Below are 71112 nucleotides of genomic sequence, written 5' to 3' on the forward strand. Positions count from 1 at the left end.
AGGACTGCTCTGGGGAAGAGAAGCAGTGGGAAAGTGTGACTGAACCACTGCAGCGGTTTGTTGCCGGGCTTGCAAGGGTTGCAGGAGTGAAGAGATAGACGAGAATGTTGACTTCATGTTCAGAAGGCTTGATTTATTATTTTATGCTATATATTACATTATTACTATGCTAATAGGAATAGAGAGAAAAAGTCTCAGAAGCTTGCTAAGCTAAGAATAGAAAAGGAATCAATAACAAAGTTCTGTGTCCAGGCAGAAAGCAAGAACAGCTCTGCCGTGAGTGGACAGCAAATCCAAACATGAACAGAAGACCAATCCCGGATGCACCTGTTGCATTCCACAGCAGCAGATAACCATTGTTTACATCTCGTTGCTGAGGCCACAGCCTCCCAGAGAGGGGAAAAATCCTAAAGAAAGGATTTTTCACAAAAGATGTCCGTGACAGCGGTTCCCGACGGCAGCGTTGTCAATGTCCCCCTGTCCCCACCTGCACACCCAGGGCAGATGACACGGGGACACCGGAGGGCAGATGACCCACACAGGTTTACAAACGAGACTGCTGCAAGGGTGAGGTGACCTGGAGCTTTCTGGAGTGTCCCTTCCCCAAGATCCCTCAGGCACATCAGCATCCACCCTGTCCTGAGGCTGCATCCCTGTGCCTGCCCTGCCTGGCACTGCTGCCACCTGCCAATGTCCCTTTCCCTGCGTGAGAACCAAAGGGAGAAGGATGCTCACCAGCCAGAAAAGCACCATGTAAGTAGAAATGGAAGATTTCCAGCTCCTAAAGAGCTACCAGCGAGCATTTTCAAAGCGGCGTTAAAGAGCACTTTGAAGTACAGCTCGTGAGCTTTAAAAAAAATGCATTTGGGGGGATAAATCCACGTCTCATTCCAAAGAAACAAACCAAGCTGCATTTTACTAAATATAGGCACGTAAAGCACAGCAAAACTCATCAAAACTCCCAATCACATCTCCCAAAGAGATGTGTTGTGACAGGAAACCAGCAACACCATGAGAATGAGGGCTCGGTATCCCAGCGCTTACACGCACGAGTTACCTCCGTGGTGTGAGCAAAGCCACTGCATCAAACATTCTCAGGATTGCACCCCTCACAGCTCCCACCAGCTCCCTTTGTCCCCAGAGGGTGGCCCAGGCTCCCAGCCCTCTCTCTGTGCCCACAGTGAGCGTCCAGAGCTCTGCTTTTCCCTCATCGCGGATCGAGCAGAAAAGCAACGCTGAACAAAAAAAAAAAAAAAATAATAAAAGTAAAAAAAAGCTTTATTGATTGGGTTATAAGAAATGATCCCCTCTGCAGCACAGTTTACACTAAGCCTCCAAATCTGACGTCTCTTTGAAAGCTCTCTTGATATACCCAATTATAGATTTTCAGCAACTTTGTGGAATGTCGGCTTTCCCGGCGGCTGACCCCGGAAAACACCATTGAAACCAGGAGGGATTTTGCTATTGAGCTCAGTGGGGGAGGATCAGGTCCTACATAATTTTATTGTCAGCAACGATGACCTCTCTTCACAAATGAAGAATGCCCATCCTGAACCGTGGCCCTCGGAACGTAAACCATTTATTTTTATAGCTGGATCCTTCCCCAAGTGGGATATTTTGTGCATGGTTAACTTATCCCAGGGCTTTAAATGCTTGCCAAGTGGCTTTAATAGCAGGATGTTGTTTAAAAAGATTGGGAAGGATTGTGGGCAGTAATAGAGATAATTGCCAAGGAGAGATAAATGAATCTTCAATCTCAAACCAACTTGGCTTTATCACTGGGTCAGGAGGGAAGATCCAGAAAAATCCCCTGTCTAAGACAAAATGTGTAATGATAGTTTGGGATTTAGGGAAGTTGGCAGCCATCGAGATTTTTTGATAAAAACATCTTTGGAGGCTTTAATACAGGTTTGCTGTTCCATATAAAGGCATGAAATCCCTTTTTCTCTCTGGGGATTTGGCGCTGTGAAGTAAAAAATAAGCTGGAGGTGAATTTGTGGGAGAGGAGCAGACAGGCAGTGACATCCTGAACAAGGAGCCTGGCAGGTGGCACCAGGGCAGGGGAGCAGCCCCTGAAGGGGCTGAGCACACATCCAGGCAGGTCAGGAGTGTTTTGTCACCTGCAAGGGGTACCGGTGTCCCCTGGATGTCCCTCAGTGCCACCCCACAGCCACCCGGTGCTGCATGCCAGACCCAGAGCTTCCCTCTCTGCTTGGGAAAGAGCAGAGGAAGCACACCCAGGACACATTTGGGTGTGTTTGTTTATTTATTTATTCATTCACCAGGGTTGGAAGCCAACCATTTTAATGAGGAATTATCCTACCTCACCATGTAGAATAAGGCGCTGCGTGACGCAGCAGCTTTTCAGCTCAACCTTTTTTAAAAACGAGTTGCCAAATAAAGAGCATGGAACAGGGAAAAAACAAGGCCTGACTTCAGGCAGGTCTCTCCTGTTGGGATTTGGGAGCTTTGAGTGGAGTGCCAGCTTTTCTCCCTCTGTGACTTCCTCTCTTCCCCTGCCTGCTGTGGGACCCTTGCTGCTCCCTGCGGCCCAGGCTACCCAAGGTGACTCCTGCAAACACTCACAGAGCTTTTAAAAACACGGGGAAAAGCATTTTAGAGAGAGAATACTTATTTTTAAGCAAAGGCCTTACCCAACCTGCAAGCAAGGGGGACTTCTGGGATGTAATCAGTCCATGTGGAGCACTCATGGGGCTTTCATGAGAGTGGAGAAGGCTTTTTAGTGAATTATAACTTATTTTTCAGCAAAGACCTTTTCCAGCTCCAGGCTTTTCCCAGTGATCCCCTTACCAGTCTGCTTTTTTCCTTTCCAAAGCCTGTATTCCCAGCTATGAGAAATAACATGGAGGAAACCCAGCAGGATTGTACCAGGAGAAGCCTGACAAAAAGATTTCTCTCCTTATGATCTGAACAGGAAACAGTGACCCGATTTTTTTTCCAAAAGCAATATTTTAAAAAGGCAGAGCGATGTGACACGAGCGATGCAAAATGGGACGGGTTTGGATTTCGCTGTTTCAAACCACCCAGCTACTTCCCACATTTCGAATGGGAAATAAGAGTTGGGTAAAAGCTGTGGAAGAGGTGGATGGTTTGTTATGACAAATTTTACTGTGTAAGTGAGGTCCAGGAGGAGTGTTGTTCTTGTGAGACTCACAAAAAAATATATTTATAAAAAAAGGAAAAAAGGAAAAGAAGAAAAGAGGAAAAAAGGAAAAAAGGAAAAAAGGAAGAGGAAGAGGAAGAGGAAGAGGAAGAGGAAGAGGAAGAGGAAGAGGAAGAGGAAGAGAGGGAGGGAGGGAGGGAGGGAAGGAAGGAAGGAAGGAAGGAAGGAAGGAAGGAAGGAAGGAAGGAAGGAAGGAAGGAAGGAAGGAAGGAAGGAAGGGAAAGAAAGAGAAAGAAGGAGAGAGAGAAAGAGAGAAAGAGAGAAAGAGAGAGAGAAAGAGAGAAAGAGAGAGAGAGAAAGAAAGAAAGAAAGAAAGAAAGAAAGAAAGAAAGAAAGAAAGAGAAAGAAAGAATGAAAGAAAGAAAGAAAGAAAGAAAGAAAGAAAGAAAGAGAAAGAAAGAATGAAAGAAAGAAAGAAAGAAAGAAAGAAAGAAAGAAAGAAAGAAAGAAAGAGAAAGAAAGAAAGAAAGAAAGAAAGAAAGAAAGAAAGAAAGAAAGAAAGAAAGAAAGAAAGAAAGAAAGTTCCAAACCAGTTCAAACACAAGACACAAAATAAAACTGGGGCACAGCCACCCCAAACCATGAAAACCAAATCCCCAGCTGCGTTACCCCAAGGAGAACCTCCTTGCTGGTGTGGGAATTGCAGCCTGGAATTCCCAGCTCAGGGATTTGCATTTCCAGGCTCTCAGCCCTTGTCTGGGGAAGGGGTGCAGCCTCCCCAGCCTCCCCAGGCCCTCAGCTAAACTCGCCACTGCCTGGGGCTCCTGTTCACAGCCCGCTTGCCTTTACCCTGGACATGCTCACACTTGGCGGCATTATTCGGAGCTCTGGCTCTGATGATCCCATTTTTTTATATGGCTGACACCCAGACCTGCTTGCCTATTCCTGTGGATTCCCGTGAAGTGCTGTCATGGCTTATTACCTGTCTATCTGCCTTCAAGCCTGGGTGACTTTTAATTTTTTTTGAAGCTTAATGCTGGGAAAACAGAATCGTTTCAGGTTGGTTCGGTTCGCCTCCTTGGATGTGGGGATTTATGGTGTATCATGCTGCAGCTTAGGAGCTCGTTTCACAGCAAGGCTCTTAAAAATGGGCTTATTTTATCTGAAATAAACCTTTCCAGGAGGTGAAAAGGTATCAGCAAGGGGGGAGAAGAGAGAATATCCTCACGGGATTTCGGAAACTTCCGCAGCCTCTGCTCCGTGTTGTTTTCCAGGCTGAGCAGCCCTTGTTCATGCCTCAGTCTAATCCAGAGTTGTGTATTGGAGCTCGGTGATAATTGGAAACTCTTCTCACTCCAGCATTTTCAGCTGTTGTAAAAGTCTGCAGCTAATGTCATAACAAGAATTAAACTGTCTCATCATATTACGCCCGTCTTGGCTGACTTCGCTGGCTATTAAGGTGACAGCGCATTGATTTAAAATTTGTGTTAATTGTTTACCCCTTCTTGCAGAGGCTTTCTTGGGGGTTTTGTAGCAACCTGCAGGCCTAGCTGTAGCTGGAGATTATCTTTGTGTTCAGCATTAGATGGACTTAGAAAAATGTCCTTTGTCTGGATCACACCACCTAATACCCCAGCCCGTGGATTTCTTTGGCATTATATTCCCTGCATGGGCCACTTTTAAAAATAAGGTGGTCAGGAGAGCATGGCTGGCCTTGATCTTACTTTAAGAGGATTTTTTCCCCTTCTCTGATATTTATTTATACTTGGTTGTTTTCCATTTTTATCCATTTTCCTGCCTACTTATAGAAAGGCTGTTTTTTTTTTTTGTTTTAGGATAAAGGTATCGCTCTGCCTGCAAAACTTTTCACCTTATTTTAATAGAGAAACCACTACCCACCAAAACAACCCATCACCCTCAAGCCTCCACTTTTGGGTTGAATAAATCAATCCCCATGTAAGCCCGAGGTAACAAACTTTTTATCCAGAGCTGGGAATGAAATTTGCTTTGTGCCATGCGCCGTCACTCTGGCACAAAATGAGCACCACCTCAGATGGAATTTGGTATGCTCTGGGAAATAGGAGACATTCTCTTTCTTTTCTATGATCTTCCAATCTGCAATCAGTGTATTCCTCCACAGATATTTGTAAAAGAGTCATCTTTATTTTCCTCCAAGACTGTGGGGTGAAAAAACAGTCACTGCAGGCTGAAACATTTTGGAATTTCTGTTCCCCTTTGTTGTGTTTTCTGTCGCTGGACTGGAGCAGCTGCTGAATGGGAAATGGGAAGATCTAAACTTGCCTTAAGAGAAAACAAAAAAAAAATCTTATTTAAGGGGAAAAGTAATTGAGTAAATAACAAATATTTTGTTCTGAGATCAAAATGCCACTGACATCACCAATTGGTTTTTGTCCCAGGTGCCAGGCACTTTGGAGCAGACCTCGGGCTCCTTCTTGGAACGTGGCTTTAGCTAATGGACATCTTCCTAAGGAGACCCATTCTGCCTTCCCCTGCCAAAAAGTGCTAACCTCAGAACCAGCCCTGCCCTCACCCCATCTCCCACTAGGTCTTTTTGTGCTTTTTAGTCAAAAAAAAAAAAAGAAAAATAAAAAGAAAAAAAGACAGAAAAAAAAGGGCTTGTGCATGAGCCGCAACCAGAATTCACCATTCTCCCGGGGCCGGCGCATTTTGCACGGTTCGTACCTTATTAACACAACCGCGAGTTGCAAAACTATTCCCGGTTATCTGAGTTCCCGGCGTTTATTCCTGGGGAAAACCGAAGCCCTCGCAGCTGCCATTAGCCAGCCCTTCATTAGCGAGCAGCATTCAGTATTTATATTCCGCTGCCATGAATAAAGGATGCGCTCTGCCGGGATGCGAGCGGGGCAGGGATGCGCTCCAGCATCTCCCGCAACAAGTGCGGGCTCGGAGCAGCCTCAGCGGGCTGGGATGTGCCCACCGCCAACCTCTCCGCCCCAGCCTCCAAAGCCCTTTGTTTCACCCCTGTTTTGATGAACTTCTCTCCCTTTTGATGTTCATCGGGAGTTTAACTGCGATAAAAGGCACACAATGGCGAGATTGTGGAAGGGGGAAAGGTGCTGCGAGAGCACAATGCGGTGCATTATCCCCCTGGCTCCCCTGCGCCGCTGGCTTGGCAGGCGGCAGCGGGAGCGAGCCAGGGTGACAGCCTGGGCTCTGTCCCGGGCCAGGGCGACAGCCTGGGCTCTGTCCTGGATCAGGGTGACAGCCTGGGCTCCATTCTATATCAGGGTGACAGCCTGGGCTCTGTCCCGGGCCAGGGTGACAGCCTGGGCTCCATTCTGGATCAGAGTGACACCCTGGGCTCCATTCTGGGCCAGGGTGACAGTCTGGGCTATATCCTGGGCCAGGGTGACAACCTGAGCTCCATTCTGTATCAGGGTGACAGCCTAGGCTCCATTCTGGGCCAGGGTGACAGCCTGGGCTCCATTCTGGATCAGGGTGATGTCCTGGGCTCTATCTCGGGTCAGGGTGACAGCCTGGGCTCCATTCTCGATCAGGGTGACAGCCTGGGCTCTATCCTGGGTCAGGGTGACAGCCTGGGGCTCTGTCCCAGGACAGGGTGACAGCCTGGGCTCTGTCCCCCAGCATCTTCCCAAGGGGCAGGTGATGCTCGCTGCACTTTGGGGTCTGGCTCTTCTGTGGGCTTTCCTTCAGACATCCATTTCCAGTGCATCCTGCTGGAAAGGAAACCCCCAAAAGTGGGCACAGAGGGAACCCCTAAATGTGCTATTTTTCCTGGCTTTCCACAATTTTATGAAGGGCACAGGTGAACCCATTTCAAGAAGGCAGGATGGGGCAGCAGGGCCAGCACTTGTGGCAGTGTCATGTCCCCAGGCCAGTGCCCATTTCCCCCTGCCCTTTTCTCCCTGCCCATTTCCCCCTGCCCATTTCCCCCTGCCCATTTCCCCCTGCCCTTTTCTCCCTGCCCATTTCCCCCTGCCCATTTCCCCCTGCCCTTTTCTCCCTGCCCATTTCTCCCTGCCCATTTCCCCCTGCCCATTTCCCCCTGCCCAGACCCTCTGCCCGTTTCCATCAGCAGCCCCACCGCCTAAGCCTCCTTACAAATTTTCTGTGCACATCGACTCCTGGCACCACCCTCTTGTTCCCCAGCCGGTGCCACCTGCTCAGATGTCACCTTGCAGCGCCCAGGAACCCCCAGGGAAAGTTCCAGGCTGCACCCCTGCGGGGGCTGGCAGGCTAAGGTGACGGGGACGCCTCGATGGCTCTGGGGACACCTGGGTGGCTCTGGGGACACCTGGGTGGCTCTGGTGTGGCTCCTTCCCCCTGCCAGCCCCAGCCCTGCCCCTGGGCAGCTCCTGCTGCTCCCAGCCCTGCCATGGCACATGCCAGCCCTGGGCACACCCTGTCCCCGAGGCTGTGGCTTCGGTCCCCTCCCAGGCTGGGCACATCCCCAGGGCCCACCTTGCACCCCACAGCCCACCTCGGTTGCCCTGACTTTGGGATTTTTGGGATCTTTCTGTGCAGCACCAGCGCAGAAAACCCCTTTTTGTGAAGCCCCATCCTGAACCCTTTTCCCGGGATGCTGTCCAAGAGCAGATCTGCAGCTCAGGGTGGATTCCGAGGACAGGCGTCTGTCCTGCCCGAGCTGTCCCTCTGTCTGCACACCTCTGCAAAAACAGCACAGGGTCCTGCTGAACCCATGTGCAATCTCATTTCTCCTCAGACTGCCTCTGCCACCAGTAGAGTCCCTGAGTTGGTGTTTTGTAGAGAAAATTGTACACAGGTCTTCTGAAAATATCATTTCTCACCTGAAAACTTGTTTGAGGTGTTTTTTTATATCTTTTGAGTTGCTGAGTTTGGGGATAGCTCATTCCCTGTATTTTTGCTCAGATTTTTAACCATGTCTTATGTCATCTGCATTCACTGCTGGTCTGACCTACTTAGGGAAGTCAAAGATCTTGGAGATTAAGCTGAACAATCCACTTCAATGCATACTTATCATCTCAGGGTCCTGCCAGAATACATTAGTTTCTAACAATAATTTCTTGTTGTTCAAACACTAGTTGGAAATTTGCAATAAAAACAAAAAACCCTTCTCTGCAAAATAAAATATTTTTTCTTGCCTGAGAAAGCAAAATCTGCGAGCTCAGATAACAAAACTGCACCTGAAATGTGCAAAAGGATTTTTAACAGCACTGCTTATTCACCCACACTAAAATCTACCGGTGTGTACCACGGTGTGCCAGCCCCTCTAAAATTTAGTTTAACTGCAGTGAAAAAAAATTATTTTTCAAAGAATGCTTTGCACTGCATCCCCATTTCAAACCCAGAAAGCAAACAAGTTGTAGCAGACTTTCTCTTGCAAAATGAATTTGTCAAGCTCTCTGCATTTTGCTGGAGTGTAAGAAACTCAAATAAAAGTGATCCTAAAGTTAAGAACCTGATTTCAGGGCAGAGACTGGTGGGGATTTATGTGCTTACATCGACCCTTCCTGGAGTTGGAAGTGTGGGTAGATTTTCTTGTTGTCAGAGGAAATTATGAATCCAAGATCTCAAAGACTGATTCCCTCTCTGTTGTGCAGTGCAGCTCATATTTTGATAACATTCTGCAGATACAAGTGGAAATAGGAAATCACTTGCAATTTTCAGACAGCACTTGGGCTCTTCCTTTTCTCCATTACATTTTTATAAATGTTTTATATGTATATATATATAAATATATATTTTTATATAAAAATATATTTTATATAAAAATATATTTTTATATATTTTATAACTATAACTATATAACTATAACTATAACTATAACTATAACTATAAATATAAATATAAATATAAATATAAATATAAATATAAATATAAATATAAATATATATTAATAAATAAAAATATGTCAAGCTTTCACAGCAAATGAAAATTGCCAGTGCTTAGCAGCTTGCAAGAGCAAGCAGACCCTGACCCAGAGCCTCTTCCCATGCTGCCACAGAAAATCTCTGAAAATTTGGCACGAGAATTCCAAGCAGCTCCTGGATACTGAATATTTACAAACACCTTCTTGCCTTGATTTTAAAAAAAAAAAAAAAGAAAAAGAAAAAGCTTGGAGTGTAATGTTGTATTTTCCTGTGTTTGATGCCTTGGTGTGTGCTTGGGAGAGTACAGCTGTGCTGTTTAACACTGCATTTTTCCAGCTTTTAACCCATATTTTGAAGCCACAGCCAAAGAGCCTCTCAGAACCACTGTGGCCGTGATGTTAATGGCTGGGAAGCAGCTGCTGCCAGAGGAATGTTTTTCTGTATTTTTGACCATTTATGCACGAGCTGGAAGAGGTTTTTTGCTCTGAAGCAGCCTGAATGAACTGCTGTTATCACCCAGCTTCTGCCTGCACGTCCAGTTCCAGTGACCCACAGGTGCAGACCTGCTCTGCCACCTCACCAGCTCTCAATATCCCTGAGGATATCTCTGGATATGCCTTGCTGGGCAATAAAATGCAATTAAAAATGTGCAAAATGAGTGGGGTTTGCAGTGTTTTATTCCTGCAGGTAAAACCCACTTAGCAAAACTTCGGTGTTCTACAGTGTGCGAGCTTTGTGCTCAGAAATGCATTTCTGCAGTTTTTTTTCAATGAATTTCCTCAGGTGATTGATTTAGAGGTGGCTGAATAGTGGTAAAATACAGAGTGCACACAATCAACACAAATCACTAGTATTAAGCAAATGCCAGATACTCAGAGAATCTTTATTGCGTTGGAGTATCTCATATCAGTAAAATAAAATTGTTTTGTGCAACACAAGACCAAAACCATTTGCGAAACAGCATGTCAGCCCTAACCAACTTAGGTTAGGCCAATTTAGATTATGTCCAATTTATTTCTAAGCTCTCTAACGCAAGGGCTGTGTTGCTCTGTTATTGCCATAACCATATATTCATTAGTTTTTTCCTTAATCAAAAATCAGTTCCACTCCTGGATGTTGCTTTAAAATTAAGCCCAGACCCTTGGGGCTGCAAAGATCCAGGGGGACCCTCAGCAGGGAAATGCAGAACCTCAGGAAATCCCTTGCAGAAGCAGAAGAGGAATATTTCTAGGAGCAGAATTTGTTGAAGGCCCCCTCAAGGACCATGGGCACACTCCAGGAACACTGTCTGCACCAGGGACAAACCACAAAAGAAACGGCCCTAAAGCCTGGCTGGGCCGTCCTTGAAAACTGGGGGTTTGGTGCCACAACCTGAGGCAATCAGAAGGAGCCAATCTGGATTTTGGGATCCCTGAGGAAATTCCAGTCTGGAGGGCTGATCGTGGCTCAGAGCTCTGCTTTTGTCCCCTCTGTGTCCTTCCCCCTCAAGGATTTGGGGCTCTGGAAAGTTTTCCACATTTCAGAGAGCTTCCCTTGCCCTGTAGGGAAGGGCAGATCGCACAAAGTGGAGCTGGCTCCTGTGGCTGCTCCCTCCTGCTAAACAGCATATTTCTGTCTGCGTTGGACTGCGTTTTTCTAGCCCATCTCCTTCTGCTCTACATGATCTGTCAATATTGGGTTTCTTCTCATTACACTTTACTCTCCCTTAACGTCTATTCTTCCTCACTGATGGTTCCTCCCTCCACCACGGCTTTTTCCACTGCTTTGACTCAAAGTGAAACAGCCAGAGTGGTATTTAAAAGTAGTTCATTTGGTTCTGTCTGTTTGCTATGAAGCACATTATCTGTATCAGCTTCACTCTTTGGGTATTTTTAAGGAGAATGCAATATTCCCTTAACTTTAACTCCTTTTTTTTTAATCTTGCTTCAGGCACAGGCTCCAAGAGATGTGCACGCAGCACAGATGCTTCATTTACTCCTCCAAATATGCAAAGAACATGGCTATGTGCAGCAAACATCACTAAGAGTATGGCTGAAGATCAGGGGAACAAAAACCAATAAAACCGCTGTAAATTCCTTATTATCTAAGAATTTCAGCACCTACTGATACATCTGGTCTTCCACTGCACCCTCATGAATTTAACACACCTATTTATGGATGCAAGCTGTGTGTGTGTGCACAAACAGTGCAGCAGATTCTGAAACAACCATCTGAGGATGTTATGGCTGTTAGTCAAAATCAGGCAGCAAAAGGGAGATTTTTGTTTGAATAGGGGGATTCAGAATGTGACTCATGGACAAATCACGCGGGATGCAGGGACTTCATGAAAAAAAAAAAAATAAAAAACCTTAGAAAAACACACTATTGTCTGCAAAACCTGGACGTGCAAGTGCAGAATCTACAATATCTGAGTGCTGTCTCTCCCCTGTTACCTGCAGCCTGTGGGTGGAAGAAGTGACATCTGCAGAAAAGCAGCGGATGGGAAAGGGAAGGGCAGTGGGTAAACTTCCATTGGCCTCGGGGACACTGAGCTTTCTCCTGCTCGTCTTTGGTCTCTGATTTCCACATCTAGGGGTAAATCTGGCTTCAAGTTTTATGTAACTCCACTTCTGCCAGACACGGTCAGTAATAATCACACATTATTAAATCAATACAGCTGTGTGCTTGATGCGTGTAGCTCTGCATCCTCTAACTCTCTGTAATTAACAATATTAGATATACAAGAAATTTACACACGGGTCACAACCACTTTTCTACCAACCTCCCACTATTACTGGTAAGGTGCTACAGCTCATAAAATGTAGCACAAAATATTGCAGTTCTGATTTTTTATTGTCCTAATAGTGCCACTAATCTGACTATTCAGGGGGTTTTTCACATCGTGCTGTTTAGTAATAGCTGGGGATGTGTACCTGGAGATTTTAGGTGGTATAAAAGCAGCACCAAAGACTTGAAATGCACATCTCCAGGGAAGACCATCTCCCTGTCTCCACACACACACACACACACGCTGTCTCTCACATATGTACACGTCCCTGCATGCCAGTGCTTGAATCAGCAATGCATTGTGGCTATTGCAAAAATGTGGAGCACAGCAATATTGTAATCAAATGTATGCTCAGACATGTGCCAGGAGGCAGCAGCAATTCACAGCCCATCAAATGCCTTGGCTTTGCCTTCCTTAAGAAGCTGTTTCTCACACCAGAAAATGCAATTACTGCTCCACTGTGCCTCCCCACATGGAGATCCAAAATGCTTCAGGAAATGAAGCAACCTATCAATACTTTATCTATTGCAGATGAGACATCTACAGATAAGGATCAGGGTAATCCAGGCATTGATTTTAGGATTGTCAATCCTCCAAGGACTGTGGCCAATCTATACATTGTCCCTGAGTGGCAGGGTTTGCTTTTGGATTTGTGATTTCATCGGGGAAGCTGCGTAAGAGTCGATGCTGCCCAGCTGGGCAGGCTCAGCTCCATGTGTGGGTCCTTCCAAACCCAACTGTGGTGCACACCACTAATTAGCAGCCAGACAATTGCAGACACACCAACATTTTCGTTTATTTTTTTTCCCTAAGACAAGAAAAGGCAAACAGTTTCAATATTTGCCAGCTTTGCTCCAAACTTTCCTTGTTTTGGAATCCACTTGCATTGCTCCTGGTGGGGCTTGGTGACCTGGGGACGTGAAGGAAGCATTTGGCTCTCAGTGCCAATCAGGAAATCTTGTTTGTAAGAATGGACATACAGAAAAATTCCTGTCCTGGTGGATCTTTATCTGGAATTCACATGTGTGCCTTATCCCTTTGACATGCTCGCCCCAGAGCAGGTTATAAACAGATAAATGTGCCCTTGTAACAAAAAGGGAAATTCTGTTTCTGAGAGAGACAGAAAGCTGAGGGGCCATGGCCGTAGGTGCGTGAATGCACACATTTAGGGTCCTGCAAATGCTGCAGTGTTTTGTGTAATTCTACTTCAATGCACTGCTAATGTTTACCAGCAAAGGTTTGCCACTCACTGGCTAAGAACAACTGGGTTATTTGCTAAAGAAAATAGGGATAAATTCCTAATAATAATTCCAACTTCTCAATTTTTAACCAGTCAGGAGGAAAAAAAATTAGGAGAACAAAGAAATGTTTATATTTCATCTAGTCTATAAGGTTTAATGCACCCACAGACCAGGGAGGTATTTGGGTATTACATGGAAAACCATGTAATAGATATGACCTGGTACTACTGGGAATTCCCAGAAAAACCCTGAATATTGTCATCAGGGGCTATTTCTGCCATCCCAAATGACACAGCAGCTTCAAACTTTCCCCACTTATTGTAAGAAGAATGAATCAGTATATATTCTTCTTTTACCCAAGCTTTACCCACTCACTGTAAGAAGACTGTATCAGCATATATTCTTCTTTTACCTAAGCTTTCCCATTTATTGTAAGAAGACTGTATCAGCATATATTCTTCTTTTACCCAAATTTTCATCTGTTCCCAAACCCAGCTGGGAATAACCTGCTGGTAGAGGTGCAGAACGGGCAGATTTCCAGTCTCCAAGTAAAGCCTGTGGAATCTGAGCCACCACTGATGAATCTGCTACCACGGAGCAAGTTATGCCCTGAACACAATTGTGACTTCCTTGAACATCTAACAGGGGCTGAACTACAAAATATTACACCTTAAAAACGTGGCATCACCATGCCCAGGAAAGTAATTGTCAGTGCTTTTTGGAAGTGTTAAATTTGCTTCTGTTCTGCTTGGAGTGAGTGTTTTCTCACCCTTTGTTTGCAAGGACAATATGTAATAGAGACAGTCTGCCTCTAAAACCGGAGAAAAACCACAACATTCCATCCAGACACATTTTGAAAACGTGGCTTCATGTGGCAGCCTTACAGGAGGATTTTCTGGTCCCTTAGACCGACCCGCAGGACTGGGCTTGGCTGCTGAGACTCACACAGACATTCCCAACTCATGACCCTCCACAGGCAGCATCAGCTCAGAGAAACTCTGAGAAATAAGCTCCAAAAACATGATTGCATCTACTCCACACCTCTGGAGCTGTGAGTTTATGCTCCATCAGTGCTGCATGAGACAGGATTCTCACGTGGGTAGCGAGAGGCGCTGTTAAAGACACAGAACCCTCACACACTTCAGCTGCTCTCTGCTTCCAGCCCCTACCCAATGCACCAGAAACACGGCATTAATTCAGCAAACTGCACATTCTCTGCACCAAACACCCATAAGGACTCTCATTTCTCAAGAAATATTTTAGGCCATAACAGGGAGGAAAATGTGCTTCGTCCAGATGGCAAAAGAAGAGCAGGAAGCAAACCCGTGGTGTTCAGTTGTTGACACAAACATCACCATGCACTGTGAGAGCTGTGGTTTCAGCCACAGCACGTGGACCTGGGAATTTGTCCATGCCATCAGCAAGCCTTGGATCAGACCTGTGAAAGCCAGGGCTGGATGTATGGCTTTAGCTTTAGACCTGGCAAGCCTGGCAGCTCAGGGTAAAGCACGCCTCACTTGCTCGCTCGCTGTGTAAACAAGTGCAGACCACGTCACCAAAAAGGCTCTGAGATTTACCCAGCAGATCAGGGAAACATCTGTAGTCTTTCACATATTTCACAAAGAAACATTTGTTTGGTAACATGTTGCATCCTTTCTGAATGGAGACACATGGGGCCGTGGGCAGAGCGGTTAAATCCCACAGAAATTATTACCAAAAAAATCTAGATTCTGTTTTTTGCACTGTCTATAGAGCATATAAATATGTTCTGGATTTAGGTTTATATATATATGATATATTATATGTATAATGTATAATGTATAATGTATAATGTATAATGTATAATATATAATATATAATATATAATATATTATATATTATATATTATATATTATATATTATATATTATATATTATATATAATGTATACTGTATGATGTATAATGTATTATATATTATATATTATATTATATTATATATTATATATTATTATATTATATTATATTATATTATATTATATTATATTATATTTTATATTATATATTGTATATTGTATATTGTATATTATATATAGCATATTATATTTTATTTTTTATATTTTACATTTTATATTTTATATTTTATATTTTATATTTTACATTTTACATTTTACATTTTATATATATGTGATATTAATATCTTTAAATAAATCTATATCCCATATTGCATCTGATCTAAAAGCACTATTGCAATTCGGGGCAGAAGGGGTTTTGGTTATGTGTAAATATGTTCCAAAAGTTCTATATAAATAAGCATTAAGAGCTTTCAGGAGTATCCGTAGTCTTACATTCACCAATTACCTTGTAGACACAGGTTTTCCTGGACAACATATGGGATTTTTAAACCTGAAATTATTCTCTTTTCAAATAATGGGATTTGGTCATTGGGGTCACTTGCAGGAAGTGGGAAGTGATAGCAAAGCACGGGGCTAAAATTACAGATAGAGGAGGGTTATGTTTGCTCATTTTGAAATGAAATGAGAGTGTAGGAGCTGCCACGTGCTGCCCAGGGCCTCGCGGTGTGGCCATACCCACTGACCCTGGGCAATCCTAAATCCCAGCAGCCTTACTGGGAGCCCTGAGCCAGCTGCTTGAGGGGCATTCAGAGAACTCTGCCTGAATAATTCCCTTCCTGACACCACGGGGATGTGCTCCCTTTCCTGCACCCCACACAGGAGGAAATCCAGCAATGGGTGGGGAGATGGGTTAGACATCCATGGGGCTGGCTGCCTCGGGAGGAACGCGATGTGGCCCTCTGTGAGCAGAGGGTGTGGGTGCACTGCTCTGTCTTTGGGCTGGGCACAGGCACACTGGAGAGCGAGGAAGAGCATCCCTCTGGTGCCTGTGTGTGAGAGGGAGGGCAGAGATGTGCTACACCCCCTAGTGTGCTCGGCCTGACCTTTGGGGTGCCCCCGTGGTCACTGGGGTCACTGGGAGCCCCCCAGCCTCACCCCCAAGGCCTCCCGTGTCCAGTGTCACCTTGAAGGGACACTGAAGGTGTCTTACTTGAAGGGGAGACACTCCCCACGTTCAGGAGCTGCCTGGATTTTTTTTATTGCGCTTTTTCCACAGAGGCGGAGCTGGGAGAGGGGGAGGCGAACCGTCCCAACTTAATTTCTCTTTAATTTCCCTTCAATGGTCTGATGGAGCGTCTGACATGTGAATCCTCACTGTCCCTGCTCCCCAGCCCGACTTCAATGACTGCTTTCAACAAACAGCCTCCCCCCAGACAGGGAAATTCTGTTACTTTGCCCAAACCTGCTCAAATACTTTGAGCTCCCAGTTCCACATTTAGCACAGGATTTTGGCAAAACGCAAGAGAGGCGCATCCTTTGAACTGGATGCAGACTTAAAAACAGCCTCTTGATCATCAGTGATGTCTTTATCCACTGAACCAGAACTGGGCTGGTGAAAAACCCGGCCTCTTGATCTCCTCCCAGCGCGCCAGCCAGGTCATTTTAAGGGTTCCTACTCCTGTATCCCTGCAGCCCCACAAGATGCATTTTGAGCAGCACATCCAGAGCCATCGGTGACCACAGATTAGCAGGGCCATATTCCCCCTGGGAATCTTTGAGCCTGCGCTGCCTTCCCTCATTACAGAGGCTATCAGCCCTGCATTGCTTTGCATAAACCCCGCTCGGGCTCTGGGAGCTCTGCCCCGAGCGGATCCCGGGCACAGCACGATGCTCATTCCCAGCCCTGGCGGTGCCCCGAGCTGCCCAGGGCAGGGTGGGCTCCAGCCCGGGGCACAGGGGGCTCTGCTCCGTGAGACTGCACCAGTCCTGACTGGGAATTAAATTCCCGTCCCCTCTCGGTCTTCAGGGGTGAATTTCAGACGCCCCAAAGCTCGATAATTAACAAGTTCTGTCGCTCCCCTTGCTGTTGCACTGGCTGTGGTATTTTTAAAGCTTTTTATTAAAAATTAATTTCTTTATTTTGTTGGAGACCCATCACTCAGTCACGTGGCTCCCTGTCATGTTTCTATCCTTCCTACTCATATTCGAGTTATGCCATCAAGCTAATATATTGTGACTGCTCTTCTCTCTTGTGACAAAGCCTTGCAGCTGCCTCCAAATCAATAGATGTCAAAGAAATATGAAAACAATCATGACAGAGAACTTAAATCCTGGCTAGAGTCTGCATAATAAAAAATGTGCTTCTGTTCTCAAGGCAGCGGATTAATTTATCCTAAAGTTTAGTCAAATTTTATTCGGGTACCTTTTTCCCAGCAGATAGAGCTACATCTGTTGGGTTTGTAATGTAATTTGTAATTACTGCCCTTCATGTGGTCCAATGCCTTGAACCATCTTTAATTAAAAGCATAATTAAGGGAAGATCTAAAGGAAGACAATTACCAGATGGTCTTTTTTTTAGAAACAGTTAGTTGCATTGAGGATGCACCCTGCTCCATCCCTGGCTCGGATTAAAAGGCAGGGCTGCCTCCTGCTCAATCTGCGAGGTGAGAGGCTGCGAGGGGGCTCAGGCATCCCGGGCAGCAACTGCCACAGGGGCTGGGGACACCCTTGGGGACACTGGGGCACAGGGTGGCCCTGGCCCCGTCCCATTTCCCTGCGTGGATGAGCCCTGGTGCCCTCCTCCAGCTCACAGCTCCGGCACCAAACACCTCAGTCAAACCCCCGGCATCACTGGGACACCCTGCAGCCTCTGGGAAATGCTTTTTTTCTGGTGAAAATAGCAAGAAAACGCAATAATAATAATAATAGTAATAATAATAATAATAATAACCGTGATATCAAAATGCTAGCAAAATAAATAATAATAACAATAACAGCGACAATATAATAATAATAATAATAATAATAATAATAATAATAATAATAATAATAATTTTAAAAGCCAACAGGGACTGGGTCCCAGGACGGTTTCCAAAAATGAATTATCCCTGCTGTCCCGGGTGAGACAGAGCACGGTGCCTGCCCAGCCCCTGCTCATCATCCCCGGAGGTGGCTGTGGGAGGGGGACTTGGCCAAAATCTCCTCTCAGGCTGCAGCACCCACTCCCCACGGCCTGGCTGGACTCGGTTTGGGGATTCCTGCCCAGCCTGTCGGGATAGCTCCTTCCAGAAGATTCCCCGCGCCCACATCTGGAAGTTGCCGAGGCCGTTACTAAAGGAAAAGGGTGGGAGGAGATGGGAAATTACCCCGAAAATATGAATAATGCAGCAAAGTGCAGAATTATGTGCGAGCACAAAATTTCTAGGGGACGCTAGGCGTAAGAAAAGGGGGGAGAGAAAAAGAAAAAAGGGAAACCTCGAGCAGCGGTGCAATGGAAATTAAATTTTTGCTGTATTACTAAGATTTCATTATTTGACCGTCCCCGCTCAAAGTAAGGCAGAGATGAATCGTAATCATTTCAATTATCTTCAAGATACTTTCTTTAGGACACAAGTTGTCAGAGATTAAAAAAAAAAAAAAAAGTCCATTCTTGCTGCTCCCTGGCTCCATTTTCCAGACGGTTTGTCCTTCTTGCTGCATGATTTAGCCGGGGCTCTTTTGCATACCGCGGCTCTCCCGCGCTGCCCTCCCTCCCTCCCTCCCTGCGCGGAGCTCCGCGCCCGCGGAGCCGCCGGGCTCAGCCTGCCCCAGCCCCGCCGCCATCCTCTCGCATTAACTTCACTCGGGAGGCTTTGGCTTGGACGGCTCGGCCGCTTCTCCCCTCTCGATTTTCGCGTCTCTCTCTCCCCTCGCCTCGCTCTGCAGTATTTCCCGAGCCACTCGTCTGAATAAAGCAATAAACGCCCCGCACCTCGCCTGGCCGCGGGGCGGGATCCCTCCCCATCCCTATCCCCATCCTCATCCTCATCCCCATCCCCATCATCCCCATCCCCATCCTCATCCTCATCCCAATCTCCATCCTCATCCTCATCCCAATCTCCATCCCCATCCCATCCCCATCCCCATCCCCATCCTCACTCCATATCCCTCCCCATCCCTATCCCCATCCTCATCCTCATCCCCATCCCCATCATCCCCATCCCCATCCTCATCCTCATCCCAATCTCCATCCCCATCCCCATCCCCACTCCATCTCCATCCCAATCATCCCCATCCCCATCCTCATCCCAATCTCCATCCCCATCCCAATCTCCATCCCTATCCCATCCCCATCCCATCCCCATGTCCATCCCCATCCCATCCCCATCCTCATCCTCATCCCCATCCCCCTCCCAATCCCCATCTCCATCCCCATCCCATCCCCATCCCCATCCCCATCCCCATCCCAATCATCCCCATCCCCATCCTAATCCTCATCCCCATCCCAATCCCCATCCCCTTCCCCTGTTTTTCTGCCTGCTCATGCTGCTTTGCAACTGAGAGCTGCTCTGCGCTCAGGTTCTCTTTAAGCGCAAACCAAATAACATTTAAATGCCTTTTTACTGCCGGGGCATTATTTATTTAAGTGGCCGTCGGAAATCACGGCAACGCCGGCCCCGTTCCTCCCGGAATATTGTGCTCGCCGGTTTATTAGGGCGAGTGCTTTAAAAGAGGCTCTCTCGGAATAAAAGGGCGCGTTTCTCCCCATTATCCATATCTAGGGAGTCCCAGGCCTTCAGTACATTAAAAAAGCTTCAAAAGGACAATTCGCCATCCGCAGATATTATATTTGTGAAATGTCCTTTTGTCGAAGCTTTTAACACCTTCTTATAAGGAATCATTTGTTCTTTTCTCTTTAATTTTGATAGACAATTAGCCATCAAATATACACCAGTTGACTGTAACCGAGCATTAAACTAGCCTTTATTTAACGCTAATTTAGCATAGCTGCTTTGTTTGACTTTGCCATACAAGAACCAGGTTTTGTAGCAAAAAAAAAAAAAAAAATAGGTGTAATTTTATGTGGGGCTTCATTTCTTTTGGCCCTCCACACAGCAAGCCCTCTCCTCTTTGTAACCCATTCTGCTGGGCAGAAACACCATTTCGGAGTGCCTAGCACCTGGAGTCTGGAAAAAAAAAATTAGCATTGATATAGATTTAGTTGAAATGTAATCTCTTAAATCTGTCCAAGATTCAGGGAGATAATTACACTTTCACTGAATTGACAGAGGTCAGCGTCTCTGTGGACCTGAGGAGTTGATTTACTAACAATAGTGTTACATAAAAAATGGTGTTTGAGATTATAATGTTAATAGATGCAGTCACTGGGGAAAGCAGGCAGGCTACAACTAATTCGATGGAACTTGGGTTCTGCGTTACGAGGATTCAAATCACTTGCAGCATTTAATTTAGAGGAATGAGTTTGGCAGTAATTACAGCAAACGGAAAGGTCGCCTTGCAATAGTAGTTATTTTTTCCCCAAGTTGCGACTCGGGGTTTTGGGGGGAAAAGTCCTTTTTCTGCGTGCCCTGACATGGCCGGGAAAGCCGCGGCGCTACATCCCCTGCCCTTCTACTGTCGGTCCCCTCGGACCCGGCAAAATCCCGCTCAGAACAAAGAAACGGGGCTGGAAAATATTCCTCTAAGAGTCGGAGTCGCCCCTCGAGTGGGACCCGACGGCTTTCAGCGAGAGCCGGGGCCAGGTCAGCATCTCCTCGGAGAAAGCGCACCACGACACGGGGGAAACGCCCCGCAGTTCCGTTTGCATTTTGGGGGGTCCCCACAGGAGCGGGGGCAGTGCTCAGGTGAGCCCGCTCCCACCTCTCTGGTTTTTCACCTGGCGGGCACCAGACGGCCCAAACCCGAGCAGAGCCCCAGCGGGTGACGCTGGCACAGCCGGCCCGGCCGCCAGTCCCTGCGCCACGCTGTGCCCCGTGTGTCGCGCCTCCTCACCCGGCACCATCCCGCAGGGCACCGTGCCCACCTCGGCGGGACCTCAGCTTTGTTCCCGGCCCTGCCGCGGCCACAGGGACCCCTCGGGGCAGCGCTGCCGGGTGCGGGTCTCTGCCCCTGCTCTCGGGAGGTGCCTTCCATCCCCACACCCGACGGGCGCGGAGATGCCGCCTGCCCCGCATCCATCGGAGCCGGGAGTGCCGAGCGCTGCCCTGCAGGACACAGCGCTGCCGCCGCTGCATCCCGGCCCGATGGACGGCGCTCCATCCCCGTGCGGGGATGCGCTCCCTGCGCCGGGGCTCGGCCCCGCTGCCCCGGCAGAGCCGTGCCCGAGGGCAGCGGCGGCTCCCGGGGCTCCGCCGCCCTCCGTCCCTGCCCTGTTTGTGTTTTAAATCCGCCGCGATCTTATATGTAACAGCAATATATATGTTAATTGAAAACTTCTGAATTTAAAAAGGTTGTGACAAGTTATAATTTGTCTTGTCAATGTCTGGAATCCTTGTTTAGCTCTTTAGTTGTGTCTGCTGTTCGTGGCTGTCAGATAACAGCTTGCCTAACACGCTGCCTTCCTCTCTTATGGCACGGAAATGACAAATGTGCTGTTTTATCCATACAATTTATTTCATTATTGTTGCCAGCACGAAGCATCACAATCAATCATAAGGAAGTCCAGTTGGCAGGTGTCAATCTTGGTATGTTTTTGTACGTCTCAGTCCATATTTAATCCAATTACAAGGGTCATGGAGTAAGTGCAAATCCCCTTGTTACAACTCACATCTTATTCAAGATTTAAAGTAAAAAGTCAATTTGATCACATGGGCGCTTTGGGGGTCCTCCGATACCTTTTGATATGTGGTCCCCCCCCCTCCCAAATTATGCGGAGATAGCGTTTTATCAAAGAGTTATCGCGGGTCGGTTGGGGTTTGGGGATTCTTTTTTTTCCCTGAGTGTTTGTGTGCAAATGAAGTATCTTGTTATTTTGCTAAAGAAGAGGGAGGTTTTAATGATGGGAGATCTTTCCGCTCATTGCCCTTTCAAATACAATTGTAGATCGAACTCAGCCTTGTCACGTTGAGGAAAAGTGAATTTCTAACATCCAGGACGTGCCTGTCGACTTTCAGCGAATTGCATCCAATCACCCCCAGGGAATTCAGCTAATGTCTCAGTCTAAACCGGGATGAGGGGAGAAAAACAAATCAAACATTGTCCGGAGTCACGCTTATTATGAAAATGTTTTAAAGGATAGAGAAGGGAAATAATTCGAGACAGCCCAGAATAAAGTTTTCGACAAATTAATAGCATTAGGAATCTTCGGGGGGGAAAAAAAAAAAAAATAGGAGAGAGAGGGAGAGGGGAGAAAACCCAGCTACAAAGTTAAGGTATAAAGAAATTATTTATAGCTATACGTTTCTCTTTTTTAAAGCGAGAAGCGTCTTTTTAACCTTGATTTTTTTTTTTTTTTTTGAGGTTTTCCGGATGAGAAGCAAGGCTACGGCACAGAAAACAACAATCTTATCACACAGCCTGCTACAGCGGGGCTCTTCGCGAGGGGGAAATGTTATCCTCCTGCTAAATTTCTGCCTTTAGGACTCTCCAGCTCACAGGAGTTTCTTGCAGCATCTTTACTCGGAGACCCCAAACCCGCACGGATCCCGCTGGTTCCAGCGAGTTCCGAGCTGGCCGGGGGTTTCCGGAGCGAGGTGCCAGTGCCAGCCGGCTCAGCGCTCCCGACAAGGGACAAGGGTGGGTGCCACCGTTTACCAGGGCGCAGGAGAAGCCTCGCAGGCTGCCAGCCGAAAGCTCTCCCAACTTTGCGTGGCAGCGCACAAAAAGCCATTTCAGTGATAACTCAGGTGTTTTTTATTCGAAGAGATGGAGCTGTTCAGTTTCTATCAAACTGCGAGAGGGCTGAGCCGACAGGACGAGAGAATATGAAAAAAAAACCAAACAAAAACACCCAACCAACCAACAATACAAAACAAGAGCAAAATTACATTTCTGCACCGAGTTTTAAACGCAATCCTGGGGGCAAAAGAGAAATGTTAGACAAGCAAAGAAACGTGTGGGGGAAATAAAAAGAAAGTATTTAAAAACACATACCTTGGACAAGGGCAAAATATCCGAGCTACAGTGCTAGTCAAGTATCTCTTGCCTTGAAAGCCAAAACCACGTTTCTATCACGATATTTTTCCTGTTCTAGGGCTTTTCCTTTGGTTTTTACCGTTTATTGTAGCTAGTCTTGGACCCTGCAGCCTGTGCAATGCCACAGTAAACAAATTGTTCTGATGTGCTTATTATTATTGCTCAAGTTCTGCTTGGATAGAGAATTAAAGCTCATTATTACAGTGTGTGTTGAGAATTGCTCAATCTATGTGAACACGGGGGTTTGGGGCATCCTCAGGAAAAAAAAAAAAAAAAAAAAGAGAAGAAAAGAAAAGAAAAGGAGAAAAGGAAAAGCCCACAACTTCGGAACGCAGTGTAAATCAAATATGTATAACGCTTATAAATTTGTAACACGTTGCCGTGCCCCTGCTGCTATCCCGCACCGATCCGCGCTGCTCCGCGGCTCAGCAAAGGTCGCGGACCCGACCGCGGCAGGAGCAACAATCAGCGGGGACACCCGCACACACACAGGGATGCGGGGCAGACACTTTTTGTCCCCCCGTTTCGGCGGCCCCGCTGCCCGCCCGGTGCGCGGCGGGGCGCGGAGGCTCCGCACGGCTGCGCGGGGCGCGGCCGCTGCCCCGGCCACCCCCGCCCGCTCCGCGCTGACCCCGCGCCCCCGCCCGCCTCCCCGCGCAGCCTTTGCAGGGCTTTTTACACACCCCCCCATCCTTTATTATTATAATTTAATTTTTTTATTTTTATTTTTAAGCGACCTCTCGGCCAAACGCGGACTCTGCTCCCAGCGCTCCCCCACCTTCCTGCCTCGCTTCCCTTTTTCTGTCTCTATTTTTTTTTAAATTTTTTTTTTTTTTTTTTAGGAGATAAAAAGGCAAACAGAGCGCTCTGGCGCTGGCGAGGGGCTGTTTGCCTGCCTCCGCCGAGGCCTGGCCAAGCAGACTTGGCTTCACGCCTGAGCAGTTTCTGGAGAGCGGCGCGCTGGAGAGCAGGGGAGGCAGCACCTGGCCCTGCTTTAGGAGCCATCTCCTTTTATTGACAGCCAGATAAGCAGGCGGGAGCCGTGGTGTTTCCAACGCTTCCCTGGAGGACCCTGCCGGGTTGCAGGGAGCCGCAAGCCCCTTAATGGCAGCGGCTCCAAAGGCGCCGCGAAACCCCTTCCTGGCAGCGCCCGCGGCGCCGTCGCTACCTGCCACCAGCGCGGGACTTGCGCGGCCGCCCAAGGGACAGCATCCCTGCCCCGGGCGGCTCCCGAGCCGCGGAACCGGAGCAGCGCCCCGCACAGCGCTGTGCCCCCTAATGGAGCCCAGCCCGGCCCGGGCGGGGGCAGCTTCATGAAACATTTAAGTGCAGCTCAATAAAACTATCGGCGGCCGGCGGGGCGGGCGCGGGGGGGCTCTTTGCCCGATGAATTATTTACCCTGACAAGTGTGTGCAAATAAGGGCCTCTCCCTGGCGCTCTAATGGGAGCGGGAGCGCACGGGGAGCCCGCCGAGGTGCCAGGGCAGGGGCAGGACGCGACTCCGCGGCCGTCCGTCCGTCCGTCCCTCTGGCAGCACTGAGGGCTCGGGGGCCGCGGCATCCCCGAGGAGCCACGGGGCTGAGACAGGTTTTGGGGGCAAGAGGAGAAGAAGGCAAAGCTCAGCCTAGAGCTCGGCCTGGGAAAATCCCGGCCGGGCGGGGGCGAGCCGTCGGGCCGGGCGGCAGCGGGAAGATGCAGCGACCCCGAGGGTGCCCCGGTCCAAGGGAGCCCCGTCCCGCGGCCGAGCCCCGGGTGGGGCGGGGCCGGGCCGGGCCGGGCCGTGCCGAGCCGTGCCCGCCGACGGGGCGGGCGGTGTCCGGGCTGGCTCTCGTGTCGCCTAAAATGTCTCATTAGCTAACTACTGTCCGCCTGACGTCACCGGGGCGGCCCAGCCAATGGGGGAGGCGCTGGCGTGGATATTAAGGGAAAGTTAGTGCAAAGGCAGCACCCCTCTTTTGCTGTCATTGACATTTAAACTGTGTGGCAGGTTCTCGCGTGGAAATTGGCCACCGGAGCCGCCAGGTGCCTCCTCCCTGCCGGCCGCGGCACCGACCGGAGCCTCCGCTCCCGCTGACAGGTAACGAGCCCGCACGGCCCCGGCCACGACGGGAGGGGTCGGGGTGCCCGGCACCCCCTCCCCGCGGGGGGAAGGCGAGGGGAGCGGGCCGGAGCCCCGCACAACAGGTGGGGGTGGGAGGGAGCGGCTCCGGCCGCTGCCCGCCCGTCGGAGGGGGCGCCGCGGGGCCGAGGGGGCGGCCGGAGCCGCTTGCCCGAGTTCCCCCTCCCCTTGCCCCCGCCCCGCTGCCTCGCCGTGACCCGGCTCGGGTGGCGGGGGCAGCCGCGGTTACCGCGCCCCTCGCACGGACGGGACGGGAGCGGCGCACGGAGGGCCCGGCCCGCACGGCCCCGCCGAGGGGCTGCGGGAACAGCCCCAGGTGGGTCCCCGAGCCTCGGAGCTGCCGTCGGGGGCCGCGTCCCAGCCGCTCGCTGCTCACCCGGGATGCTCGGTTGCCCCGCTCCGGCCGCCCAGAGGCGATCGCCCCTCGGCCCCTTCCCAGCCCTGCGTGCTCCTGCTAAATCAGGGCGTCGGTGGGAAACAGAGGTACCCTAGGAAGGCCGTTCTTGCTGCGAAATAACGCTAAACAAAATAACCTCTTACCTGTCTTTGAGCATCTCCAAATAGTCCTCGCGGTGCGTTAGCGGGAACGCTCCCTGTGATGCTCCGCTATAATATACCGGTAAATGGACATTCTCCTTCAGTAATAAATCAAACACCATCTATCTCAGATCCTCCTCCCTAATTAGAGATGTTTATTGGAGATGGTGTTTATCCAGCTGTCATGCCGAGAAAAAGCTGTGACATAATTACCTCTGACCAGATAGTCTTTTATATGCATATCTCGCTGACATATAAAGGAATCGGATTGCATTAAAAAAAATGACAAGATCAAATGTTGATTTTAGCCGATATAACAGTATTTCTGGCCATTAAATTAATTGAAATCCAACTTTTAGGCTCTCCAAATTACGAATCTCGCTGTTTAAACTTTTAATTTTTTTTTTTTAACGATTAAATAAGAGGTTCTACCAAAAGGATGGGCAGAGGGAAATACGCCCTGCAAACTTGCCCGCAATAAATCAAATACGCCAGCTAAAAGAAAAAAAGAACCCTCGACCCCCTCAGCCTAATAACACAATTGACGTGGATACGAGGAGTTTCTCCATCGGTTCCGGAGGTTTTGCTGCTGTTTTGGGAGGCCAGGAGGGTCCGGGATGGGAGAGAGGAGAGAGCGGGACACCTCCCCAAGGCTTTCTCCTGAATCCCCGCACCCGGCGCGGTGCTGCTCCCTTCGCTCCCGGGGCTTTGGCAGCGCCTGCGGAGCCATCTGCGCGGGGCTGCGAGCGAGCCCTGATAAGCCCCGAATTACTGTGTAATTGAAAATATATTTTTTGGGGAAAGGCTGGTTTTACAAATATCAGGGGTGTGTAGGCTTTTGATCCTTTCTGCCGCCTGTGTTCTCCGGTTGCTAATAAAACTCGCATTGAGCTCCTTAGTGGCTTGATTAACAGGCAGATTAACTGTTACTGGGGTTTTGAACAGCTTGTCCCAATCAATAGCGTTTAAAAAGCCCGTCAGGATGCGCTAAGCTTTCACCCCCCCCGTTCTTTTCTGAAGGCTTTTCGAGCGGCTCTGGTTGCATGACACTTTTCCCATATTTATAATCAAAGCCTTTCTCGTACGGAGAGATGTGTGTCCGTCTTCCAGTTTCAGAGCGACTTCGGCGAGGTCCAAAAAGGCTTTTTTTTTTTTTTTATTTATTTATTTTTTTTTATCCTGCCATGCCTCGTGCAAAAGGCCAACGTAAAAGAGGTTAAATCGATTCCAAACTTTTTTTGCGGATTGTTTATAAACTAGAAAAGCTCCACTTAACTCAGTGTCCTGCGCATTATAGGTTTCAAACACTGTCTCTACATATACAAATAGGCATTAAGTGTCCTGGAGGCAAAAGCATTGTAGTCTAAGACGTCAGGATTTGTGTATCTCTTCAGTTTTAGACCGGACTGGACAAGAGGACTTTAAGCATTTTTCTGGGTATTAAAAAAGGTAGTTTGCAGCCCAGATATTAATACAACGAGACGATACCGGAGTTTCTAACTCAGCACTTTCTGCTTTCGACACCTAACAAAATACGAAAGGGAAGCGGACGCTGCTGTTTGATATAAATCAATAGCCAGGCACAAGATTATATTTAAAAAGTGAAAATTATTTTAATTAGGAAAAAAACCCAAAAAGGCGCGTCTTGCCACGTATAATAGTTACTTACCTTTGGTTTTTAAACCATTTTTATATTACGCCCATTTTTTTTTTCTTTTTGTTTAGAATAGTTAAGGAAAAAAAAAAAAAAAGAAGAAGTGGAGGGAGGAAAAAAATAACGCGAACCAAATCAGACGCAGAAAAAAAATGCTAGTTACATTAATCCCGTGCGGATTTTAAAGTAGAAATCTTCAAAGAGTGCCTAAGTCCGTGCCGAGAGCCAGGGCCGGGGCCGCGGGGTCCCACGGCCGAGGGGTCCCACGGCGCAGTCCTCGCCCCGGAAAAGAGGAAAAGGGAAAGGGGAAAAGAGGAAAAGGGAAAGGGGAAAAAAGGGAAAGAGGAAAAGGGGGAAAAGAAAAAAGGGGGGCGGTCTGCGCCTGCAGGAGGGCAGGGCTTTGGGGCGAGGGGAACGCCGAGCACCTCACAGCGCTGCTGCTCCTCTCCCCCAGTTACAAAGGCCAGCGGAGTCAGTTTAGAAGTGGAAAATTCACTTCAAAAAAAAAAAAAAAAACAAAAAGAAAGAAAGAAAAAGAAGGGGAGGGGGGAGAGAAAAGGAAGAAAAGAAATTAAAAAAGGAAAAAAAGGAAAAGCAGGGCGGCCGGGCAGGGAGGGAGAGCGGCGAGTGGCAAACTGCTAGATGGAAAAAGGAAAAAGCAGAAGCACAGCGTTTCCTCTGGAGGTATCCAGGCCCGGCAGGCCCGGCAGTCCCAGCAGGACCGGGCCCGGAGCGGGGCAGGGGCGGGAGCGGGGCAGGTCCCTCACGGCCCCTCACGGCGGGCGGAGGCAAAATGGCGGCGCGGAGCCGGCCAGGCCCGTGGGGCTCCGCGCCGGGACAGCCCCGGCACTGCGGGACGCGACGGGGCGGCCCCGCTGTCGGGCCGGCCCGGCCCGGCCCGGCTCGGCTCGGCTTGGCTCGGCCTGGCCCGCCTCGGTTTAGCCCGGCCCGGCCCGGCCCGCTGCTCTTTGCTGCTCCAACTTTGGCTCGGGGCTCCCCCGCCTGCACACCGCCGTGACGTCACCGCCTCACCCCTGCCCTCCCCTCCCTGCACAGGGAGGGATTTTTTTCTTTTTCTTTTTTTTCCCCCCGCTTTTTCTTTTTCTTTTTTTCAGATGGGTAGGGGCGTTAAAAGTTTTTTTGGGGAGGAGGGAACACAAAGCTCGCGGCGCCCGAGGGGGAAATAGCAACAAGATTACGGCTGCTTTATTCTGGAGAGGAGGCGTAAGAAGGTGCTAATCCAAGGGATGGCTAATTGAGAGCTTGTAAAAATGATATTTGCCGGCAATTTCGGACAAAGTGGTTTTTCTCTTTTCCCTCTTTAACGCCCTGTGGACAAGAGTAAAAAAAAAAATCTCTTATTTGCTAGAGAGGGAGTGCAACAGGGAAAAAAAACCCCCTGCAACAACAACACCAACAGAAAGAGGAGGATAAAAAAAAAAAATCAAAAGCCACGGACACGACTGACTTCACTCCAGAAAAAGGACTAGATCCCAGCTTTTAACATCCCTTTGGATCCTCCGAGATTGGTGCGAGCTGACAAACCGCAGCCTCTTTCTCTCGCCCGCAGGATGCGTGCGGAGGGACGCCCGGCCTCGGCCAGCGGCAACTAGGAGGGGACGGGGACGGCTCGCCGGGACCCAGCCACCCACCCTGGAGGGCAGGCACACGGGGCACAGGTTCGTACTTCACTCTGCACTTCGCTCCTCTTCTCTTTTGCCTCTCTGATTTTTTTTCCTCGGCACCCCTGTTAGGATGTCCGGCCGCGGGCAGGTTAACTTGGTGGCGGATGTTACTTTGGAAAGTTTTGGCGAAGAGGAGAGGAGCTGGGGGCTGCCGGCTGAGGGAGATGCTTGGTGTCGGCAGAGCCCCCCTCGGGCTGCCCTTACCTTCAGGGTGGGGGGAATCCCGTCACACCCAAACGCTGCCGTGCGTCCATCGCGATATTCGGCTCCATTGCCATCAAAACGCGCGGCTCGGGGCCAGACTCGAAAGGAAACAAACCCCGCGGGCTGCCCTAGGCCTGAGCTGCAGGTGGGGCCGGCTGCATCCCGGGCCGGGAGGGCGGCCGCTCTCCCTTCCCCGCATCCTCCCAGGAAAGGCTTGGCTTGGGTCGCTCCCGGGATGGGGGAAAAGCCGGGAGTCGGTGCCCAGCGCAGCCCGGGCCTCCCGGGATGGAGAAAGGGCCGGGGGCCGGTGCCCAGCGCAGTCCGGGCGGTGAGCCGTGGGCACCCCGGCCTCGGGGGCAGGGTAGGGAAGGGAAGGGAGCGGAGCAGGGACGGGCAGCAGTCTCTTAAGAGCCCATTTTGTGCTATTAGGGAGCGGTGGCAGCTTCTCGGCGGGACAGGGGATGACAGTGCATGACGGCCGAGCAGCCCATTATCCCGCTCCCATTGAGGCGCCCTTTCACTCACATGCAAACTCCTTGGCAGAGTCGTTTGTCTCCTCATTGTACTTTATTTAAGAATGCAATGGTTGTCAGGGCTCTTATTCAATTTCAAGATACTTTATTGATGAGCTTTGACTTTTAGCACTTTTCACATGTCAAGAGAAGTCAAGTGTATGCGGCTACGACTTCATTTTATGCTTTGCGCGTTCATACTCTCCACTTTCCGCGGTGGCTCTTGGAATTTCTTTTTCCTGTCTCTTCTCCTTCTTCCCTTTCTTTTCCCCGAGCCCTTTTTTTTTTCTTTCTTTCTTTTTTTATTGTTTTTCTCGATGCAGACCCCCCTTCCCCCTCCCCGCGGCCCACTCGCCATAACCGATTGGGACACCCTGAGCTCGGACTGGTGCTCCCAGTGTAACCTTAAATGCATGCGCTGAGGGGTTGCTTTAGAGTTTACTGAGGTGTGTCTTAATAGTCCGGCATTCAACAAATGTACTTGTGGTGTGTGGTCAGAGCAGCAAAGTCATTTACTTACTTTCCCCCTCGAGTTTCTGGCAGCCAGTGAAGGGGGTTCCTTGCAAAAGGAGAGGGAAGGAGAGGGGAAGCCTCTTCGGACGGGCACAAAGCGGCAGCACTGCCCAGCGCCCGGCTCTGCCCTGCTCCAACTCCGCCGTGTGATCTTTCTTTAAAAAAAAAAAAAAAAAAAAAAAAAAAAAAATCAGCCCGGCAGCCCTTTAGTCAACAAATGGCACGTGGGAGAAGTTGGTGAGTGTTTGGTAAAGGACTCTTCAGGGCCTTTCACAAGAGCCCTCAATACACAAAGTAAATGGTGTATTTGCTCTGCTCTTTCCCGGCCGGGCTGAGCCTCCCTCTCCCGGCGCCGGGAGCCGCGCAAGGAGCGCCGCGGCCTCGGCCAGCCCCGCGCCCAAAACGTTTATACCTTTACCATTTCACTGCTAAAGGTACAAACACCCCTTATCTCCCACCGCCGGACTGGAGATGTCGGAACTGTTTAAATGCAAATTGATCTCATCTCCCCCCCCCAACCCTTCCCTCCCCACCGCCTCTCCTCCGCCATCAGCACCGCGGCCCCATCCCCCAGCCCGACCTGAGGACGCGGCTGGGAGCGGAGCGGAGCGGGAACGGCGGAGCGGAGCGGAGCGCGGCCGCTGGAGCGGAGCGGAGCGGGGCTGGCGGAGCGGGCCCGGGGAGCGGCGCGGGCTGCGGGCGGCGGCGGCGGCGCCGGGCCCTGCGCATTCATATTCAAACGCCTGGGCCAATTGGGCCGGGGCGGGCGGCGGCGGCCAATGGGCGGCGGGGAGGCGCTGGCGGCGCTTTGCATACGGCGATATTCGGGTGGGAGCGGGCGGGCGGCGTTTGCACGGTGCCGAGTGATTAGTGGGTTTGAACCGCCGGCCCCGGCTCCGCCGCATTTCCCGCTCGGGTCCCGGCGCAGGGAGGAAGTGTTTTGCTGGAAGATGATGACAGAGGTCAGGCTTCACTAATGGGCCAGTGAAGAGCAGTGGAGGCGAGGCAGAGACCAAGGCACACGCACATTAATACACTTGAACCATCACCAATCAGCATAGGTGTGCTCTGCCTCTCTCTCCCCACTTCACTCACACACTCTTTTATCTCTCGCTCTCCAGTCACTGACAGCCCATTTTATTGTCAATCTCTGTCTCCTTCCCAGGAATTCAAGATCACACAACCAGCAGCTTCAGTGGAGAAAAACTATTTTGCTGGCAACTCTTTTTAAAGCACCATCATTTCAAATCAGTGCGCTCTTAAACTATTGACAGGAGCTTTGACAACAAGACAGGATGCCTCATAAAGGTGAGTCTGTTCGTTTATTCTCCCAACTTCTCCTTCCTCGCATTTTAATATTTAGGCAGGGCTGTCTCCCTCACCCCTCCTCTCTCTCTCTCTCTCTCGCTCATATTCCCATTTGCATTCCGGAGAGCTTCCCAGGGAACTTTCCAGCCCAGGAGCTCACAAACTTTCTGCCTTTCACATAAGCCCGTGTCCTCTGGAAAAGCTAAAGCATCTGACTCGGGAAACCAATGCCAACACCAGCAGCAGCAATTCATTCCCACGCAGCGCTTGCTGCTCAGGGAAACCAGCAGCGCCGGTGTCTGCGGTGCCGCTGCTGCCCGTGCCCGGCTGCTCGGGAGCCGGGCTGGGCTCCGGCCCCACGCCACGCAGCGTGGGAGGGAGGGAGAGAGGGACAGAGAGGGAGAGGAGGGAGGGAAGCGGCGCCTCGCTGCCCCCGGGGCGGCCCCGACTTCTGCTTTGTGCTCTGCGTTAGGGAAGGCTCGCTCCTGACGGTGGAGAAAAACACAGGGAGAGCGGCCGGGAGAGTTGCGTGGGGAGGGAAAAACAAAAAACAACAAAAAAAAATTAAAAAAAGGAACCCATATCCTAGGCCAAGTCAGCTCCCAGGCGCGGTACAGGCGGGGAGCTGAGCGGAGCTGAAGGGCTGTCAGCTTTAATCAGCCACCCGGGGATCTTCCCAACTTGTCCCCAGTGCCGGCAACTTTCCCAGCTCCGGCGCGGAGAGCCCGCACCGAGCCCCGCCGGGCGCCCCGTCCTGCCCCGCACCGGGCTCGCCCTGCTCCCGCTCTGGGGAATTATTTTTGCTCCCTTTTTCAATCCAAATGCTTTAATTTATTGTTATTTTTTAAATTAAAAAAACCCATAACACCTTTTATTTCTACAAAACCCTCTTTGATCCAATCCCTCTCTACAGCAAAGCTTTTTTTTTTTAAACTTTCAAGAATTTATAAACTCTTCCCCATGCAAGAAAAAAAAAATAATTGCTCCAGCGAAGCGCAGCAATAAACTTGATTCTATTTTCCCTCACAAGTGCAATTGCAAAAAAAAAAAAAAAAAAAAAATCTGAGTTTGAATTTAACCTTGCAACTCTTTGCATGGAGGGGTTACATGGGCACGCAGAGCAGGAATAAATTCTGGAAAGTTTAAAAACAAACTTTCTCGAATGATTCAATGTACCTGGCAGAGGTTGTTTTGGAAAACGACAACCACGTACTAGAGAAGAAAAGTGAGTGCATCTTCCCCATCTTAGGAGCATAAAATAATAAAAGTGGCCCTTGACAATAAATGTTTATAGCTGCTGACCTTCACCAGCAACTCACCGCAAACCGATTCGTTTTTACCTCTTTCGCGTTTGCCCCGGGAAGGCGAAACTTTGCCCTTAACGCCTGGACGCGGTTTCACCGGGAGAGAGGGGGGGAAAAAATGCTCTCTGCCATGAGATTACGCCAAGATTTCCAGATTAAACTCCGAGCTGCGGATGAGGCCCGGCCTATTAGGACGCGGCAAATCGCACCGGGGCTCCGGGGGTGCCGCGGGAGGAGCCGGTGCCTCGCTGGCCGTGCGGGGCCTGCCCGGGGCCGCTGCTGAGCACACACGCAGCTCCTCGCCCCTCTCACCTTGCTGCAGACCTCGGTTACCCTCTCCTTTTATTCTAAACCTCTCTCGGCTGTGTTTGGGTTTGTTTTGTTCCGCGGCCTTTTTATTTTTGTCTCCCCCCGGTTCTTTCCTCTCAAACCCTCTCGGTGTCACTGGCGAGGTGCGTGCGGGCAGGGCTGGGTTAGCTGCAAGTTTTGCCGCTGCCTTTTGGGACGGCTCCTCCGGCCCCGTAGGCCCCGTGTTTGGGATTTTTGCGTGAAATGCGGGAGGAAATGGTGTGTGGGGCGGTGGGCTCGCCGCTCGGTGCGTGCCCGTGCAGACGTGTTCGGTGTGTTAAAGGGATGGCTCCGCGCTCAGCTCGGCCGAAGGAGACATCCCCGCGTCTCCTTTGGAGTGAGCAGCGAAGCTTGCTCCGCTGCTAATCAGGTAGCTCTCCAAAGAGCAGTAAATATTTACCAGCTAAAGTCTTCACGCTGCGAGAAAGTGCTTGTTTGATGTTTATTTTTATGGATTTGAGATTACTAAAAGCTACTTAATAAATTATACCGTGGCTGGTCCTGAATGGGGAAACGTGCCTCTTTGATTTCTCCATCATATGCAGGAAGAGTAAAATTAATATTCATTATAGGCGCAAAAGAAAGAGAATGAGTATTTTTAGGCGAAAAAAAAAAGGGAGAGAAAATGAAGGCTGCGACTATTTCATTATTTTACCTCCTTTTTTTTTTAGCAGCCCCCTTGAATGGGCTCTTTATTGTAATTGTCCCTCCCCAATTGAGCACCCCACTGAGCTGTTGTATCTTTTTACAACCCCTAACAACTCGCACCAGTAACACAATTACCGCCAGATATTTATAACGAGAAATTACTTTTCCATTTTCACCCGCGACGATTTCAAATAAATACGCGGGGACGCATAAATAAATAAATAAGTGGGCCGGGGGCTGGCGGCGGGAGGGGGTGGGAGAGGGAAGGAGGGAGGGAGGGAAGGAAGAAGGAAGGTGGCGAGAGGAGGAGAGAGGGAGCAGTGGAAGGAGGGAGGGAGCGGGGGGGAAGGCGCTGGGGACTGTCCAGGCGCTGGGTCAAGGCAGGCACTAATGAAGGGAGAAGGGGCTTGTTTCTCTGCTCTTTGTAAGTTGGAGGGTTGTTGGTCCGTTGAGTTGGGAAGCTGCGCGGCCGGTTAAGGAGCCCGGGTTTCTGCACTCGGGGTTTGGGTAGAGGAGCAGAATGGAGGCCATTGTTCGCTTTCTGTAGGCTTTGTTTAACAGTTCTCACCCCCTCCTGTTCTTACTTTTTAAGGCAGTGAGGCGAGGTAGACAGCGTGTGTCACAGTACAGTGAAAAAGGGGAAGATCTAAAGACCAAAAAAGAAGTTAATCACAAGACGGGGGGTTTGGGGCAGAAAAAGTTGCGAGCGCCGCGCGGAAAGGGGGAGAGAAAAAAAAAAAACAACAAAAAAAACAAACCACAAAACAAAAACAAAACAAAGCAAAAATTCCAAAAAAACCAAAACAAAACAACCAAACTCGAGGGAATACCCGGAGGTGAAAATGGAGCCCCGCTCGCAGCACGCAGGGCAGCGGCGGAAGGTTCCCCCCGCCGTGTCCCCCCCGCGCAGCGCCCGCGCAGCACCCGCGCAGCGCCCGCGCACCTTGCCGGGGCCGCTGCACGCTTCTTAATGTACTTCTTCTGCTTTGTCCTAGAGGGAAGACTTTAACTAGTGACACGCAGATGTGCGAGTCCCTAAATTGTATGAGAGGACAGTCCACCCCGCTTTCAGGCAAGTTTTAAAACATGACTTCGGACTCTCTTTGTGATTGTTGTCGCTCCACTTAATACACCACCTCAGCGAAGAGCACTAACGACGAGGCAGCACGCCACCTGCATGCAATTAAAACGAGAAACCACTTGGCGGGCTGCTTTTCTTAAATTTTTTTCCCCCTGCGAGTTAGGGATACATATGAACTTTTTTTTTTCTTTTTTTTTTCTTTTTTTTTTTTCTTATTTTGCCTTGAGGTATTAAAGCCCTCAAATCCTTAAACGAACCGGGGGCGGGAGGGGGAAGATGCCTAAGGATAACAAAGTTATCCTGTGCGATATTAGCCTCTCTGCAGCTTAACCCGCGTGCATTGCCTGCCCTGATTAACGCCTATTTTGTCACTGCTAGACTGCTATAGGCGACCCCCGTGGGATTCTGCTCTCTCAGCCCACCATGCAGAACAGTAAGTGCCTGCGGGCAGCGCAGCGGGCGGAGGGCTCCGGCCGGGCCGGGTTGGGAGGCGGCTCCGCGGGCAGCGGGGCCCTGCGCGCCCGCCCCGTCGGGGCTCGGGTACCCCGGGGACGGCGGGGCCGGGCCCGGCAGCGCTGGCACGGCTCTGGGGCCGCCGCGCCAGGCCCAGCACCTGCCCGCATCCCTGCCTTGGCTGCCCTGCGAGCTGGGCAGGAAAAAGCCGCTCCGCGTTAGGTGCGGCTCCTCGCCACCTTTGGGTTTGCGCGCTTCCCGATGTCTCCGTGGCTTGTTAATTTTTGGGGTTTTTTTGGGGGGTGGGGGCTTTTTGTGTTGTTGTTGTGGTTGCTGTTGCTGTTTAGGACCTCGTGGGTAGGCCTGTGTGCCTCTCGGAGGGGACAGGGTGAGAGAACGCGGGCGCCGAGCCGGGTGTGGCGGCCGGGAGAAGCGGCCGCTCCTTGCGCCCCGGAGGAAGGGGCTGCGCGGGGCTCGGAGGGGCTGCCGGGCAGGTCCCAGCCGCTCCGGGCTAGGCCTCGTCTCCTCGGGGCGCGGATCCTCCGCGGGGTGGGCTCCGCGCCCCGCGGGCCCTCTGGTTCTGCCCGCGCAGCGGCGGCGAGGGGCGCAGGTCGGGCTGCGCGGCCCTTGCGCGGGGCGCGGAGCTCCTCTGGACCCTGACAGGGGACGCGCGGCTCCGGGACCCCTTCATCATCCCACCCTGAACCCATTAATAAGTTGTGCATCCGGAAAAGCAGAGGGTTTAGGGATTTCTCAGACATCCCTTGAGTGAAGCGCTTTTTTTTCTCTTTTCCCTTTATTTATCTTTTTTTTTTTTTTTTTTTTTTTTTTAATATGGTTTGCTTCGATGTTACTTTGTGGCGGTTTTGCCCTTATTTATCTGCCGGGGCTGCTGCGTGCGGGTGCGTGCGATGCAATTTCATTTATCCCGAGCCAAAACGGAGCCCGGGCAGCCCGGGAGGGTTTTACCTGCGCCTCGCAAGGACGGCGGCCGCTGCCCTTGGCCGTGGCGTGCCGAGGGTTTATGGTAATGGGGGATGCCTTCACTTGGCCGTTTGGGATCGCCACTGCAAAACGCAGAAAAGATATCATTCGGGTGAAGCCTTTATTTTGTTTAAAGGTCGCGGCGGGCTCTTCAGGCTTTGTGTTAATAACTCCTGGGTGTATATGGTGCAGAGCATCCAAATTGACACCATATGTTTTCCTATTAGATGACTAGCAATAGAATACAAGGCGCATAATCATTGCCACTGGGCGAGATCTACACCGCTCTCCAGGGAAATTATATAATGATTAAGGCTTAACCTTTTAAGTGAAACTTTGATTTTGCTTTCCCCGCTGCCATTTTTTTTTTTTTTTTTTTTTGATGTCGGCGAGGGTCTCCCCCGCACGAATTCGCGGGGATCAGGGGCTGAGGAGCAGGGAAGGGGGGGAGCGGCCGCGGGACTGCGCCCCCGGGCGCGCATCATCCCGCCCCGGGAGAGAGGGAGGGAGGGATGGAGGGATGGATGCGGGATGCTGGGAAGCGCAGGTCGCAGCTCCGGCCGCGCTGCTGGGCCGGGGCGGCAAATTCCCCAGCCCCGATGTCACTTCGAATCCATTGCGCGGGGAGCGCGCCCCCTCGGTGTGTCCGCGCAGAGCCCCCGGCTACCGCGAACCGCAGCCTCCCTCGGAGGGAGAGCGAGTAGAGTTCAATCTAGTCTGAGTGATATCCAAATGCGGACAGAAAGGGTCGTTTTATCATGCTACTATTTGTCGTGACGATGCAATTTTCAAAAGCAGAGTACTGTCATAAAGTGACACGCCTGCCACAAGTGCTCCAACTGATCTTTTCAATTAGCCTTCCATGCATGATCCGGGGCGACTTCCGCCTATTTCCAGAAATTAAGCTCAAACTTGACGTGCAGCTAGTTTTATTTTAAAGACAAATGTCAGAGAGGCTCATCATATTTTCCCCCTCTTCTATATTTGGAGCTTATTTATTGCTAAGAAGCCTGGGCTCTTGGAGTCAATTTATCAGGAGGCTCCAAAGAGAGGAGAGCGGAGAGCGCGTAGAGCAGAGCTTCTCCAGGGAGACCCTCAAAGCCTGGAGCTTCAGGTTGGGCACTGGCGAGGCAGCCTCTCGCTTTGCTTTTGGCGAAGCGAGCTGCGGCTGTGCGGATGCAGGCAGGCTCGCTTGGGCTTTGGGCTTTTATTTTATTTTTTTTTTTTCCGGCGGGGTGGAGGATAAAAAAAAAAAAAAAGAAAAAGGAAAAAAGGAAAAAAGGCAATGCAGAGGAGCAACCCAAGGCGATGCGGCCAGGAATATTTCTGGGCTTTTGGGTTGGGTTTCGGGGGTTTGCGGCTGCGGCCGGTTTCGCAGACGGGCAGCGCGGTTTGGGAGGCGCGGAGGGCGAGGATGGCGGCGGGACCCGGCGGGGAGCGGCGGGCAGGGACGCGCTCGGTGCCGCCCCGGCGGGGGCTGCGCGGCTCGGGCACGGGCACGGGCACGGGCAGCGCAGGGTGCTATGGTGGGCGCTGTGCTTCCCGCAGGTCACAGCGGCGTGAACCAGCTCGGCGGGGTGTTCGTCAACGGGAGGCCGCTGCCCGACTCCACGCGGCAGAAGATCGTGGAACTCGCTCACAGCGGCGCCCGGCCCTGCGACATCTCCCGGATCCTGCAGGTGAAGGCGGCGGCGCCCCCCGCGCTCCCACCGCTCCGTCCGCTCCGCTCCAGCGCCGCTGTGTCACCGCCGGGCGCTGCTGCGACCCCCCCACACCCACCCACCGCCACCGCCACCACCACCCGCCTTCCAGCCTAATAAAGCGATCCATCCGCTCGGTTCTTGCCGCAAATAGACCTTCCGATGCGTATATATAGAGATATATATATATGCCTTTTCAAATATCGCAGTTTTTTCGCTTTTCGTTCCCCCTTATTTCCATCCGGTGGTAACCTGCACTGTCGTTTACAGTTAGTTGGCTGTAATAAACTGAATTATACGGCTCGGCATAATTTCAGTTTCCTCTCCTTCCCTCCGTACCCCCCCCCCCCCCACCCCGGATTTACTTATGATTTTGTGATATCTGTATGCATTTGGCGTGGCTTACTCGTTTTGGGTTTTGGTTTTTTATTTTTTAATTTTTACCTTTTTTTTTTTTTTTCTTCTAATAAGCAAAACAATACCTAAAAAAAAAAAAAAAAAGCTAAAAAAAAAAAAGAGAGAGAGAGAGAGATAAAAGAACCCCCTTCAAAGCCACGCCGTTTTAGCCCGGAATCTGTCCTTACGGACATTCCCGCAATCTGGCGCAGTTCAGGGGTATTTTGTAAATGTAGGTCTTGAAAACCCTTCACTCACCCCTTCCCCCTCAAGTCCTTTGGCTAAGAGCAGTGAGAAGGATGGAGACTAGTCTGGTTTACCTATTGTTCGCATTTAAGGCGTATTTTAACCTTGATACTAAGAGAATTACGTTTTGACCAGATGATTTTTTTTTTCCTTCCAAATGTTTTTAAAGTATCACTTTTGTAGAGGGTAGGGCCACGAATGTAATTTTTTTTTAAGAAAAAAAAAAAGACTCTCTAAGTAAGTTCTCATACCATTTAAGGTATATTTTTGTGTTATAGACCCATGCAGATGCAAAAGTCCAAGTGCTGGACAATCAAAACGTAAGCTTGTCATTGTTTAATGCATACTTAAACAATTTTATTTTTGTCTTGAAATTATTAATAATGTGATTTTCTGTCCGCTTCCCTATCCAGGTGTCGAATGGATGTGTGAGTAAAATTTTGGGCAGGTATTACGAAACTGGCTCCATCAGACCCAGGGCAATCGGAGGTAGTAAACCGAGAGTAGCGACTCCAGAAGTTGTAAGCAAAATAGCGCAGTATAAACGAGAGTGCCCCTCCATCTTTGCGTGGGAGATTCGAGACAGATTACTATCAGAGGGGGTCTGTACCAACGATAATATACCCAGTGTAAGTTCATGAAAAAAACCTTCCTGTGTGCCGTGTACAATGCTGGGTAGCCGTAGCGAGCCTCTGCTTCCTTTGTTTTGGTATCAGAAGAGAGGATAGCAGGTTCACATCATTTGCATGTGGCAGGGTCAGACGCATTTTTTCATACAGAATCTGACAAATGCCTTTAAGGAGGGGAAAAAAAAATAAAAAAAAAAAAAAACAAACCAATATGCGGGTCACCCCTGTGCCTGGCGCCTCAGGACTGCAAGCATCAGTCGGAGCCATCACTCTGGTTTTGCAGGGTTGGGTTTGGGGCGCTTATTTTTTTTTTCCCCTTTGCTTTTTTTTTTTTTTTTTTTTTTTTTCCCTTCTTCCCCCCCCTCCCCCGTGGTTTGTTTGTTTGTTTGCACCACCACCACCAGCAGTGAGCGAGCCGGGGCGGCGGGGACGGCTCAGGGAAGCCTTGACTTGCGCCCAGGTCGAGCCGCCCGCTGCGCGGGGGGACGCGGGGGTTGCGCGGGTGCCTGGCGGGGAGCGCGCTACCGCACTACCATTGCCTTTCCTGTCCTTTGCCTTCCAGGTGTCGTCGATAAACAGAGTCCTACGCAACCTGGCTAGCGAAAAGCAACAGATGGGTGCCGACGGGATGTACGACAAGCTAAGGATGCTGAACGGGCAGACGGGGACCTGGGGCACCCGGCCCGGCTGGTATCCCGGCACCTCGGTACCCGGGCAGCCCGCTCAAGGTAAGGCACAGCTCGGCGGCCGCTCCCCGGCCCGGGGCGGCTCGGTTCGGCTCGGTTCGGCCGAGATGGGTCCGCCTTGCCCCTTCCCCGGTGGGGGTCCCTCGGTGGGCAGGGGCAGCCCGGCAGCATCCGCGGTGCCGGCAGCCTGGCGGGATGGGGGCTGAGCCTGGGCCTCGCCCATCGCCCGCTAATTGGGGCTGCCGCTCCCTGCCCGAGCCGGGGTCTCTCCCCGAAGCCGGGGCCATCGGGAGCTATCTCCGTAGGGCTGATTGTAATTCCTCCTCAATGGACCCGAAACAACTTTGTAAATATAGGAAACTGTTTATCCTGAAGATTAATAGGTATTTGTTGTAGGAATGACAAGGGGATAATATGAAGGATAATGGGATGTTACGTTACATACTTAAGATGGTTAATGGCTTCTTTTTGAATGCGGGCTCTGTTGAGGCTCGGCTCTCCCTGGCTCTGGTCATTCCTTTAGAAGAGGTGTCTATATACAACAACCTGCTTTTTGTTTTCACCCCGCAAGGAAAAAAAAAATCGGTAACAGTGTGCGGAATATCTGGTACAAAGGATGTTTCTGTCACACGCAAGAATTTGTTATGGGAACAATTCTGTCGCTATGTAATTGCTCATTAGAGATCGTTTTGTTTCTCATTAAGGCGACATGAATAAGCGTCTAGTTGAAGGAGACAGCTGTAGAAATGTTCCACAGGAGACCTCTGGACACGATATGGCACCGCTTGCCAATTAGACATGTCAGTTTTAAGAGAAGAAAACAGTCTATGAAGGACACTAGAAAGATAGAGCGGAGCCCTCGCTTCCCCCCACCCCCGCTTCGGTGTTTTTTTGTTGTTCGGTTGCGGGGTTTTCTTTTGGCATTTTGTTGCGGGCCCGGCGTCCACCCCAGGAGCCGGGACCGCCCCGGCCTCGCCCTTACCTGCGGGGCCCGGCCGTGCCCGGAGCGCGGAGCGGGGCAGCGCGCCCTCCCTCCGCGGCTCCCTCCGGCCAGCGAGCTCCTGGGCGTTCGTGTTTATTTATTTGCCCTTAGGAAAGGCGCTCAAAAGGAGAAATGTCGGGCTCCCCGCCGCGGAGCGCTGCGCGGGTGCGGAGCGGGCACACCTGGGCGGCAGAGCCCGCTGTGCCCGGAGTGGGACCTGCGGGGACCGGGGGCTCTTTGGGGACCCTTCCGTGGCGCGGGGAGCAGCGCAGTTTCCGCGGGAGACCGCGGGAGCCCTGTCCGAAACCCGCACATGAGGCAGGGCAGGGCTCGGGCCGCGGGTGTGCGAGGGGGAGGCAGGCAGGCGCTTAAAACATCCGCACGGCGAAATTAAAATTAATAAAATGGATTTCCTCTGGAATATTCATGCTCCCTCTAATGTTTTTCCCTAGCCAGGGGTATGTTGCTGGATTTTAAGAGTCCATTACTCAAAAAGCATAAGGCGAGGTTAGGTCTCAGAGGGGTACAAATATGGTCTCAATCTGATAAACGCCATGCAGCAGTGAATAAAATAATGGATACATGAGGGCTGACAGAACAAAAAGAGACATCTCTATCCGGGAGAAATTCTCCAGTGATTTAGTGGTTTTAGGGATCACCGAGACACTGTTTCTTATCTTTTTTTCTCCCCTCCCTCTCTTATAAGACTAAAGCCTTCTATAGGATTTAGACACTTTCTCTTTCAACAGATGCTACAATGTTTTGATCCCGGCTCTATAGCTGAGAGGTGCTGCAATTGGTTTGCTATCTTTTTTTGCTTGTTTTCCGCCTCACTGATTAAGACACTAAGAAACTAAGGAATGATTTTATTTCCCAGCGTCTTTTTTTTTTTTTCTTTTTTTTTTCTTTTTTTTTTTTTTTTCAGGAAACAAATCCTATACCCAGCGTCAGATGGTCTGGCTATAGGATAATAGGGACGGACATTCACTTGCTTTCTTACGGATTAGGTCTGGAAGGTGGAACAGCCCTATTGAGATAGCTTCTTTTAGGGGCTTTAAAAAAAAAATCCAAACAACCAAAACTCAAAGAAAAAAAAAAAAGAAAGAAAAAAAGGGGTGTGTGTCTAAAAAGAAGATATCTTAATTGTCCAGGACAGGGTTGGAAATGACCATAAGCGAGTTTAGGTGAAACTTTACGTTGGCCTAATGATTTTGGGAGGATGGGGTTGGAAATGACCACAAGCGAGTTCAGATGAAACGTTGGCCAAAAGATTCTGGCGGGGGGGAAGGGAGGATTGGAAATGACCATAAACTGGTTTAGGTGAAATGTTAGATTGGCTGAATGGGTTGGAAATGACCATAAGCGAGTTTAGGTGAAACCTTAGGTTGGCTGAAAGGGTCGGAAATGACCATAAAAGAGTTTAGGTGCAACCTTAGGTTGGCTGAAAGATTTTGGGGGGACAGGACTGGAAATGACCATAAGCGAGTTTAGGTGAAACCTTAGGTTGGCTGAATGGGTCAGAAATCACCAAAAGCGAGTTTAGGTGAAACCTTAGGTTGGCTGAAAGATTTCGGGGGGACAGGACTGGAAATGACCATAAGCTGGTTTCTGTGAAATGTTAGTTTGGCTGAATGGGTTAGAAATGGCCATAAGCGAGTTTAGGTGAAACCTTATGTTGGCGGAAAGATTTTGAGGGGACGGGGTTAGAAATGACCATAAGCGAGTTTAGGTGAAACCTTAGGTTGGCCGAAAGATTTTTGGGGGGACGGGGTTGGAAATGACCACAAGTGAGTTTGGGGGTAACTTTAGGTTAGCACCGAAAGGCTTTGGGGAGCCGGGGGGCGCGCCGAGACGGGGTGGCGAATAAGCGCAGCCTCAAAACTTCGCATCGGGGCCGCCCGTTTCGGGGGCTGCCCGGTGGGCTCCCCCCGGCTCGGGGGGCCGCGTCCATCCCCCCGGGCGCCCCCCCCGGCCCCGGGCGCTGCGGGCGCGGCCCGAGCGGACAGTGATGGATGAGGGCGGTGGCGGAGGTGAGCGCGGCCCCTCCGCGGGCGGGCGCGGCCCCCGGCGCTGCCACCCGCGCTTGGCAGGGCGCTGCCCCGCCGCGGCGGCCGTCCCCGGGCCCGGGGCTTTGTGTGCCCTGAAAAGCGGCTCCCCCCGCCCCCCCGCTATTCACCCGCCGCCGGCCGCCTCAATGGGGCTGCGGCCGCCCATATGGTGACCACGGCCGCTGAATCCCTGTGTTTAAATGGAGGAGAAAGTTCGGGTTTTAAAACATTTCAAAGTGGTTGAAAGGGTCCCACCAGATCCTGTCACAATTCCCCCCGAGCTTTGAAGGCCGGGGCCATTGTTCGCCGATTATAAATGATATTACTTTAAAGTTGATTTCCCACAATATTTAAAGGATGTCGCGGGAGTGTCGCTATTTATTTTTGGCGTAACTTTTCAAGGGAATTAGCATAAGTAGCCCATGCGTCCCTCACCCCGGCTCCCTCTTTATGCGACATCAAAAACGCTTCGAAAAATATGCTTTGAAAGGAGAGGGAGAGCTCATTTAGGACAAGGACTTCTCTGCCTCGCCGGCAGCCTCCGTCCCTCCGGCCCCGGCGTTCGGGGGTGCCCGCCGAGCCCCCCAAGAGCAGCCGGCCCCGGGCCGCACCGCCCCTGCCCGGGAGCCCAGCACAATGAAACTTTCCCCTGTTTAATGGCAGAAATTGCATTAAAAGTGGTGGAAATGCCCTAATTAAAAATGTACCACTTAAATGATATGCCAAGCGCTCAGCTGCGGAACGGCGTATTTAGCTAGTTAGTGAACTCGCTACTATTTCTTTTAAAATTACATGTTAAAATTTTAAAAGAAATCTTACTTTTCTCTGGTGCAACACATTACAAAGAATGGACAGTCCTTTTATCTAAATATAAAATTCCATTTTCAGCAATTATAGCCTGTTCTTGGTGATGATATAATTACAGCTGTGCTCAGTAATAGGTGTCAAGGCAATGCACACTCATACAATAGTTGAATAAAACTGCAGAACAATGCAGGCACTTCTAAATTCACAACCTTTAAAATGAAATTGACTGTGCAGAATTCAAATAAAAACTGGATAAATATTTTTTTAAAAAGATTACAAGCTTGGTTTGGTTTCTTAATAGCATTTTCTGCAAACCTATCAACATCTAATTGATTAGATAGGAATTACTGATTATAGATAATCTGAAATACTGAACATCACTATTTTAAATATAGCAATAGGTAAATAAATGCAGCAGACAGAGGAGACCGCCATGGCACTCCAGCAGGGATTCATGGAAAGAATCACTTTCAGGGGAAGGTATTTTTATGCAGGTTTTATTCCAGAGGGAAAACAAAATGAAATTAAGACCAGGTGATGGTAATTCCTCATCTCCGATGTTTACGTAAGGCTGGAAACAGAAATGTTTCCGTGTTACCTGTGCCATTAGCGCCGCGTTGCTTTGATACCCGAGACATTTTCAAGGGAGGGTGTCAGCAAACATGGCTGAACTCGTTTCCAGTTGCATTATTTCCCTGATAGGGATCTTCAAACACGAGTACCTGCATTTCACTTTCCGACTCTCTCGGTTCCACAGATGGCTGTCCGCAACAGGAGGGAGGAGGGGAAAACACTAACTCCATCAGCTCTAATGGAGAAGACTCAGACGAGGCCCAAATGAGACTCCAGCTGAAAAGGAAGCTGCAAAGAAATAGGACATCCTTTACCCAAGAGCAAATCGAAGCCCTTGAGAAAGGTGAGTGACATTTTCCTATGGCTGAAGCAGGAGAGAAAACAAAATGTTGCCCCGACTACATTACCAGCCAAATGTTGCCACAGCCATTCCTGTGCCTTATATATATGTATATATTTAAACTCTGGGGCTCCCTCCGTGCTCTTTTATTCACAAATATTCATTAGCCCTGCAAAGCTGTTGCAATGGTTTTCAAAGGCGAGGTGTTCAGGGCAGGCATCCCACCGATGCCGCACCCCGGGATCCTCTCGGGGGGATAACTCTCCTCTCATCCTCTGTGCTGCCTTGCTGGGGAGGCGAGCACAGGCAGGGGGCTGGCAGAGCCCTCCACGCCTGCCCCCACCTCACTGCCCATCCCCAGAGCCCGGGGCTGGGAGCAGGTGCCCTTTTCCCTGGCCGGCCTGGGCGCACCTCGCCCCTGACCCGCCGCGGAGCTTTGTCCTGGTTTTGCGCTGCTATCCGGCGACGTGCCATTTCGCTTCTTGGTGACAGGGTCACAGCTGCCTTGGGGACCCCCTCGGTGGAGGCAGAAGCCCTGGCTGCTTCTTGAGAGATGCAGCACTGCACCCAAGCCTGCCCATCCCCATGGCAATGCTCCCCAGCAGGCAAGGCGTCCTCCTCGCTAACGCACAGGCAGAAAGCTCAGCTTTGCCCTTACAGTGATGCTTCTTAGGAGCATTCAGAGCACAGGCAGCGCAGGAACAGCTCTGGTTTTACAGTCAGCCACATCAACTCTGCAGCTAATGCAAGAATATTTCCTTCTGCAGAATTTGAGAGGACCCACTATCCTGATGTGTTTGCAAGAGAGAGACTAGCTGCTAAAATAGACCTGCCTGAAGCAAGGATACAGGTACTGATTTGCTCTGCAATTGTGACTATTATTATTTTTACTATTACTGCTCTGATTTTGTTACTCCTGGCTTCTCAAAGCATGGGGCAAGGCATATTTATGATCAGATATTTGCCCACATCCCTCTTTCAGGAATATAGCAGCAGCTGGCTTTGCTTTCCCCCGCTGCTTTGCTCTTGGGCTGCGTGGGGGAGGCCCTGTGCCTCTGTTCCTTGTAAGGTCACTCACATCTCTCAAATGCTGTGTTTCCAGGTGTGGTTTTCCAACAGAAGGGCCAAGTGGAGAAGGGAAGAGAAGCTGAGGAACCAGCGAAGACAAGCCAGCAACACTCCCAGCCACATTCCCATCAGTAGTAGTTTCAGCACAAGCGTTTACCAGCCGATCCCACAACCAACCACCCCCGGTAATGCCCCCAACACACTCACCTCCATCCATCCATCCATCCATCCACCCACCCTCTGGGCCAAATGAGACTCTGAGGCTGTGCTGCCAGTTGCAATTGTGGTTAAACTAATGTGTCCGTCTATCTGTCTATTCTATTATAGTTTCCTCTTTCACATCAGGTTCCATGTTGGGCAGGACGGACACGGCGCTCACGAACACGTACAGCGCGCTGCCGCCCATGCCCAGCTTCACCATGGCCAACAACCTGCCTATGCAAGTGAGTCCAGTGCCACGCCAGGGCACAGCACTCCCTGGGCACTCAGCAGCCCCAGGGCTGTGTGGGAGTGTGGGTGGGGACCCTTCCTCCGTGCCACGAGGGATTACAGACCCAAACCGTGCTGCAGTGGCATCTTTTCAGATGCTCTGTTTGGAGGAATGAGAAAGGAAAAGGGCACTGAAAGATGTGGTGCTCAACAGGCACTTTTCTCAGGTTCTCAAAGAGAAAAGTCCTCAGATTTGCAAGGCAACAAATCTGGGATTAAAAAAAAAATGCTGTTTGGGGAAAAAAAAATGTGGTTAACCTCTGGAACTTGCTGATGCCATATTGTGGAAATTGCTGCCTGAATAAGCTGCTGGAGGGATCCGACCTTCTGGATGTAGGTAACGTGGCAGAGGCACATTAGGAACACCTGAGAGAGGGAAGGATGTGATTAGCATCAGTGGTTATGCCAGCTAAGCCAGAATTGCAAGAGCTGTCAATCCTCATGCCTGAAAGCATTAGCTGATCACCAGCTGGGTTAGGAAGAAATCTATTCCTTTGGGGTCTGTTTCTATAGACCTTTCAGATGCAAAATTCCTCCTTTTTTAATGGTGGGGTTGGCCTAGGAAGGTGCTGGCCAATTACGGGAGTTTTACAGCTTTGTCTGAGGCGCACAGCATTGACCACTGCTAGAGACAGGCGAGCAGATTAGAGAGCCTGACTCCTTCGCTGCGGCAATTACCATGTTACTAATTGCTGAACCAAAATTAACCAAATAAAGTTAGAGTCTCGCAAGTCTGTGGAAAGAAGCGGTGCTGGCCGGGTCGCTGCTCCGTGACGCGCGAGGCCGGCGGCGCCGTCCCCGGCAGCAGGGCTGGCAGCAGATGACAAAAGATCAAAAGGCTGATCCAGGAGGGGACCCTTGGGAAAGCAGGAGGCCCCTGGTTCACCGCTGGGCACCTGGGCAGGGACACAGCACGTGTGAGGCTGGCTGGAAAGCGCTGCCTGCGTGGTCAGCGTGGCAGGGCAGCCAGGCGGGTCGGAGGGATCTCTCTGTGGGTGCACGGAGCGTTGTGTGCTCCCCCAGAGCAAATGGGGCTCTCAGTGAGGGCTGCTGGCTTGTGGCAGGGGTGTGCAGGCAGGAAATGTGTGCAGATGTGTTGGGTCTGCTGTGCTCGAGGTGGGAATTACTCATCCTGCTTCCCACTGCCTCGCTGTGCTGGTCAGCACTCACCCGGCAGCCTGGAGCAGGAGAAGGCTCTGCTTGGTCCCTCTCCAGCACTGTGCCATCCCTCAGCCCCTGCCCCAGCTGCTGTCCCCCCTGGCACATTGGGGTTTAGGGCTTGGAGTTGAGGTAAATGGAGATGTCTGTTCGGGGATGCTGCTGGCGCAGGTTTGGGGTGGCGGATGGGGATCAGTGATGGGGATCGATGCACATGTGTGTGTGGGGTTGGGGGATTCCCCTGCACAGCCTTGGTCCCCTCAGCCCCACATGTGGTCTGTGTGCATGTGCCCCACGCTGGCAGATGCAGGACCAGCCTCTGAGCCTCAGTGGAGTGGCTTTAGTTACAGCACCAAGCGTGAGGTGACTAAAATATTGGTTTTGTTTTAGTTACAGCACCAAGTAGGAGGTAAGATGCTGGCCCTGTCTCTGGCTCCCAGTGGTAGGAGACATTTTCCAAAAGGAAGATGGGTATAAAGCAGGGCAGCACTCAGGTTTAGGGATGTAACCCCTCCATCAGCATCTGGATGTAGGGATCTGCTCACCAAGCACGTCTGAAAAAGCTCCAGTAACTGTCCATATTGGTTTTTAGCCCAAAAGCCTCCATGAAGGGCCTGCTTTGTTTGTCTCCTAAATAGGTCTTTACCCTGGGGTGCCTGAATTTGAAACGTGAAGCTGATTTTTTGCTGTCTGAGGGCTGGCACGTCCATGCCCGAGGGTGTGATGCTGCCTTCAGCTGCAGGGCCACTCACCACGTTGTGCTTTGCCCCCACAGCCCCCGGTGCCCAGCCAGACCTCCTCCTACTCCTGCATGCTGCCCACCAGTCCATCGGTGAATGGACGGAGCTATGATACATACACCCCTCCTCACATGCAGACACACATGAACAGCCAGCCCATGGGCACCTCTGGCACCACTTCCACAGGTGAGTGAGTGACCCCCCTGCTCCCCCAGCCTCCCTGCCAGCCTGCCTTGTCTGCTCCAGCCATCAGAATTCACCGTATTGGCTGTGAGACGTCTCTCCCCATCGCTTGGGGAGCTCTCTCTGCTGGGATTTGTTGCTGCCACACCAGGCAGAAGATGAAAATATATAACCTTGCAAACTAGAGCAAAAAAAATTCTGATTTTTAAGCTGCTTCTTGGAGGGCTAGATGGAAAGAAAGCTGATTAGCAGAGATGGTGGGGAAATAGCAGGAGAGAGGCAAAATCTCCAGTGAACCCCCCATCCCTCAAAATCTTCCCTGTGTAATTAAAATCTAAATCAGCATTTATTTCAGCATTAAATTTCAGCAGAGGTATCCACAGTGGTGAGGTTAAGTGTATGTGAAACTGTTTGCAGTACTGGGCGCATTTTTACTGTGTCTGTGTCAGATGTTATTTATTGCTAAAGGTTTGAAGTTATCAAAGAGGCAGGGAACCTGTAGAAATATTAGCCCATGCATAAAAAAGGCAAATCAGGGTAAAAAAGGGCAAGTGTTAGCAGAAACAGGAGCAATCCAGGCACTTTTTAAAAGAATAGAATTGTTCTGTGTATTTTGGGCTGAATTCTCAACTGATACAAATGAGCAGAGGCAAAGTGTGAAAGTTTATTTATAACAACAATCGGTGAGATGTGCATAATTTCTAAAATATACACACCCCCAACCCCTGGTTCCACAGGCTGGTAGATGGTGAGATTTGATGTTTGCTGGAATAATTTGATGTTTACTGGAATACAAGCTCAAATCTGTGAAACCGTAAAGCAAAAATAGCGCTATGTATAGAAAAAACTAAAACATCCATTTTCCCTCTCAATTTTCAGGTCTCATTTCCCCTGGAGTGTCAGTTCCAGTTCAAGTTCCTGGCAGTGAACCTGATATGTCTCAATACTGGCCAAGATTACAGTAAAACATGTGTTAATTCCGTAAATGACTATGGACAACAGTTGGATGTTCAGCAGTATTTTATAAAGGAAGAATGGCTCTCAGAGTACTTCTGTACTGCAACTGTGCCCTATGCTGTAACACATGGAAAAGACTTTCACACGGACCTTTGTACACTGAAGGCATTATATCAGTTGGAACAAATCTTCATTTTGGTATCCAAACTTTTATTCATTTTGGTGTATTATTTGTAAATGGGCATTTGTATGTTATAATGAAAAAACAAAAAAAGAACAATGTAGACTGGATGGATGTTTGATCTGTGTTGGTCATGAAGTTGTTTAAAAAAAAAAAAAAGAAAAGGAAAAAAAAAAAAAAAGAAGCCATGATCAACAAGCTTTGCCACGAATTTAAGAGTTTTATCAAGATATATCGAATACTTCTACCAATCTGTTCATAGATTATGGATTGACGTTCCAAGTTTGTATCATTCCATTGCATATAACTGAACCTGGAACAACACGCACTAGATTTATGTAAGAAAAAATATCTGTTGGTATTTCCAAAGGTTGTTAACGGCTGAAGCTGTGTGCAAACAGGGGTTAAGAGAGAGCTGCCATGAAGAAAAGAGTTTGATAGATAAAAGGTAGATTGTGTCTTCGATATAATCCGATTTGTTTTATGTCGAAATGTAAGTATTTGTCTTCCCTAGAAATCTCCCAGAATGATTTCTATAATAAAGTTAATTTCATTTATATTTGACAAGAATATTCTATAGATGTTTTATACACATTTTCATGCATCAAACGTTTCTTTTTTGGTCGGCAAGAGTTAATTGTTCTTAGATATAGTTGTACTACTGTTCACAGTCCAATCATCTTTGTGCATCTAGAATTCATTCCTAATCAATTAAAAGTGCTTGCAAGAGTTTTAAACTTAAGTGTTTTGAAGTTGTTCACAACTACATATCAAGATTAACCATTGTTGATTGTAAAAACCATGCCAAAGCCTTTGTATTTCCTTTATTATACTATTTTCTTTTTAACCTTATAGTGTGGTGTTGCAAATTTTGTTATTGTGCTAGGTTAACCTCATTAAGCTTTATTTTGATTTTATTTTCAGTTTTCAGTAAGGAGGGGCTCTTAAGGAACACTTTATAGAGTTTCAGCCCTTCCACCAGCCTGTAATTTGGGCTAACAAAAAGAAGACAGCCTTAAGTTTAATTTTGATTTTATTTTCAGTAAGGAGAGGTTCTGAAGGGCCACTTTTACAGACTTTCAGCCTGTAACTTGGGCTAACAAAAAGATAGGTTCATGTATCTAACTGTTTATTTATCTGGGGTTTCTGGGGATGCTCTAAATGAACTCCAGAACCCAGAAGAATTTCCAGAGGGGATTTGCACCGTGCCAGGCCTGTGTCTGTCCGTCCCCGTTGTACCTAAAGGACGCACGGACACACGTACACCCAGATGTACACCCCCCACTCCTAAAAATTGGTTTTGTTAGGATGCTTGAAAGGGGGAAAAAAACAACCCAGCTGCGTTTTTAACAGGCTCTTTGGGAGAGTGAATGCCATCCCTTTATATTGCCACACAGCACAATCTTAGTGTAATTTTCCATTGAACTTGTAACCTGGTTAATACCTCAATGCGCTTTGTGTGAGGGTTGTTAGTGTGGGCGTGGGTGGAGAGCTGCATGTCAAGGAATAATGAGAGAAGACAAATCAACAGGCAACAACAATGCGAGCTGGGACTGGCTAGTGAAAGCTAAAGGCCTTTAGTCACTGGCAGGGAAATCTAAACATTCCCATATCTATGAAGCTGGCTCATTGTGCTGCGGTTGTTACTCTCGATGCTGTGCTGAAAAAAGGGATCTCATGATTAAAAAGCCAATGTGAGGGGAGTTTTGAGTCAAAGCACAGGCATCACAAGCAGCCTTTGTAAAGCAGAGGTACCATCCAGGCTGGTTATGTTTTCCTTTTGGCATATTTGATAGCACTTCACTGGAGATTGGGGTAGCAGGGCTGTGCTGCTGAGGCGGCTGCAGTGCTGCAGATGAGATAAAATGCACGTAAACTCAGGATCCTTTGGGGAAAAAGAGCAGCTTTGCTCAAAGCATGAGATGATGGTTATTACAATGAAGAGCTTAAAGCAAGCAAAAATGTGCCTTGATTTTGATACTGGTCAGTTTTAAGTATATTTTAAGTTTTAAAGGCATCCATTCACAAATGTCAAGGGAACAACAGTTTTAAATTTTTTTTGTACACTTAGTACATTTTTTTAGTACATTTAGTAAATTTTTATCAGACCTGCACGTTCCGTATTTATAAGCAAGAGATAAATTGCATTAAACACCACAACAGGCAGGTCTGTCCTCACACGGCTAACTTGAATCCGGGAACAATTAATTACAGGTACAAACCCAGCACTTGTACAGCTAATTACCGTGTTTATACCCACTAATGCAGCTTGTTATGGAAACTTCTGCTCAACCAGGAACGGAAAAAGATCTTCCCATGCCTTCCTCCCCCGACAGCTTCTGCGCGCTGCTCCCGCAGGTGCCGATGCGCGGGCAGGGGCAGCTCCCCATGGCCCTTCCCAGCTCTTCCCGGCCTTGCAGCTCCCCTGCCCGTGCTCCAGCCGCCTCCATGGTGCAGTGCCAGCCCTTCCATGGCGCATCCCCAGCCCTTCCCAAGGTTTTCCCTGCCGGGAGGGGGCTGCGCGACAAAGCCGCGGGATGTGCACGGATGGACCTTGGGATGATTCCAGTGACAGCCCCGCCGGCCGTGGCGGAGAGGGGGCATTTCTGGCTGGCTGGCTGCTTGCCGTGCCCTGTGGAAGGGGAGAAGTGCCCGCCTGGCTGGCTGCACATCGGGGAGAAGCCGGGATGCGCTCGGTGCCCGCAGCCGCTGCCGGGCGCTCCGCGGGGCACGGGCAGCCTTGCCCTGCTGCCAGCCCAGCCAAGGGGCATCGCCCCGGGTGGCATCGGCCCGGAACCCCCGCTGGATCTGCCGCAGCCTGGGAGCGCAGCTGGGAGCGGGCAGGGGATGGACGGATGGATGGACGGATGGATGGATGGATGGATGGATGGATGGATGGATGGATGGATGGAGCACGGCTCCGTGGGGACGTGCTGCCTCGCCAGGCACTGCAGCCGGCAGCAGGAAAATCTTCAGCATGTTCTAATATCCATCTTCACCCCCTTTTTTTCTTCCAGAGCTGTGTTACTTGTGGAGACTGAAATGAGCTGTGATGTATTTGCTCGGTGTAATGCAGCGATTTCCAAGGGTCTCTCCTCTTTTCACCGCTGAAATTAGTGGGAGTTTTGCTATTGATTTCAATAGGAACGAGACATTTCTGTGCATTTGGTTAAAATGTATTTCATAATAACACCTTATACTTTATTTATAAGCCCCTCCTAAGACATTTCACAAATTATAGTCACACAAGAATTGATGTGTGAGCGCTGTCTTAATAACACCGTATTTTGTGTTTCAAATATTGTGCTCTAGATACAATATTTACATTTACAAGTGAAAAGGCTGCTAACCTAACAGTTATTGTTCAGAGCAGACAGATGACGAGCCATGCACGCTGATGGCGAAGCAGACACGCATGGGTGACACACGTGCTGGAGCCGCCTCGCACCGAGCGCACGCCGCCTTTAATTCCTTGTAAAAGGTAAGCACCAGCCAGCATGTGCCCTGCCACAGGAGCCAGGCAGAGCTGCTTTCCCACCCAGGGTGCAGCGCTGAAAGGGAGGTTTCCCCTCTTCTTTTTATTTTCTTTATTAACCCAGCAAAATGCCCCCATGGGCTGGTTCACTTTAGGCAACCCAACGCGGGATTTATTTGTAGGGGCAAGATTACAGTAGCAGACAACGACCTGGGACTGATAACACACTGCTTCCCCCAGGCTTTCCAGCCTTTTGGAAGTCCCATTTCACTCATGTTCAATGGCCAAAGGTGTCTGGCTTCTTTTTTTAAACATTGATTTTTTCTGGTATTACCGACTAAAATATATTATCTCCCTTTCTCTGCTTAATTAATATGTGCAGCTTAGAGTTATGCTAAGGAATAAATTTGTTCCACTTTTCCACGGTAAAAACAGCACTACAAAAACTGAAAATGTGAGGTTCTTTAAATTTTTTTTCCCCCAGTTCATTTCTGTTTGCTCTTGTCCTCAGTTTCAGCAGTTGAGCTTTGTGCATCTGATAAGGGTTCTCCACTCTGGGAAGGGTGTAGTGTCTTCTTTTAAAATAACTCTTCTTTTGCAGCCCTGTTTTTGGTCAGAGTGTGATTGGCACCTACAGACACCCCAAACAACACCCTCCTCAATTGGAAACAGGGGAGGGAATTGGAATTATTGGTGTGGGAAGGGGGTCTGGGGTGGCTGCTTGGTCCATTCCAAGGGAGAGAAGGCACTTTGGGAGTGTTTTTCTGGCTGAAGAGTGCAGGAAACCCCTAAAGCCCCGTGGCAGAGCCTTGTTCCTGCTCTTTGGGTGGAAAACAAAGCAGAGAATGTAGCTCCTTTTGGAGCTGGAGGACGGTGTTAGGGAAGTCTCCCACATTATCATTCATCCTATGTTATCATTCAGTATTTCTTTGAGAAAACAGAGGCTGGAGGAAGCTGCACGAGGTGCACAGTAGTAAAACGAGAGTACAGTTTGGATAGGAGCCAGCTTGGCAGGTTCTCGCTTAAATTAATTCCTCCCCCAACATTCTCTTCTTAGCTGTGAAGAAAGAAAACCCCGGTGCATCAGCAGACAGTTAGGGTGGCTTACCCCGGGTAATTCACCATCCTGAGGTGGTTTGCAAAAGTGATCATGTGGAAGATGAGGGTGTTTTCATAGGTTCTGCAGAAATGAAAGCCCAAAGCAGTGAAGGCGTTTGATCAGTCTGGTAATGTGTGCTGCTGATGTGCTGTAGATTTCCATGAGACCCCCAGCTTCCAGAAGTCCTGCTGTATCTTTGGAAGGTGATGGAACCCTCCAAGAAACCTGCTTTCCTTCGAGTTTTGACCTCTTCTGACTGCCTTTCAGCACACTGAGAATTTCAGGGCCTTCTGTGCTGCTCCCTTTCCCCATCCTGGTTGTATCCCTGGTGAGAGGATGACGATTTTGAAAATGTGTGTCTGATGCTGGTGGGCTGTGTGCTGGGGCTGCGGTGCCCCCACAAAGGACTGTGATACTGGTTTTGCTGGGCTGGTAGAGGCCTCTGGTGCTGGACCCTCACTCTTGCAGACACCTTTTATGAAAAATCCTTTCTTTAGGATTTTTCCTCCTGAGAAGCTGTGAGGTTTCAAGAACAAAATGTAAATATTGATTATCTGCTGCTGTAGGATGCAACAGGTGGATCTTTGATTGGCCCATGTTGGATGTTTCTAATTAAAGGCCAACCACAGCTTAGCTGGCTCAGACAGAGAGCATGAGACAGAGCTTTTGTCTTTATTTTTTCTTATTCTATTCTTACCTAGCTTTCTGGTGAAATCCTTTCTTCTATTCTTTTAGTATAGTTTTAATGTAACATATATCATAAAATAATAAATCAAACCCTCTGAAACACGGAGTCAGATCCTCATCTCTTCCCTCAACCACAAACCCCCGTGAGCACGGTCACACCTCACCACCTGGGCTGGACTGTAGGCGGCTCAGATGGTGAGCAGAGGTTCTGTGGGTGCCCCAGGAGGATCCCTGCTGCCTTCAGGTGCCTGACAGGAGCTGGAAGTCGCCTGGAATCTTCCAGCAGAGGTTGCAGTTGCCTCCAGGCACCTGACAGAGCTCACGTACTCCCCGGCAGCTGAAATGGGTGAGGGCTGCAAATTGCAGCTCTTCCTCTCCTGGGACACGCAAGCTTTTCCAGCTGCACCAGAGAAGTTCGGAGATTCACAGATAACCTCCTTCAGGTCAGTCCTGCCTTTTGAGGAGTTTATGAACAGTTATTCCGCAGAAATTACCTACAGGGCAACAGAAGGGCTCTGATTTACAGGGAACTGCATGCAGCAGATAAACACATTCCTCTTGTTACAATAAAGATGCTCATTTATAATGAGTGAAGAAAACATCTATTTCTCTCTGTAACTGTCTATGGTTTACCCTTTAGATTTTTCTTGGTAAAGGGGGGATTCATAATCAGTCTGTATTCTGCAGCTTTGTACTTCAAATACTGCAGGGGAGGGTTTATTTATTTTTAAAACTCCCACTGTCAGACTGGATTAAGTAAAAACTCCACCATTTAAATTTTATAGTTTTTTTTTGCTTTCAAAGAAGCAAGATGCCCACTTTGATTTCTCTGAACTTAAGTCAACACTGCTACTTAGCAAAGTAGATATTCAAACCCTTAAATTCTTTTATAAACTTTGTTTTAAATTAAAATTTTTTACTTTTTAAAATTTGATACTTTCTTTTTTGCTTTCAAAGAAGCAAGTTGTCCACTTTAATTTCTCTGAACTTAAGTCAAGACTGCTACTTTGCAAAGTAGATATTCAAACGCTTAAATTCTTATTTAAACTTAGTTTTTGTTGGCTCTGATGATTTCCTGAACTATGTTTCAATTCCTTTCTGTGAACTGCTGCTGGTTTGCACCTGTTTGGGCTAGTGTGTATTTAAAACTTCACTGAGACTTTTACAGTCAAGGACTGCAAAATAACTTCCCTGAAGCAATTGTGGCTCCATCCACCCTGCCTGTGCTTTAATCCTTTCCCCCTCTGTTTTGTTGGGACGAGTTCTATTTGCTTGTGTGAAGTTCACAATGATGTTTGAAGCTCCTCAGCCACGAACCTTGGTGATTTGGGATGAATCTCCTGGTTTTGAGATGGCTCCTGGGATGACTCCCACGCAGATGGGCTCGCTGCTCCACTGTCTCCATGAGCGCGCTGTCAAAATCTCCTTTGTGCTGTCAGAATCCTTCTCGCTCCAGTAATTTTCCAAAATTGCTGAACTATCCTGGACACAGGCTGGGAAGAACCACAAATGGGAATTTCATCGTGCTGGAGAATTATTCCAAGTGCTTTCCTCTTGGTTGAGGTTTATTTATCAGGGCTGCGCCCAGCTCGGGGCTCCTCAGACAAGGAGCAGATCCAGGAGAAGGTAACAAAGATGAGGAAGGGATGGAGCACCTCTTGTGAGGATGGACTGAGGGAGCTGGGCCTGTCCAGCCCCAGCAGAGATGGCTGAGAGGGGAGGACCCTGCTGGTGTGTGCCAGGATTTGAAGGGAGCTGTTTTCCACCAGCAACAGCACACAAGGCAACGGGCAGAAGTTGGAACGTGCAGGAAACTCCAGCTGGACGTGAGGGAGACCTTCCTCCCTGCCTGGGGGATGAAGCACTGGAACAGGCTGCCCAGAGAGGCTGTGGAGTGTCCCTCAGTGAGATATTCCAGCTGGACACAGCCCAGTGCTCAGGGATGGCCCTGCTGTCCCCTTCAGCCTGACCCACCCTGTGGTCCTGTGGTTCAGCTCACCTTTCCCAGGTGCCAGGCCATGCTGCTGGCAGGAATTTCATCCCTGAGGAACCTTTGGGTCTGACACGCTCACCTGCTGGCTCCACCGAGATGTTGAACGTGCCCAGGAAGGAAAGGGATGCACTGACATTCCCCTGCTCAGGAATGAAGAGCTGCAGCTCCCAGCTGTGAGCTGGAGACAGTGGAGCTGGAACTGGTGTCAAGCCCTGCTGGAAGAATCCCTGTCCTTTAAATCCCTGATTTAAAACAGGTCAGGAAGCCAAATTTGGCTTGAAGTCATGCAGGTTCCATGATGCCCTGCACAACCAGCCCTGGCCTATGAGTGGAAGCTCTGACTTGATTTGCATTAAATAAATGCATTCTAAGAAATGCTGAGAAGTTTCATCCAAGCAATGCATTTTAAACAGCTCTTTCTCCACACAATATATCAAAATCTCAAAATGCAGGCACTGAAAACTGCCTGATTTCATACCTACATCAGATCCATTCACCCTTTCTGTCCTTCTCTGAGTCCAGCCCTGTGAAGTTCAAGAAAGAGCTTTCTTTAGTGCACCTGCATCAACCTGACTTCAAAAGAAATATCTGAAAGTGCACCAAAACTCACCATTTTCAGGACTTTTAAGAGAATGCCTCTGACACTCTGAGTGCTGAGAAGATTCTGAGGCTATGAACATTCAGACTCAAACTCTGCCAGCATAAAGACTTTTTTTTTTTTTAAAAATCTTGCTATATTTTGGGTTTTTCATTTATCTTCAATGCCAGAAGACAATAAAATACATTTTTTTAAATATCTAGAGGAATATGCAGTTAAAAATTCTCTAGATCTAGCCTCTGGACCTTACCCTACCATGTTGCTCCTGGTCTATCACTGACTTTTCTGGGAGATTTTTCAGATTAAGTTCTGCAGGTCTATAAAATCCTCATGCAATAAAATGCTGAAAACATAAAATGTATCTTTGTTTTGATATGAACAGGAGGTCTGCAAATCAGTTTGATGTGGCTGATAACTTTTAAAATTGTTTAAAGGCAGAGTTTAAATAAGCAGCCAATTTTTCAGCAGATGCTCTGGGATGCTGGATGCCCAACAGCCCTGAAAGATCCATCTACTCAGGTGCTGAAATACGTTTTTTTTTTCTTTTTCTTTTTTATTTTTTGGAAAAGAAAAAGATTCTAACATTTGCTTATATTAAATAGAACCTGAAAAAAAAAAAGTGTGCTGGAATTTCTGCTTTCTTACCCCCTTGCCATTTTTTCCCTAAGAAGAAGAAGATTCACTTTCATTCTTTTCTTCTACACAGGTACATTTATTATTGAATAAGCACTATCATGTGCTTAGTGTGATTAAAAAAAGAAATGCAGGCAGGTCCTGCACTCATGTAGCTCACAAGAGAAAATAGAAATCCCAAGAGATGGCATGGGGGAATTGGACTTGCTTCCACCATCTCTTAAAGGCATAAAAGCATCTTCTTTCCCATTTCTGTTGTGCTCTGGAGCTGTAATGTTTCTCCAGCACAGGCAAAAGAAGAAGAACACTTTAAATTTCTAATAGAAGATCCTGGAGAAATACTTGTTTAATATATGTGAGTGTGTGTTTGAGTTTAGCTCTTGTAGCCCAGCCACATTTTTAATGGGATGTGTTACATCCTTGTGGTTTCAGAGAAACTTGATTAGCAACTCACCTTCCAATACTGGCATGGTGAAAGGTTATTTTATTTTTTAAGGCTTTTGCACTTTCCCAAAAACTGTGTTTGGAACAGCATCACTACTTAATATTACATTTAAATATTAAACCAGTTGTGTACTACCACAAAGGTATCAAATCTGGAGTAGTTGAATGCCCATTTCCAGGTGCTTGTAGCTACTGTTACACAAAATTGAATTCAGCTGCACCCTGGAAATTGCTTTTGAAATGTCTTTACAAACAGAGAAAAAGACTTCCCTATGATAATATTCTTCTCATGCTCCAAACACTTATATTTTGAAAACCTCAACACAACAGGAATTACAGAAAGAATTCTTATTTGACATATTAAAGGCACAACGTTTTAAATTTCATTACTGCTTTCCTGACTGTGTGTCACAATTTCTGTAAAGATCAGGTTCTTGTGCTGAATTGGGAACGTCTTCCCTGGGATGAATCCATTGTTTCCCTGCCGAGTTCGGTGGTTTCAGTTTGTAGCCTGCTAAAAAGTAGGAAGTTCTGCTTAAAAAAAATCTGCAACAAACAAACCCCCCCCCCTCATTCTGCAATCTCTGAGCAGGAGTGAGGATGGCACAGATTTCCCTCCAAGCCAGCAAGGGGCCTCTCGAGATGCCAAAAGGAGCTGGGAGCACATGGGCACAGCCTGGCACGGGAGGCTGTGCCCATTCTTCGATTACCTGAGCTGCTCCCCTCGCTTAAATATTTGCCTTCCAGTCAAGGGAAGACAGACCTGAAAAAGGACGGTTTGTGCACAGGAGCCTGACAGGCACAGAGTGGCCATGGGCAAAAGGCACAGAAAATCACCAGGTGAACATTTCTCTGGGTTCCCAAGTCAAAACTGCCGCGACGACTGAAATCTGCATTTTATCCACACTCTATCCACAATTTACCTACACTTTATCTACCCTCTATCTACACTTTATCTACCCCATATTTACCCTCTATCTACCCCATATTTACCCTCTCTCTACCCCACATCTACCCCAAATCTGCCCTCTCTCTGCCTGCTATCAGGCAGCACACCCAAAGCTCTGTCTCACCTCTCAGCTCGCTGGATTAGCCAAGTCCCTCTCAGGTGTAGTTGTAACTGATAGAGGAGATTTTGGGAGAAAAGAAGAGAGATTTTGCTCCATTGTAGGGAATGGACTTGTAGAAGATTTTGAAAAGTTGATTGGAAGTTTATATGGTTTTGAGTATCTGTATACAAATACTGAGATAAAGTGTATTAAGACAATACAATAGAGTTGACATTGTGAAGAGAGAGATTAAACTAGATTACATTTCTTATATCTCACCCTTCTATGAGACTAAGAATAAAATCTTTTCAAACACCTCTCAGTTACCCCATCTTTATAAAACTAAAAATCTTCCAAAACTCCATGCCTTTGCCTTAGGTAAACAACACTGCATTCTCCAACACTTCACAAAGCACATTTAATGACTCAGAAAAAATCCCAAACTAATGCAGGTTTGTAGAAGGAGTTCCTTTTATTACTCAAACTGTTTGTCAGCTTTAATATTACCCTGTTGAAGTTTTGGAAACTGAAGCCTTGCAGATGCACAGGGCACACATATAGGCAGATGCACACCAACAATTATCAGGTAATATCTCAGCTAGAAATGGGACTGTGACTTTAATGATATTTTCTCCTCTGTATGTTAAGTCAATGACCTATTTAAATATGTTGGCAGCAATTTATATGCTTTGTGACTTTACATTCCACAAAGAATATAAAGTGTGTTTTGTGTTATTTACATTAAAAAGACGTACAATGTAAAACTTCACCTTTGTTAAAAATCGCTTTATCCTAAGTATTTAAATTATCTCATGCTTTCAAAAGGCACAATTACTTATCTAATGAGAACTTCCATTCAGTGCTACACATAATACAAAAAGAGAAAAAATGTTTGAGACATCAATGATAATATTTTAAATATGTTGGCATAGGAAAGCAGATGTCTTTTTTCTTCACCAAACTGACAGTTCAGTTCTGAAACTTTATTTTGAAAAGATTTAAAAAGGATTTGTGTCTTTTGAAATAAAAAATATAACAGGCATATCTAAAAAATATAGAAGAGAAAACCTGATTGTTACTACTAATGAAATAGCTGATGACAAAATAGTAGTCTTTTTGATTTTGATCACAAAAAATAAACTGGTAGTGACAGGATATGATGGATAGATTTGACATCCTGGCAAATCACTGTCATTGATTCAATTATTCTAATTCAGAATAAAAGCTGTATACAGTATGTGTTTATGCTACAGTGGAGTTTTTTAAGTGATTGACATTCATCATATTAGTTAGACAGTTTTAAAAGCTATGTCTTTGTTTTACACAGCGTTGTCAAGAAAAAAAATAAAGAAGAACCTGGATTGCAGAGGAAAAAAAAAAAAGCAAACCACTTCCCAAGTCTTGGTTTTCCAAACCCATCAAAATATGTTACCATTATTGCATCCTATTAACATGTTCTTTGAAGACTCAATTTCACTCCAGCCATGTAATACACTATTATAAAGACTAAATTTTGAAACTGTAATGCAATCTTACAGCTGGGTGGCTTGGAAGTTCTGCAGAGAAGAAGATATTACCTCTCAAAATGGAAGTCAGCCTCAGAAGAAAGAATGCAAACCACTTTAATTCCCAGGTCAGCTTTGCTTCACTGTTCCTTTGTTTGATGAGAGAGACACGGGGATACACAGAGAACAGTTAGGAGCTCACAAATTGTATATCTGAGGGTACAAAAGGCTGAATTACTTGTGTATTCTGCCCTGCTTTAGACCAGCTCTCTGTGACATCCCCCAGCTCCAATGCACTCTTCTGGTTTCCCAGCATTAATGTAGCTGTCGGTTTGAATTTCCATCTTGAATTATGTCTGTTGACATAATTTCATAGTGCTGACTTCAATTGTTTAGGATTACTGTTTTGAACTACATAAGGAAATCAATTCTTTCCTCTCTGGTTAGGAAATTCCATTCAAGTGCATTTTAATCCATGTAGTAAGCCATAAGGCAAAGTAATTATCTATAATATATTCTGATTTAAACACCCCCATCCTCAATTGCAGTCCTATTAGAATAAAAACTATCTTATGTATTATAAATTTATTATTACATATTTAATAAAATGAGGTAGGGATTTCCTGAAATTTAAGAATGGTGTTTCAATTACAGAAATGCATGTTTTTAAAAATGTGTAGTTTGCTGTTTGAATAACACATGACAACAAATTGCTTAGTTCCATTCCTTTATTTCAATAAGTTCCATTCCTTTATTTCAATAAACCCATTATTCATACAAAATATTATATGTAACTATATAAAAAATCCTTTTGAGAAAAACATCCCTTTATTTTTAATGTAAAAAAAAAAAATTGAAAGGGTAATTGCAATTTTTGTATTTTAAGTAAAGGAATAAAATATTACCTGCTTCCAATGGAGCAGAACAATGGCAGGACCCAACAGAAAAAAAGATTTAACAAAAAGCAAAACCCAAAGGAGACCAAATTTAGTACAAAGAAAGAGAACACGCACAAAAAAAAAAAAAAGGAAAAAAAAAAAGCTAAAAAAGGAAGGCCTTATATGATAACACATATTTTTAAAGACTGCTGGGTCAAATCATTAAGAAAAATATTTATATAAGTCATTAACACTCCTAATGAGGGTGTCAGCTGAACGTGAGCGAGGCTGCTAAGCAGGAATCACTAGAAGTCCAGGTGCTGCTTGCCGATGGCCATGGCGCCGCATCCTGAGCTCAGCAGTTTGGCGGATCCTGCCAGATCCTGTTTGCTCGCGCGGCTCACTGTGTCTGACAAGTCTGGAGGCAAATGCAGCCGCTGTGGCAGGAGGGTTTCAGGAGGGGAGAGAGAGAGGGAGGAAAGAGAGGAAAACACAGAGAGAAAAAAATAATAAAAAAAAAGAGATGAATTCATTTCGCATGGCGCATTTGGAAATGCCGTCTTTTCCCTGGCTGATCCGTGTTTACTCACACAAATAAAGCACTTCCCCAACGCTCTTCTAGACTTACCAACCATAATATTATTCTCCTGTTCCAAAATACTTCTGTTTTGAAAACCTCAACACAACAGGAATGATATGAAGGATTTATATTTGATATGTTAAAGGCACAACAACATTTTAAATCTCCTTGCTGCTTTCTTGACTGTGTGTCACAGTTTCTGTAAAGACCAGGTTTGTGTTTTCAGCACATTGGATTCTCTAAATTGGAATGGATTTTTTTTCCTTATGAAAATTTCCTAAACAAAATACAAATTTGCTCAAGGTATTTAAATACATCTATGGGCATTTTCCCCTTTAAAAAACAGTGTTTCATCTGCACGTCAACCTCTACACCAAGTTATATTTCCTAAGCAAAACACAAATTTTCTCAAGGTATTTAAGTACATCTATGGGCATTTTCCCCTTTAAAAACCTTCCCCTTTAAAAACCAGTGTTTCATCTGCATGTCAACCCCTACACCAAATTATTTGATTTCTATAGCCCTGAAGTATAAGTAGAGTTTTATTTTTAATATGCACGCATGGTGACAAGAGTCTGAAAATAAATTATATGATAGCCAAAAGATGCAGAGGGCTCACCCTGGTTGCACATTATTCTGCTGCATGTTTCCTCCTCATATTCTACTGATAGTGGCTAATAAAACCAAGCAGTGACAGTAGTTGCATTTGCAGAAGGCAATCATACATGTTAATCAAAGCCTGCCCTCCCCAGTGAGTTGTTGGAACATTAAATCCAGTTTACAGATGGGGAAACAGCGACAGAGGTTACATGGCTGCCCACAAACACACAGTCCTTGCACAATAAACCTTATTTTTCAGCTACGACAAAAATATTTCCACCCTCCCTCTGAGGGAGATGTAGAAAAGACATGACATTACCATTTAGCTTTTGTAAAGGGAGGTGAAAATTAATGTAAAACTGAGGCTTTACTTGCTTAATGACTGGCTTGCTTTTGGACCCAGGCTGGGTCAGATGAGACAGTTGAGCATCTTCTGCACAGTGCAATAATTTATGAAACTGGTATCATGGAAGGAGCATATTTCTTGAAAGATTTAGTAGGCAAAGGCTAAACTGGGTGGTTCCTTTAAAATGCACTCGCTTCTGAAGGGAACAGGAGAACAGCAGTGGCTGCAAAACTGAATTAGGAGGCTCTGTGGACTGTCCTTATTCTCAGCTTTGCCACATTTTTGCTTTTATCACACCTAAACACAGCTTCCCTTTCTTCAATATTTCTGGAACTTCTGTAACATAATAATTAGATTAAAAAGCATGGGAAATCTCTGAATTTTCAGTGAGCTGACTGCAGAATTCCTCGCTGGCTCTGAGACTGTGCAGCTGGGTGTAACCTGAGAGATGCTCCCAAGGGCTTCCCACCACTGGCCACTCCTGGCCGTGGGCAGCACTGGGAGAAGAACTGTGCTGTTATTTTCTCCAAGGGAAGGAAATGCAGAAAATAATGCATGAGGAGCAGGAAAGCCTGTGTGCAGGGTGAGATGCCACAGCCCAGTGCTGGAATAGGAGAGAGGTGTGCATTTACTGGCAGCATTTTGCCTGAGAAGCACAACCCGCACACCTGTAAATACCACACAGCGACTGCAGCTCTGAATTTCTGCATTAAACCAGTGCTGTGGCAGAGAATCCTTCACCCACAGCTCTCCCCTTACTCCAAGGCAGGTTAAACCCGGCTGTGGCTGATGGTGCTGCCTCATTTCTGCCTCAACACATCACACACAGGGCACAAGGTGAGCTGGGAAAAGCCACTTGGATGCTGTGGGAAGGGATGGGAGCACTGCAAAGCAGAGAAGGAGAAGCTGGGAAGTACAGGGGAGCACTTGGCAGATCTCTCAATCATATTTTCTCTCTAAAAAAGTGCACAGCACTTTGCTGTGGGCAGGGGGATGTGGGGGGTGGAGAGACAAGCGAAGGAATCCAACCTTCCCCCACTCCCTGCTGGCATCTCTGTGACGAGGAGCAAACAGAACCAAGGCCCAGCAAACTCATCTCACTCAGACACTAAATATCCCTGAGTAAATATCACAGACAGGGAACCACTGCAAAACCTGCCATGCTGCCCTGGACTTCAAAGTGGGGCAGAAAGCAAAAAAATCTTTCATGTCAACGCTGTGTTAATTTGCTACATTTATTCTAAAATAAATATATTATTTTAGAATGTATGCTACTATATTTTAAATATAAATAAATATATACTTTTAGAATATATGCTACTATAATAGTATATAAATAATATAAAAATAAATATACTTTTATAATATATACAATTATATTAGTGTATATATACAATTATTATAATAACTGTATATACAATAATTATATACTATCTACTATCTATTATCTAAAAGATAAAATATAAAATATATTATATAATATATATTATATAATATATAATATACAATATACAATATATATTATATATTATATATTATATATTATATATTATATATTATATATTATATATATCTATTTATATATAATAATCTATACAATATATGTAATTATAATATATTAAATTATTATATATACACTTATATAATATATACTACCATAATAGTGTATATGTATGCCATTAATATAATATTTAGAATTTATATAATTATATATGTAATCTATACAATATATGTAATTATATATATGTATAATTATTAAATTATATATGTATACGCTTCTATAATAGTGTATATATATATACACACCATTATTATAATATATATAATGGATATAATTATATATATTATATACAATATATGTAATTATATATATTTTATATATATATACACTTTCATAATATATACTACTATAATAGTATATATATAAAAGTATACTTTAAAAATATATACTGCTATATTACTTTATTTTCAGTATAGATAAATGTAAATAAATAAATATATACTTTTAGAATATATACTGCTATAATACTGTCTATTTCAGAAAATAGACAGAAGAATGTCTGCAAATTTGCAAAGATTTAGATGGGAAAAGTAAAAAATTCAAGATCCTTAGATTGGATGTTGGGAGTGAGTTTTTTACAGGTGTATTTGTTATGATACAGAATTTCATCACACAGGCCTTATTCTCTCCTTCCTCATCTTCTTCAGTGAGGAGGATGCACAGTGCTCATTTAGGGACTGGCTATTCCTTTAGTGACTGGCTAGCCAGTATTTTATTTTCTTGTCACTGTTTACTCTGAGCTTTTCTGACATATTTATTGTGCACTATTCAAACCTTGTTCTGCAGACAGAATGGCTTTTCAATAGCACATGTCAGTATATAGCACTTGAATGCTTCACAAATACCAACTGTGTTATTTTCCTGATATTCTTGGAAGAGAAGGCAGCAAAGTTACCTCCATTTTAGAGGCAGGGAATTGAGGCACATGAAACACATGGCAAAAGGTATCTACTAATTTCAGAGACAGAATCTCAGTTAGGACTTGCTTTCCCAGAATGTTTAGCAGAATTCCACATGTTCAAATGCTAACTTCATCTGCAGCTGGGTGCTTAGCATTTCTCCAAGAATCCCTAAGACAGGCACTCAGAAAAATAAAAGTATTGAAACAAAAATGCTGTGTTGAAGCAACATGACCACACAGAAGTTCAGCGCTATTGGCAGAGACACACACCATACCTTCCATGTTTTAATTATGAGACCATTCCTCCTGTAATCCTTTCCTCTACAATCCATCCCTCTACAATCCCAACTTCCAAACATTATTAAAAAATTGCTGGTTCTCCAGGAGGCACATTTCACTGCATACACCACATTCATCCTTAGAGCAGACCTATTCTGAACAACAAACCACAGCAGAGTCCTTTGAAAACAGCTGAATATTATCTTGTCTTTAAGATCAGAATCACTGGACACACACGTTCTCTGTGAACAAAGCCTGCACAGGTATTTCAAAACATCATCCCTTACGTTTTCTGTCTGGAGAAGTTTTCTGTGTGGATAAATTTTCTGTGCAGAGGAATTTTCTACGTGGAGAAATTTTTTGTACGCCCATATACAGGGCTGAAAATAATCCTAATATATTAACACCGCTTAAAAATGTTCTAAATGTTAAGCCACAGACAAAGAGGAAATTCATTGCACGGCACTATACAGGTAAAGCAGCTGGCCTTTATTTTTGGTACCAACAGGGATATTTTGGTCACTTGGGCTGAGGCAGTAAGTGATGGTATGAACAGGTTCTGGGACACCAGCACCACATTTCCACAGATATTTGCTGACCACAGAGAAACAATCCCATTGAAAGCCCCAGCTAAACACAAAACGTTTTCTGCTGGACAGACCTCTCTGCTATTTCCGAGGCTCTGACCCCAATCCCTTTCAAGCTCTCTTTCTCTGATCAGCCTGGTAAGAATCAGGATGATTTTGCTCACATTGGCAATCCCAATCCTTGCCCAGGCTTTCCATCCCACAACTGCTTTTCATGCCAAAAATGTCCCTTCTCTGGTTATCTACAGTCCCCAGGCTCAGCTTTCTGCACCCAAGCTCTTCATTCCTGTCCCTGACATCCCTGCATTTTTCCTGCCTCTGTTTCCAGCCCCTGCTCCTTTTCCTAGGTTCAAACTCAGCACCAGGCTCCCCTTCCTTGCCCTCCTTGTGCTCACAAATACCAGCTTTGTTATTTTTCTAATATTCTTGGGAGAGAAGGCAGCAAAGTTACCTCCACTTCAGAGACAGGGAGTTGAGGCACATGAAACACGTGGCAAAAGTATCTCCCAATTTCAGAAACAGAAATCTGATGCTGTTAGGACTTGCTTTTCCAGATTTAACAATTTTTAATTTAATTTGTTCAACAAATTTAATTTAATTTGTTTAATTTAATTTAATTTAATTTAATTTGTTTAACAATCCCCTGGTTTGTTCTCCTCCTCCTCCTCTTCTCACCCATTCTGGATGTGTCCTCCCCATTCCTGCTTCCTGCCCCTCTCCCCAGCCCAAAATGTGGGCACAGCTCCCCTGCTCCTAAAAGCAGAAAAAGAGTCAATTTTTATGCACTGACTGTGCCCAACAGGTGGGTTTTCACAGGACAGCAAAAACCCATCCATGGCCTAAATGCTAAACATAAAATTAGTTTAAATAATTTAACATTTTTACTGAAATATTCCAGAATCACAAAACTTCATGTAGTTGAGAGCAGGCTGGCAGGGCAACAGTACTTTAAGGCAAAATGTAATAATGTAAAAGCAAAAGTAAATGTGCAAGTGAAAATAGGATCCTACAATCACTCTCATTGGAATAACTTAGAAAGAAAGGTAAAGGAAAGTGAAATACTAGGGTATTTATCAGTTTATCAAAGGAAATGAAAGTTTATGAGTGAAATGTTAAGGTATTTATCAATTTATCAAAGGAAAGGAAAATTTATCAGTGAAATATTAGGGTATTTATCAGTTTATCAATTAAATACTAGGGTATTTATCAGTTTATCAAAGGAAAGTAAAGTTTATCAATGAAATACTATTTATCAGTTATCAAAGGAAAGGAAAGTTTATCAGTGAAATACCAGCGTATTTATCAGTTTATAAAAGGAAAATAAAGTTTCTCAATGAAATACTGGGGTATTTATCAGTTTATCAAAGGAAAGTAAAGTTTATCAGTGAAATATTAGGGTATTTATCAATTTATCAAAGGAAAGTAAAGTTTATCAGTGAAATATTATGGTATTTATCAGTTTATAAAAGGAAAATAAAGTTTCTCAATTAAATACTAGGGTACTTATCAGTTTATCAAAGGAAAGTAAGTTTATCAGTGAAATACTGGGGTATTTATCAGTTTATCAAAGGAAGGCAAAGTTTATCAATTAATTACTAGGGTATTTATCAGTTTATCAAAGGAAAGTAAAGTTTATCAATGAAATATTAGGGTATTTATCAATTTATAACAGGAAAAGAAAGTTTATCAGTGAAATACTAGAGTATTTGTCAGTTTATCAAGGGAAAGGAAAGTTTATCAGTGAAATACTAGGGTGTTTATCAATTTATAAAAGGAAAATAAAGTTTATCAATTAAATACTAGGGTGTTTATCAGTTTATCAAGGGAAAGGAAAGTTCATCAGTGAAATATTAGGGGATGCTGGAGTAAACTTCCTTTGTGCAAAGTTAATTGTGTACTTGCATTCCTGCAGCATGTTTAATTACATGATCACACAATATTTTCATCCACAGAGGCTGCCAGGAAGGTTTAAATTTGGCATCTTCAGAATCAGACTCTAAATTTTCCTTCAGTGGCTGAAGAAAAAGGAACAGAAGGAGCAGGGCACAGCTGGGGAAGGGGCTTGGTGGGAGTTTGGTGCTGTTTTGGGCACTCAGGAAGGCTTTGCAGGGTAGGAACAATTACACTGAAGCCAGCTAAGCACACAGCTTTAGGGCATGCATTACCTAAGGAAAACAGTTGAGACAAAACTTATGACATACTTTGTGTCTGCTCTTCCCTCTGCCTGAAGAAAACTTCTAATTACTTTATTTGTTCTCAACAGGGGGGAAAAAAAAGGCAGAAGTGGAAGATGAGATGAAGTTAAAGGACAGCTCAGAAGGGACACAGTGAGTCCAGCCCCAGCACAGAGGACCAAATACTCACTGATGGTTTTCTGGGATGCAAAGATTCACATCAGGGCTATTCAAGGAACTTCCAGTGGGCTCCTATGTTTGGTTTATTTATTAATTAAATAGTATTTATTATTTGTTATTTATTTTATTGTTAAATCATTAACTAAATTATTATTTATTAAATAATAAATAAAATTTATTTATAATAATATTAACATATAACATACAATATACTATATACTATATATAATATATAATATATAATATATAATATATAATATATAATATATAATATATAATATATAATATATTATATATTATATATAATATATAATATATTATATATTATATATTATATATAACATGTAATATATAACATATAATATGTAATATATAATATATCATATATTATACAGTATATATTATATAGTATATATTATACAGTATATATTATATTATATACAATATATAATATATAATGTAAATAATGTATATAATATAATATATAATACAATATATATAATATATACTATATAACATATATAATATATAATATATGCTATATACTATATGCTATATACTATATAATATATACTATACAATATATATTTACAATATATTTATTATATAATAATATTTAGGTAATTAATTGAAGCAAATGATTTTATGAATGTAATTTTATTTTAAATATTATTTCTTAAATAATATTAATTTATCATTAAAAAACTCGTATTATACAAAAATACCAGTGAGTGGTTTTGCCAGTGTATCCTACTTTATCAAGGGGATTGTTTTAGGGAGGGCTACAAAAATCACATATTCTGTAAAATGCTTTAAGCAATGGAGAATACAACAATTTTTTAGCAGCAATGTGATAAGCAGGTATATGTGATAAGCAGATATATGTGTATTGGCACAAATCTAAACCCCAAGTAATTCTGTATATTACTCTAAAATAATTATTATATTTTCATAACTATTTTAAGTGTAATACTGTAGCAAAAACCCCCCCAAAAGTTGCAAAATCAGTTGCAAAACCACTGAATCTCATTAAAAATGAGGCGATAGTTTGTCTTTAATTTGATTCATATTGAAGTAATTTCACTGAAGTCAATCTTGTGACTCTGTTAACAGTTACACGAAGCTTTAACAGCTGGGCCCAAACTTCCCAAAAATCTTTACAATTCATTTCCTTGGATCTTTGACCAAAAAAAAAAAAAAAACCCAAAAAAGAAAAAAGAATAGCAGCTTATTAGTGCAGTATGGCTGCAGCCCTGCCTTGGGGCAGGAGATGGGTTAATGACCTCTCCAGATCCCTTCCACTCCCATTTGCTACAACTCCATGAAGACTGGAGCCACCAAAGCCGAAGGGATTTGGTTCAGGGGGAAGAGGGGGTGGGGAGAAGAATTTTAGGAATGCTGGGAAAATGAAAGATGCAGACTCTTAGCTGGGGAGCTTTGCATCCCACTTACTTCTCTTGGAAGCAGAACTCTCCCCATCCCACAAAGCCCCCACAAGAGAGATGTTTTACATGATGTTTTCCCCCTTCATGTCTATTTATTGTCACCTATTAGTAGTAATTTCTACCTTTGGGCTTAATGTAAACACAAAGATGTGCAGGTACAAGACTAAATTTCTTCTAGAGAGAAAGGTTTTCCTCAGATATTTGACATGGAGGTTACTGCAAGTTTTGGCTTCTTCTCTTGCTAAGCTTGAGGGGCACCAGATATTGGTATTCTGATGAAATTAATTCTCTTTTATATGATATGTGGTCTACTGGAGTGATATATCACTTATGTTGACACAACTTTGTAATTACTTACATGCCAAAACATTGTAATGAAAACATACAAAAATTTCATTATAACTTCTGAGTTAATGGAAGTTCACTTCCCAAAAATGACTGAACAATAAGCACTTGGCCCCTGAAGACATTAACAGGAACAGAAAAGTCATTCCAACTGGCCTAGGCCTGTGTCAGGCAGAAATCATATGGCTGCTGTCAAATTTGGCTCACAAATAATGATGGGGTCTCACAACCCACAACATTTATCTTGTGGAGAGAGTGGAGCCAAA

General features: G+C 46.8%; 2 protein-coding genes across 11 annotated transcripts in view; one reads left to right on the forward strand and one right to left on the reverse strand.

Annotated features, from left to right (window-relative positions):
• The first annotated feature begins 28727 nt into the window (after positions 1–28727).
• Positions 28728–49495, forward strand: PAX6 (paired box 6). 10 transcript variants are annotated; one of them, XM_054283691.1, is made up of 14 exons: positions 28728–28943; positions 31344–31486; positions 34782–34858; positions 35246–35300; positions 37853–37983; positions 38925–38966; positions 39060–39275; positions 39838–40003; positions 44556–44714; positions 45479–45561; positions 45814–45964; positions 46107–46222; positions 48202–48352; positions 49229–49495. In XM_054283691.1, the coding sequence occupies exons 4-14, from the start codon at positions 35291–35293 to the stop codon at positions 49312–49314; spliced, it is 1311 nt and encodes a 436-aa protein (XP_054139666.1). In that variant the 5' UTR covers positions 28728–28943; positions 31344–31486; positions 34782–34858; positions 35246–35290; the 3' UTR covers positions 49315–49495. The 10 variants fall into 10 exon arrangements, with proteins under 10 accessions (XP_054139666.1, XP_054139665.1, XP_054139667.1 ...); XM_054283690.1 differs by lacking the exon at positions 28728–28943 and adding an exon at positions 31053–31140; XM_054283692.1 differs by lacking the exon at positions 28728–28943 and adding an exon at positions 31091–31239 and having other exon boundaries at positions 46125–46222.
• A 12189-nt stretch (positions 49496–61684) lies between these two features.
• The window catches only part of ELP4 (elongator acetyltransferase complex subunit 4), a 146606-nt gene continuing 137178 nt past the window's right edge, over positions 61685–71112 (reverse strand). Inside the window, exon 10 of the mRNA XM_054283655.1 lies at positions 61685–62285. Within this exon, the coding sequence (XP_054139630.1) occupies positions 62154–62285 (132 nt within the window). The 3' untranslated portion in view covers positions 61685–62153. The remainder of the gene's footprint in view (positions 62286–71112) is intronic.

Source organism: Melozone crissalis, unplaced genomic scaffold (assembly GCF_028551555.1).
Source record: "Melozone crissalis strain CALT ecotype California unplaced genomic scaffold, PUWL_Pcris_2 ptg000038l_1, whole genome shotgun sequence".
Taxonomy (NCBI): Eukaryota; Metazoa; Chordata; class Aves; order Passeriformes; family Passerellidae; genus Melozone; species Melozone crissalis.

What these genes read in the sequence shown, in the direction of transcription:
- PAX6 (XM_054283691.1), top strand. An exon ending in AAGTGCTGGACAATCAAAAC is followed by an intron (nt 38,967 to 39,059) that starts GTAAGCTTGTCA and finishes TTCCCTATCCAG; the next exon opens with GTGTCGAATGGATGTGTGAG. An exon ending in AATCGAAGCCCTTGAGAAAG is followed by an intron (nt 44,715 to 45,478) that starts GTGAGTGACATT and finishes TTCCTTCTGCAG; the next exon opens with AATTTGAGAGGACCCACTAT.